This window comes from Pantherophis guttatus, chromosome 2 (genome assembly GCF_059756535.1).
Source record: "Pantherophis guttatus breed Tessera chromosome 2, ASM5975653v1, whole genome shotgun sequence".
NCBI classification, from domain to species: Eukaryota; Metazoa; Chordata; class Lepidosauria; order Squamata; family Colubridae; genus Pantherophis; species Pantherophis guttatus.
In genome coordinates, this window is record NC_142064.1 from 231810736 (window position 1) to 231873277 (window position 62542).

At 38.2% G+C, this 62542-nt stretch overlaps 1 protein-coding gene across 1 annotated transcript; it reads right to left on the reverse strand.

Annotated features, from left to right (window-relative positions):
• Positions 1–32951: 32951 nt before the first annotated feature.
• Positions 32952–57818, reverse strand: EDEM1 (ER degradation enhancing alpha-mannosidase like protein 1). The gene is made up of 12 exons (XM_034431647.2): positions 56707–57818; positions 52406–52478; positions 50016–50119; positions 47827–47998; positions 47207–47390; positions 42209–42383; positions 39936–40056; positions 38941–39111; positions 37877–37950; positions 36696–36792; positions 35437–35622; positions 32952–33246 (listed from the first exon to the last, which is right to left on the reverse strand). Exons 1-12 carry the CDS (start codon positions 57216–57218, stop codon positions 33157–33159), a joined length of 1959 nt encoding a protein of 652 aa, XP_034287538.2. The 5' UTR covers positions 57219–57818; the 3' UTR covers positions 32952–33156.
• Between the last annotated feature and the right edge of the window lie 4724 nt (positions 57819–62542).

Sequence of the window (62542 nt, forward strand, 5' to 3'; positions counted from 1 at the left end):
TTGTTAGCATAGTTTGGTTAGAATCTTTACTGATTCTTCTTTTGTTGCTTGCCATATTATTTTAGATAAAAGCCTTTCAGAGGCTTTTTTTCTGAAGCTTCTTTCAGAAGCTTCTTTCAGCCTCTGAAATCTTCGTTTGCGAGGCTGGGCGGGGCTACATTCGGAGTATAAGATACACCCAGATTTTCACCCTCTTTTTGGGGGGGAAAAGGTACATCTTATACTCAGAAAAATATGGTACATACTCACAGAGAAAGGATTGCCTATTTTTTAATACCTCAATTGGTTCAATGCAATTTTTTCTTCTTTTTCTTCAACAACCCCACCATAATGTTAACAAAATTTATTAAGAGTGATCATTAAAGGAACACTTGTCTGGGGAAATATTACTGGTGTGTAAAGCAGCACAGATATCAGCATGTAGAGATAAAGAAAGGCACACAAACATCCAGACACTGTGAAAATATTGAATGATGGAAATGAAGGATTTAAAAATAATAATAGTGACAACATCAAAAAGTATTTTGCATTGTAAGGGATACTGTAGCTGCCACACATGATACCCAGGCTCTAACATATAGAGAAGCAGGTTACTAGATTATAAACCCCACTCCACCCCAAAGACTCAAATTGGCACTAACAATGCCTGCTTAAATGTATCCCAAGTTAACTAAGAACACACAATGTCAAAGAAAACATAGGAAGATATTATGCATAGAGAAAATGATTAGATTTCAAAGGAGTCAAAGGAACAACAGGTGGGTTCATCCAAGAGGGAGCTAGGATTCAGGAAAACAATGAACTTTTTTTCAAACAAACAAAAAAGGAAGAGAAAGCAAACTCTAACCCACTGACTACAAACATCTATGAGTTTGATTCCTACACTCTAGAAGACCTCATTGCAGGTGGGGGTGGGAAGGTTGTACGTGTGATTCCTTTCTCTTGAATAACTTGCTTCTTTCCACTGAAAAGAACAAAAAAGAAGAACAAAAGCTCTCAGAAAACTTCTGCCTCACTTTCTTCCTCCCTCAAGGGAGTTAGTTTCTCTACTAGAAATAGTTGTGTTTAGTCTATAGATCAAATCCAGGATGTATTTGTAACTTCATGGAGATTCCTAGAAGATTACATTGTTTGAGGTGCCTGTTCCAACTACCGACTACCAGAGGGGAAATTTCTAATAATAATCATATGGCCAGCAGAAAGCGGGAAAATGACAGCAAGCTAATTATTTTTGTGTATACTTGGATTTAAGATACCTAGAATCTCAGAAAAAGTATCCGACATATTGTCCCAAAGGAGCTTTTCCAAGAGGCAACTGGACTTTCTGGTTTTTCTTTGAAGGCATTTCGCTTCTCATCCAAGAAGCTTCTTCAACTCAGAACTGAAGAAGCTTCTTGGATGAGAAGTGAAATGACTTCAAAAAAAAAAAAACCCAGACGGTCCAGTTTCCTCTTGAAAAAGAGCCGAAGAAGCTTCTTGGATGAGAAGTGAAACGTCTTCAAAAAAAAACCCAGAAAGTCCTCTTGAAAAAGTACCTTTGGGACAACATGTCCTAGATCAGGGGGTCACCAACCTTTCAGATCTCAGGGACCACTAAATTCATAATTTTAAATCCTGTGGACCACTAATATGATCTGCCTAATGACCAGCTGGGTGGGCGGGGCTAGATGGTTATGTGACTGGGTGGGCGTGGCCAACTCAATGTCATTCAATTCGAAGGGCGCATCGCCAGCCTCTACTTGCCCCTCCCCTCCCAGCCACTCCTCGCCTCCCCACCCGGGCTCCTTAGGGCCCCAACAGAAAGCAGTTGCTGGAGCTAAGCAGCCACCATGAGAAAGAGTTGGCAAAACAGCTGTCTCAGTTCAAATTGGATCTGACCGAGAAGAAGGCTCAGTAGAAGCACCTCACTGAGGACTACGAGCATATGCTTTTCAAGCAGAGAGAATACCTGCAGGAGTGCAAGGCCAGTTTACCAGCACCTGGAGGCTCAGCAGGCTAATCACTTTACGTTCTAAAGAGCTAATCACTTTACGTTCTAAAGAGTAGAGATGAGTGTTGCCTAGCCACAGAAAGGGGGGAAAAACACCACTAGGTGACCAGCAAAAAAAGCTGATTTGTGTTTTTATTAGGTACTCAAACCTTTGGATAGCCTCAGTACACAATCAGTATAGGCATACAGTAATATAGCATTTTATTCTTTTGTGATGCTTTTTTTGTAATTATGGAAGCTCTCTACTTTTAGCAAGCTACTTAACATGATATAAAATTTCCCCCTGATTTAAAAAAAAAATAACATTGCTGCACTGAGTCACTTCTGAGTCACTTTTCTAATGCCTGCAAATTGCATTACTCATTCATCTTTCTGGAATAAAAATGTGGTCTCTGGAAAAATCAGCCTATGGAAATACAGGAAGATTATAAATGAACATATTGGTTCTTATTATGGTATTTCTATTAGGTTTACAAGGTGTGGTTTGCAAACATCAGGACAACCACTTAAAAGTCCGCAGAGAGTTCATATTCTTTATTTGCTGCCACCTAATGGTCATTTGGATCTTTGCTTCCCAGATTTGTAGCCCTATTCTCCTTGCCACTCTGAACATATTAGGATGTCATGTTATTCCTTTTCCACTTCTTTCTATATTAATATGAGATAAGTTGTGCTGATTTGACATATCACTTTAAACCAAACCCATACAGCTGACATTATGGCTTAATATAGGGGTCCCCAGCCGCCGGCCCATGGACTGGCACTGGGCTGCGGCGTGCCAGAAACTGGGCTGCACAAACAAGCAAAGCCCCATCTCTGGGATTCAGGCAGCATGCTCCCTCCAGTCCATGAAAAAACCTCTCTCCACAGAAGCAGTCCCTAGTGCACAAAAGGTTGATGTAGTAGGATATAGTAACCAAACCAGTGTTACTGAACTAAAGACATTACCGTATTTTTCGGAGTATAAGACACACCTTTTTCCCCCCAAAAAAGAGGGTGAAAATCTAGGTGCGTCTTATACTCCGAATGTAGCCCTGCCCAGCCTCGCAAACAGAGATTTCAGAGGCTGAAAGAAGCCTCTGAAAGAACCTTCAGAAAAAAAGCCTCAGAAACGAAGCTTCAGAAAAAAGGCCTCTGGAAGGCTTTCATCTAAAATAATATGGCAAGCAACAAAAGAAGAGTCAGTAAAGGTTCTAACCAAACTATGCTAACAAATCTGGAGAATGACCCAATAACCAACAGATCGGAAGAGGTTAATCTATATACCAATACCAAAGAAAGGAGATTGAACAAAGTACAAATAGTCCTTCAGAATAAAAGCCTCTAAAAGAAGCTTCAGAAAAAAAGCTTCCAAACAGAGCCTCAGAAAAAAAGCCTTTTTTTCTGAAGCTCTGTTTTGGAGGCTTTCAGAGGCAGAAAAAAAAGAAGGCACAGAGCCCACAACCAACAAATCTGTTGCTAAAATCCACCTCTGGGAACAGCTGATTGGGGGTATTCTGGAGGGCCGATCCACCCACCAATCAGCTTTTTCCTTATTTTCCTCCCCAAAAACTAAGGTGCGTCTTATACTCGGGTGCATCTTATACCCCGAAAAATATGGTAACTTGCATGATTGAGAGTGGACTTGAAAGTATTTTTCTCAATTCCTATTCCAAATAGCAATAGCACTTAGACTTATGTATCACTTCACAGTGCTTTTACAGTCCTCTCTAAGCAGTTTACAGAGTCAGCCTATTGCCCCCAACAATCTGAGCTCTCATTTTATCGACTTCGGAAGGATGGAAGGCTGAGTCAACCTTGAGCCTCATCAGGATTGAACTCCTGGCAGTCGGCAGGGTTAGCCTGCAATGCTGCATTCTAACCACTGCACCACCACGGCTCTGATCATTGTGCCAGACTGGCATATTTCAACCTCCCATTAAATGTGAATGAACAAGCCAAAGAAATAAATCCTTATGTGGAAGAGTCAAGAGCGAGTTTTGGGAAATAAATTATTATGCTTCAGATAGCTAAGGAGAAAAGATTAACTGTGGTCAGTTTCAGAAAATCTTTGGAGGGTGACATTCTTTCTGATGGAGAAAAAAAGGGGGAAACTTAGCTGTAAAGTTGGCGGAGTGTATTCTTTAAAAAGCACTGTGAAGGATTGCTAGGAAAATCCACAGAACAGAAAGCCACAGAAAATAATTAAACAAATTAATCAGGAAACAAAAGCTCGGTCTGCATACGTTACCCCAAGCAAGCCAATGAAACTATCTCCTGGGAAAATAAAATTCAATAATACATATTTGTTTTTAGATTTTTTTTTAAAAAGTGGCTTCTAGATCTAAAAAAAATGGCCCACAGGAATATGGAGATGTATAAATTGAGATAAGGAGCAATGGCTACAGTATCGATGCCTCAGAGGACATTGGGGGTCTGAGCCTTCTGAGTATATTACTAACTGCTTTATTGGTGGTGTGGTTATAACCCTCTTAGATCTTTCCAACAAATACTCGCTTCCAATATGATTGCATTGTTATAACTTATACTGAGTATCTTCTCCGTCTCTCAAAGGATGATCTGTTGAGGAGGAAATACATCAGGGAGAGTGAAGCCAATTCCATTTCTGTCACTATATACAAGGATTTGTTGTTGCTGTTGTTGTTAACCTGATATTAGCACCAAGCTGAAGCTGATTTTATTACTACTACTCCCCCCTAATTTTTTTAATTCTCTTTAAAATTTTATGTACACTGAGAACATATGCACCAAAGACAAATTCCTTGTGTGTCCAATCACACTTGGCCAATAAAGAATAAAGAAAAGAAAAAGAAAAGAAAATGAAATAACTAGTTTTAAAAAAATATATTAAAAGCAGAGAGGAGGTGGGTCTAATACGGCCAAGTAGAGTATCCATGAGCATCAACTGGGGAGTGGGGGACCATGTTTATTCAAATGTTAGTCTTGAATAAATATTTAACTCTGGATTAGTTTAAAAAGCCGATTCTTCCCATCCTAAGCTGCATACGCGAGCTACTTGAACTGTTATTTCAATACGTATATTTATTGTATTTATATTACATTACATTAAATATAGCAATAGCACTCAGACTTATATACCACTTCATAGTGCTTTACAGCTCTTTCTAAGCAGTTTACAGAGTCAGCATATTGCCCCAACAATCTGGGTCCTCATTTTACAAACCTCAGAAGAATGGAAAACTGAGTCAACCTTGAGGCAGTCAGGATTGAACTGCTGGCAGTCAGCAGAATTAGCCTGCAATACTGCATTCTAACCACTGCACCACCGCAGAGGTATCATGGAAAAAACTAGTAATACCTTCATTCAGCAAAAATCATTAGAGTCAATGTAGTGCAGTGGTTAAATTTGAACTAGAAAAAAGGAGGTTGTGAAGTTTCCAAAAGATGCCCTAATTGACAGAGGTAATGAGTTGTAGTTCTCCCTTTAGTAGAAAAGTCAGCTGGGTGCCTTTGGGTTACTCACACTCTCTCAACTCAACCGACCTCACAGGATTGTTGTTGTGGGGAAAATAGGAGGTTGGTGCATTAAGTATGCATGCCATCTTGATTGGACCAAAAATAAAGATAGGATAAAAATCTAAAAACTAAATTGATATCCAGGAACAGCTTTCTTCCAACTTCCCAAAAATTTAAGGTGGGACTTATGGCACCAAAAAAAGAAAGAAACAGATCACATGAAAGACGAATATATTTAAATATTTTATCAGGGTTGGATATCCAAACTGAGCATCAAGTGATTCTATCATTGAATGTACAGATATTTTGAGATAATAATCCTCTAGAGTGGCCAAGGATACAATAGCTAGGTTCCAAAGAAACCCGAGAATTCACATTTCTCTCTTTTACACTCAACACATATTTCTGAACAAGTGTGACACACTGAATCATGCCTCCTTAGAGAAATCTTTAGAATCCACTTTCTTGGAGCATTCTCAGAAACTAATCTCTAAAACCAAATGCTCTGACTTCCAAACATTTTGTTTGGGATAATAGCAATGAGCAGCCACCACATATGCATATGTGCACAGGCACATATACCGTATTTTTCGGAGTATAAGATGCACCTTAGTTTTTGGGGAGGAAAATAAGAAAAAAGCTGATTGGTGGGTGGATCGGCCTTCCGGAATACCCCCAATCAGCTGTTCCCAGAGGTGATTTTAGCAAGAGGTTTGTTGGTTGTGAGCTCTGTGCCTTGCTTTTTTTTCAGCTTCTGAAACTTCTGAGACTCATTTCAGAAAAAACTTTTTTTTCTGCCTCTGAAAGCCTCTGAAACAGAGCTTCAGAAAAAAAGGCTTTTTTTTCTGAAGCTCTGTTTGGAGGCTTTTTTCTGAAGCTTCTTTCAGAGGCTTTTATTCTGAAGAACTATCTGTACTCTGTTCAATCTCCTTTTTTTGGTATTGGTATATAGATTAACCTCTTCCAATCTGTTGGTTATTGTGTCATTCTCCAGATTTGTTAGCATAGTTTGGTTAGAATCTTTACTGATTCTTCTTTTGTTGCTTGCCATATTATTTTAGATAAAAGCCTTTCAGAGGCTTTTTTTCTGAAGCTTCTTTCAGAAGCTTCTTTCAGCCTCTGAAATCTTCGTTTGCGAGGCTGGGCGGGGCTACATTCGGAGTATAAGATACACCCAGATTTTCACCCTCTTTTTGGGGGGGAAAAGGTACATCTTATACTCAGAAAAATATGGTACATACTCACAGAGAAAGGATTGCCTATTTTTTAATACCTCAATTGGTTCAATGCAATTTTTTCTTCTTTTTCTTCAACAACCCCACCATAATGTTAACAAAATTTATTAAGAGTGATCATTAAAGGAACACTTGTCTGGGGAAATATTACTGGTGTGTAAAGCAGCACAGATATCAGCATGTAGAGATAAAGAAAGGCACACAAACATCCAGACACTGTGAAAATATTGAATGATGGAAATGAAGGATTTAAAAATAATAATAGTGACAACATCAAAAAGTATTTTGCATTGTAAGGGATACTGTAGCTGCCACACATGATACCCAGGCTCTAACATATAGAGAAGCAGGTTACTAGATTATAAACCCCACTCCACCCCAAAGACTCAAATTGGCACTAACAATGCCTGCTTAAATGTATCCCAAGTTAACTAAGAACACACAATGTCAAAGAAAACATAGGAAGATATTATGCATAGAGAAAATGATTAGATTTCAAAGGAGTCAAAGGAACAACAGGTGGGTTCATCCAAGAGGGAGCTAGGATTCAGGAAAACAATGAACTTTTTTTCAAACAAACAAAAAAGGAAGAGAAAGCAAACTCTAACCCACTGACTACAAACATCTATGAGTTTGATTCCTACACTCTAGAAGACCTCATTGCAGGTGGGGGTGGGAAGGTTGTACGTGTGATTCCTTTCTCTTGAATAACTTGCTTCTTTCCACTGAAAAGAACAAAAAAGAAGAACAAAAGCTCTCAGAAAACTTCTGCCTCACTTTCTTCCTCCCTCAAGGGAGTTAGTTTCTCTACTAGAAATAGTTGTGTTTAGTCTATAGATCAAATCCAGGATGTATTTGTAACTTCATGGAGATTCCTAGAAGATTACATTGTTTGAGGTGCCTGTTCCAACTACCGACTACCAGAGGGGAAATTTCTAATAATAATCATATGGCCAGCAGAAAGCGGGAAAATGACAGCAAGCTAATTATTTTTGTGTATACTTGGATTTAAGATACCTAGAATCTCAGAAAAAGTATCCGACATATTGTCCCAAAGGAGCTTTTCCAAGAGGCAACTGGACTTTCTGGTTTTTCTTTGAAGGCATTTCGCTTCTCATCCAAGAAGCTTCTTCAACTCAGAACTGAAGAAGCTTCTTGGATGAGAAGTGAAATGACTTCAAAAAAAAAAAAACCCAGACGGTCCAGTTTCCTCTTGAAAAAGAGCCGAAGAAGCTTCTTGGATGAGAAGTGAAACATCTTCAAAAAAAACCCCAGAAAGTCCTCTTGAAAAAGTACCTTTGGGACAACATGTCCTAGATCAGGGGGTCACCAACCTTTCAGATCTCAGGGACCACTAAATTCATAATTTTAAATCCTGTGGACCACTAATATGATCTGCCTAATGACCAGCTGGGTGGGCGGGGCTAGATGGTTATGTGACTGGGTGGGCGTGGCCAACTCAATGTCATTCAATTCGAAGGGCGCATCGCCAGCCTCTACTTGCCCCTCCCCTCCCAGCCACTCCTCGCCTCCCCACCCGGGCTCCTTAGGGCCCCAACAGAAAGCAGTTGCTGGAGCTAAGCAGCCACCATGAGAAAGAGTTGGCAAAACAGCTGTCTCAGTTCAAATTGGATCTGACCGAGAAGAAGGCTCAGTAGAAGCACCTCACTGAGGACTACGAGCATATGCTTTTCAAGCAGAGAGAATACCTGCAGGAGTGCAAGGCCAGTTTACCAGCACCTGGAGGCTCAGCAGGCTAATCACTTTACGTTCTAAAGAGCTAATCACTTTACGTTCTAAAGAGTAGAGATGAGTGTTGCCTAGCCACAGAAAGGGGGAAAAAACACCACTAGGTGACCAGCAAAAAAAGCTGATTTGTGTTTTTATTAGGTACTCAAACCTTTGGATAGCCTCAGTACACAATCAGTATAGGCATACAGTAATATAGCATTTTATTCTTTTGTGATGCTTTTTTTGTAATTATGGAAGCTCTCTACTTTTAGCAAGCTACTTAACATGATATAAAATTTCCCCCTGATTTAAAAACAAAATAACATTGCTGCACTGAGTCACTTCTGAGTCACTTTTCTAATGCCTGCAAATTGCATTACTCATTCATCTTTCTGGAATAAAAATGTGGTCTCTGGAAAAATCAGCCTATGGAAATACAGGAAGATTATAAATGAACATATTGGTTCTTATTATGGTATTTCTATTAGGTTTACAAGGTGTGGTTTGCAAACATCAGGACAACCACTTAAAAGTCCGCAGAGAGTTCATATTCTTTATTTGCTGCCACCTAATGGTCATTTGGATCTTTGCTTCCCAGATTTGTAGCCCTATTCTCCTTGCCACTCTGAACATATTAGGATGTCATGTTATTCCTTTTCCACTTCTTTCTATATTAATATGAGATAAGTTGTGCTGATTTGACATATCACTTTAAACCAAACCCATACAGCTGACATTATGGCTTAATATAGGGGTCCCCAGCCGCCGGCCCATGGACTGGCACTGGGCTGCGGTGTGCCAGAAACTGGGCTGCACAAACAAGCAAAGCCCCATCTCTGGGATTCAGGCAGCATGCTCCCTCCAGTCCATGAAAAAACCTCTCTCCACAGAAGCAGTCCCTAGTGCACAAAAGGTTGATGTAGTAGGATATAGTAACCAAACCAGTGTTACTGAATTAAAGACATTACCGTATTTTTCGGAGTATAAGACACACCTTTTTCCCCCCAAAAAAGAGGGTGAAAATCTAGGTGCGTCTTATACTCCGAATGTAGCCCTGCCCAGCCTCGCAAACAGAGATTTCAGAGGCTGAAAGAAGCCTCTGAAAGAACCTTCAGAAAAAAAGCCTCAGAAACGAAGCTTCAGAAAAAAGGCCTCTGGAAGGCTTTCATCTAAAATAATATGGCAAGCAACAAAAGAAGAGTCAGTAAAGGTTCTAACCAAACTATGCTAACAAATCTGGAGAATGACCCAATAACCAACAGATCGGAAGAGGTTAATCTATATACCAATACCAAAGAAAGGAGATTGAACAAAGTACGAATAGTCCTTCAGAATAAAAGCCTCTAAAAGAAGCTTCAGAAAAAAAGCTTCCAAACAGAGCCTCAGAAAAAAAGCCTTTTTTTCTGAAGCTCTGTTTTGGAGGCTTTCAGAGGCAGAAAAAAAAGAAGGCACAGAGCCCACAACCAACGAACCTGTTGCTAAAATCCACCTCTGGGAACAGCTGATTGGGGGTATTCTGAAGGGCCAATCCACCCACCAATCAGCTTTTTCCTTATTTTCCTCCCCAAAAACTAAGGTGCGTCTTATACTCTGGTGCATCTTATACCCCGAAAAATATGGTAACTTGCATGATTGAGAGTGGACTTGAAAGTATTTTTCTCAATTCCTATTCCAAATAGCAATAGCACTTAGACTGATGTATCACTTCACAGTGCTTTTACAGTCCTCTCTAAGCAGTTTACAGAGTCAGCATATTGCCCCCAACAATCTGAGCTCTCATTTTATCGACTTCGGAAGGATGGAAGGCTGAGTCAACCGTGAGCCTCATCAGGATTGAACTCCTGGCAGTTGGCAGGGTTAGCCTGCAATGCTGCATTCTAACCACTGCACCACCACGGCTCTGATCATTGTGCCAGACTGGCATATTTCAACCTCCCATTAAATGTGAATGAACAAGCCAAAGAAATAAATCCTTATGTGGAAGAGTCAAGAGCGGGTCTTGGGAAATAAATCATTATGCTTCAGATAGCTAAGGAGAAAAGATTAACTGTGGTCAGTTTCAGAAAATCTTTGGAGGGTGACATTCTTTCTGATGGAGAAAAAAAAGGGGGAAACTTAGCTGTAAAGTTGGCGGAGTGTATTCTTTAAAAAGCACTGTGAAGGATTGCTAGGAAAATCCACAGAACAGAAAGCCACAGAAAATAATTAAACAAATTAATCAGGAAACAAAAGCTCGGTTTGCATACGTTACCCCAAGCAAGCCAATGAAACTATCTCCTGGGAAAATAAAATTCAATAATACATATTTGTTTTTAGATTTTTTTAAAAAGTGGCTTCTAGATCTAAAAAAAAAATGGCCCACAGGAATATGGAGATGTATAAATTGAGATAAGGAGCAATGGCTACAGTATCGATGCCTCAGAGGACATTGGGGGTCTGAGCCTTCTGAGTATATTACTAACTGCTTTATTGGTGGTGTGGTTATAACCCTCTTAGATCTTTCCAACAAATACTCGCTTCCAATATGATTGCATTGTTATAACTTACACTAAGTATCTTCTCCGTCTCTCAAAGGATGATCTGTTGAGAAGGAAAAACATCAGGGAGAGTGAAGCCAATTCCATTACTGTCACTATATACAAGGATTTGTTGTTGCTGTTGTTGTTAACCTGATATTAGCACCAAGCTGAAGCTGATTTTATTACTACTACTCCCCCCTAATTTTTTTAATTCTCTTTAAAATTTTATGTACACTGAGAACATATGCACCAAAGACAAATTCCTTGTGTGTCCAATCACACTTGGCCCATAAAGAATAAATAAAAGAAAAAAGAAAAGAAAATGAAATAACTAGTTTTAAAAAAATATATTAAAAGCAGAGAGGAGGTGGGTCTAATACGGCTAAGTAGAGTATCCATGAGCATCAACTGGGGAGTGGGGACCATGTTTATTCAAATGTTAGTCTTGAATAAATATTTAACTCTGGATTAATTTAAAAAGCCGATTCTTCCCATCCTAAGCTGCATACGCGAGCTACTTGAACTGTTATTTCAATACGTATATTTATTGTATTTATATTACATTACATTAAATATAGCAATAGCACTCAGACTTATATACCACTTCATAGTGCTTTACAGCTCTTTCCAAGCAGTTTACAGAGTCAGCATATTGCCCCAACAATCTGGGTCCTCATTTTACAAACCTCAGAAGAATGGAAAACTGAGTCAACCTTGAGGTGGTCAGGATTGAACTGCTGGCAGTCAGCAGAATTAGCCTGCAATACTGCATTCTAACCACTGCACCACCACAGAGGTATCATGGAAAAAACTAGTAATACCTTCATGCAGCAAAAATCATTAGAGTCAATGTAGTGCAGTGGTTAAATTTGAACTAGAAAAAAGGAGGTTGTGAAGTTTCCAAAAGATGCCCTAATTGACAGAGGTAATGAGTTGTAGTTCTCCCTTTAGTAGAAAAGTCAGCTGGGTGCCTTTGGGTTACTCACACACTCTCAACTCAACCGACCTCACAGGATTGTTGTTGTGGGGAAAATAGGAGGTTTGTGCATTAAGTATGCATGCCATCTTGATTGGACCAAAAATAAAGATAGGATAAAAATCTAAAAACTAAATTGATATCCAGGAACAGCTTTCTTCCAACTTCCCAAAAAATTAAGGTGAACTTATGGGACCTACTTCAAGTTATGTGTAAGTAAGGCTGGGCTCCCAGTAGAAGTTAGATATTTCATATGATAATGAAGGAACTATGGTCTATATATTGACACTGAGGTTTGTAAAATCATTAGGATTATGTTGAACAAGGCACTATATCTTGTAGAAGGAAGTATGGTTAATAGCTGTCATGAAACACACAATATAGTTTGAGGGTTTCACATTTGTGTCAGCTCTTTTCTATTCAGGGTTACTAATGCCTATCCTTTAAAAAATAGATATAAACTTAACATCTGTGTAAACTAATTCTTTCATTATGTTTTGCAGCATTTTGCATTTGAAGGAGGAAAGATTATTTGAAGAGTCCTAAGAGAGAGCAGAAAGAGAGCCTACCAAGAGGAGAAACCTTTTAATGCTTAATGAATAGATCCATGAGCTTCATTAACCTGCAAAACTTGTCTCTCTGTGTATGTATTGGTGCAGTGGCTTTATTACCTCATTAATTAAAACATTTCCAACAAGATGCATTAATTTAATGAGACTGTGCTCTTGGTTTAAACGACAGTACTAATTAACCCTCTAATTGAGACATTTCTCACTCAATGAAAAGAGAAAGAGACCTCACACAGCTATCTCGCATTACTAAGTTGAGGTTTGCAAGAGAAGGTAAAGCAAAAATGAATGAATCACAATAATTACTGGAATTATTTTAAATGCATTAGAATGGCAGACATCTATTTATAGATACTGCTCTGCCCCACCATATATTTCTTTCTACTGAGCAGTATGCTTTCTATTAGCTTAGAGAATGTAATATTATTCTACGTTTAGTGAGAACAGTGGTATATACAATTCAATTTTTGAATTGCAATGAACGAAAGGAAGACAATATCAGTTTTCTCATTGCAACCACAGCAATCAAGCCATATTTCAAAAAGAAAAAAAAAGCCAACTTCATGGTGACTTATGCAACTATGAATCTTTATACAGGTAGTCCTTGACTTATGACCACAGTGGAGCCCAAAATTTCTGTTATTATGTGAGACATTTGTTAAGACTTAAGACTCCATAGCTTGCATCTATACTACACTACACTACACTACACTGTATTGGCATCCTTCAGTCTCAAGAGACTATGGTACCGCGCTCTGGAAAGAGGTCCTAAAACAGCATCTAGTGTGACTAAAAAGGCCAATTTGAGAGTCGCAATCCCTTCCACACTGAGGGCAGATAGATTCTGTCCCCTGCCCAGCCCCCAGATTTCGCTGGTTCCGGGACTGCCTCTTTGCCTCAGCCTGCCGAACAAGTGTCTCTTCGAATTGGAGAAGGCTGTGCTGCGTCTTTAGCCTCCAAGCTGAACAATCGGAGGTCAAGGTTTCCCAGTTATTAATGTCCATTCCCAGGACCTTTAGGTCCCTCTTGCAGATATCCTTACACTACACTATAGTATTTTTAAATATCAATTCTTTAAAGCAGGGTGCCAAACCAAGACCAAATCATGACTAGGATGATTTACTGAAAGGATTTTTACCTATTAGAATTATTGGTTTAACTGAATAATATATTACATGCAAGATATCTAGTCATTTTGGTCTTACATAGAGGAAGGCAGATTCTGGATGAACATTACAGAAAACATTTGAAAATAAAGAGAAATTCGCCAATAAAACCATGTCTAAAAGGAGACAATATCCCACTAGATATAATTAATGGGATTCTTTAAATTTCCTATACTCAGAAGAGGAATGAACTTTCAAATCTTCCAGGTTCAATTCCTGGTAGTTACTTGATTGGTCCAAATAGCAATAGTACTTAGACTTATATACCACTTCACAGTGCTTCATAGCCCTAAGCAGTTTACAGAGTCAGCATATTGCCCCCAATAATCTGGGTCCTCATTTTACTGACCTCGGAAGGATAAATAATTTTCTTGGCAATAATACAAACTTAATTTGCTACTACTTTCTTCAGATTTTTTTTTAACTTTCCCATCTAGTTCACAACTAGCACGTTTCCCCCAAAATAAGACCCTGTCGTATATTTTTTTGAACCCTGAAATAAGCACTTGGCCTTTTTGCCATGCGCTCAAAAGCTCGATTGGGCTTATTATCAGGGGGTGTCTTATTTTGGGGAAAACAGGGTATAAGATTTCTTAGTGGTTTTCTATTGAAATATTATCCCAAACCAAACCTGATTCGCTTTTCTTTAAGTTCTGCCAAGGTGTCAACTTTCAATTTACAGTTCAATCAATGATTCTTCAGTTCTTTGCAATGTAACCTTTCTTTTTAGATTTTTTTTATCTCGCCTGTGTTATTTTTTAAATATAACTCACGGAGCAAAGCAAACATACCTAATATACCTTCCCAGTGGTGAAATCTGAACCGGTTTACTACTGGTTCTCTGGCTGTACATGTGCGCTGTGCACACGCATGCACAGTGCGCACCACACACACCAAAAGGAGGCATGGGGTAAGTAGAACAGCGCGCGGGGGGAGGGTGATCAGCTGTGGCGTGTGATTTTATTTTTTTTTTACTTTTAAAAGCATTTTTTACAACCTATTCAGCCAAAAGAGCCGAGGTGGCGCAGTGGTTAGAGTGCAGTACTGCAACTACTTCAGCTGACTGCTAGTTCAGTAGATCAGCGGATCAAATCTCACCGGCTCAAGGTTGACTCAGCCTTCCATCCTTCCGAGGTGGGTAAAATGAGGACCCAGATTGTTGGGGGCAATATGCTATTTAGTATACTGTCTTTGGTGTAAGCCTCCCAGAGTCCTTGGAGAGTGGGCGGCATAGAAATATGACTAATAAAAATAATAATAATAGAATAGGTTGTAAAAAAATGCTTTTAAAAGTTAAAAAAAGGTTCTGACGATCGCATGGCTTAACTGTGCTCGTCAGTCTTTTTTTACCTTTTAAAAGCATTTTTTTACAACCTATTTGGCCGAATAGGTTGTAAAAAATGCTTTTAAAAGGTAAAAAGAAAGGCTCTGAGGATCAGGCAGCTCAGCTGGGATTGTCAAAGCCTTTTCTTTACCTTTTAAAAGTATTTTTTTTTACAACCTATTCAGCCGAATAGGTTGTAAAAAATGCTTTTAAAAGTAAAAAAAAAAAGGCTCTGACATCGCGCGGCTCAGCTGGGATCGTCAGAGCTTTTTTTTTACCGTTTAAAGGCATTTTTTAAAAGAAGCGGCAAGCAGGTGACCGGGCGACTGGGTGGACATAGATGAGGGGGGTAGGGATTTTTGCTACCAATTCTCCAAATCACCGATCCAGTCCGAACCGGGAGCATTTCACCCTTGCACCTTCCTCTGCCTATTTTCCCCACAATAACAACTCTATGAGTTGAGTTGGGCTGAGAGAGAGGAACTGGCCCATTGATAGTCTGCTGGCTTTCATGCCTAAAGTGGGAGTAGAACTGAAGTCTCCTGGTTTTTAACCTGATGTCTTAACCACTGCACCAAACTGGTTCTCTTGCACTCATCTACTTAATTCCCACTAAAATAAGGCAAATTATTTTTTTTATAAGGGATGGGAGAAAGACCTATTCAGAAGCCTTAAAGACCTGAGGAGTTAAAAACCATCCAGATAAATCCCAAATGTACATTAATTCATTTAAACACATGCAAATTTATTATTTGCCCATTGGCCAACTTTGAAGTTTCTGTAGAGGAAAAAACTGCCACTGCCAGAAAACCAAACTATCTTAAAGTGAACTAAAGTGAGCTGAAACTAATTGAAAATATAACCCAGAGAGTGTGATTTTTTTTCCCCATTATCTATGCTATCTATATAAAATGCAAGAATCAGGATCGTATTTCTCTTAAAACTTGAGATTACATAAAATACTTTTCTAATCTATAAAGATAGCTGGTGGAGATCTAAAGCAAAAAATTAGCACAGCTTTTTAAATCCTGGGGGCCTTTCATTAATTTTTACTGTTATGACCACAATGAGAAGTCTCTTAAGGATTTAGCTTAACCTTTTTTTATTTTACATCAATCCATCTAGCCAACAGATGAGTGCTTGAACTAATTTTGCTAACAGCTAGGAATTCAGAGTAATAAATGTGCATTCGGTTAGAGAAAGCACTAGTATCAAATTACGACTCAGGTCACCCATGAAATTGAAGTTGTATTTATTTTGGATCATTCTGTGCTAACAAAGTCTCTTTTTCTTCATGGCTGGATCTGAATTTCTAAATTATATCGGAGGTTAGAGAAGCCCTACTACGTGTTGTGTCACTAACAAAATAGACATAGGTAGAGCAAGCCTCGGGAAAAAATAATAATCATGTGTCAACTCAAGAGGAAAGCAGTAGTTTCCTTGTTATGAATAAAACATTTTTAATATCACTTTCGTTTCTCAAGTCCTGAAACCCGGCAATATCTCATAATCTTTAATCAGACTATTTCTATTTGGCTTTAGTATCCTTGCCTGGCACATGACCAGGGGACAGCCATAGACAAGGTGCAAATAACAGGGTTCTAGAGAGAACAGAACAGAACAGAACAGAATAGAATAGAATTTTTTATTGGCCAAGTGTGATTGGACACACAAGGAAATTGTCTTGGTGCATATGCTGTCAGTGTACATAAAAGAAAAGACACGTTCATCAAGAATCATAAGGTACACTTAATGATAGTCATAAGGTACAAATAAGCAATCAGGAAACAATATCAATATAAATCTTAAGGATACAAGCAACAAAGTTACAGTCATACAGCCAGAAGTAGAAGGAGATGGGTGGTGGGAACAAGGAGAAGATTAATAGTAATGCCGATTTAGTAAATAGTTTGACCGTGTTGAGGGAATTATTTGCTTAGCAGAGTGATGGAGTTCGGGAAAAAACTCTTCTTGTGTCTAGTTGTTCTGGTGTGCAGTGCTCTATAGTGTCATTTTGAGGGTAGGAGTTGGAACAGTTTATGTCCAGGATGTGAGGGGTCTGTAAATATTTTCACAGCCCTCTTTTTGACTCGTGCAGTATACAGTCCTCAATGGAAGGCAGGTTGGTAGCAATTGTTTTTTCTGCAGTTCTAATTATCTTCTGAAATCTGTGTCTGTCTTGTTGGGTTGCAGAGCCAAACCAGACAGTTATAGAGGTGTAAATGACAGAGCAAAAAAATGCAGAGCACAGTCAGAGACTCTCTGCTGGGTTGAGATCATATAATCAGATTCAGGTCTATTCACAGTATTCTATGCAAAGAACCTAATCCTTATCCTGCCCAATAAAACACAGGAAGTCTCTTTCCAACAAGAAGCCTATCTAATATGCAACAGCTTATTAAACTGTTGCAGGAAAAACAAACAAACCATTGTGTCACAAGACTTTGTAGACTGCAATCTGTTTGCAACAGGGACAATTTTATGTTCTATCAACCATATATCTATATGTGTATGTCTGTGTGTTGGATCACTCTCTCACACACACATACATATGGTGATAGAAGATAGATTGTAAGCTAGATCAGAGTGAAACTATATGCAGAAGTAAGGAACGTTTACATTAACATCCGGGCAAGTCCCTGGCACTTTACACACACACAACACAACACAACTGGCTCACCCACAATGTAAAAGCAGCTGTGCTAGATCTAAAATGGCCCCTGCAACAAGCAGGAACCTCACACAGCCACAAAAAGCCCAAAAACCCAACTTTCAAACTTTACACGCACAAAATTCCACATACAGCTTTGTGAGATTTTGTGTGTTTGTGTAGTTAGAGTGAAGCACTAAAGAAACACACTAAATCTCAGAAAGCTGCACAAATATTATTTTATTTTATTTTTATTTTTATATGAAAGCAGCTAAATTTAAAACTTCTTAAACTTTAAATGGCTAGGTTTAAAAAAAGAACTAAAAAAAACCCCAATTAACTATTTTTTTTTAAATAATTAAAGGGGAAAAAAACTTACCCAAAGGGGAAAAAAACTTACCCAATAGAACAGGGGTCTCCAACCTTGGCAACTTTAAGACTTGTAGACTTCAACTCCCAGAATTCCTCAGCCAGCTTTGCTTTGCTGGCTGAGGAATTCTAGGAGTTGAAGTCCACAACTCCCTGCCTGCTTGATTGCAGGCAGGGAGATTCAATTGATTGCTGATGCAATGGATTGCAGGCAAGCGAAGCAAGGCAAGCGTTGCAAGACTAGCAGCTAAGGTAAGCAAGCTGGAGGGGGGGGATTTTAAATGGCTTTTTTAAAAAAATGATTTTTAAATGGCTCTGACGATCCAAGTTGAGTTGCCTGATTAGCAGGCAACTCAGTTGGGATCGTCAGAGCTTGGCTCGTCAGAGCCATTTAAGGCTCATTAGAGCCTTTCAGGCTGGTCTGCCTGGTTACAGGAGAACGACACCCGGCGTATAAGATGACCCCCAACTTTTGAGAAGATTTTCATGTGTTAAAAAGTGGTCTTATATGCCGGAAAATACAGTATTCAAAATTTCCACTACCAGTTCTCCAGAACTGGTCAGAACCTACTGAATACCACCTCTGATTAACATGTTAGAACAGAGATCAAGGAAAGGGACTGTTAGAAGAAAATCTTGATCCGTTCCGAACTTACTTTGAAAGAAAAAAGAGGACAGTTACTTGATGCAAAGAAGACATTTATTCAAAGGCAAGATATAGGCAGACCAGGGGGTGAAATCCAGTAGGTTCTGACAGGTTCTGGAGAACTGGTAGTGGAAATTTTAAGTAGTTCAGAGAACAGGCAGATGCCATCTTTGGCTGGCCCCACAGTGGGGTGGGAATGGAGATTTTGCAATATCCTTCCCCCAGGAATGGGGAGGGAATGGGGATTTTGCAGTATCTTTCCCCTGCCATGCCCACCAAGCCACACCCACCAAGCCATGCCCACCAAGCCACACCCACAGAACCGGTAGTTAAAAAAATTGGATTTCACCACTGAAGCATACTGCCAACTTGGGGCTCTTGATGGTGGCCATAAATCGTGGTTCTGAGAGGGTTTCTCTCTCAGAGAGAAGTTAGTCTATGGTTTCTAGAAAGCTAGAGAACTCAGCTTATCTTTTAGGGATTCCTGGAAAAGTGCACTAGGTCTTGTAGAAAGGAAATGAGACTTGGTGTCCTGCATGGCTTCTGATCTTTATATTTTGTGAGTCAGGCGGATGACCTCGTGACTGAAGGGCTTTTGTGAGGAAATCTATTATCAGAAGTAAAAACTTTTAATAACTTGAGGGAATTTTTCTCATTTGGTTAAATTGATGCCTTTTGCCAATTTCATTGATGTTAAAAGTGCATTGTCAGTTTCAGCCAGACTTTTAATTGACTTAAGTAGTTTTTTGTCTTATTGTCTGGAGTTCATTGGAAGGTCAGGTAGGAAACAGAGGAAAGGTGACATTGGGAGAGGGGCAGGCTTTGACCTCCTTCAGGGGTGGAATTCACTTACCTTTGCTACGGTTCGCAAATGGGAGTATATTCTACCTTCCACGCATGCGCAGAGTGTCAAAAATGGGACATGATGACGTCCAGGTAGGTGGACAGAGCCTGCCGCAGTCACCATTACCGTATCACCCGAACCAGATAGAACTGGCTAAATACCACCACTCACCTCCTTCCTACAGGACTTTCATAAAAAGCATTTTCTAGAAACTTTTAAATTAGCAGTAATGATTCATAAAGGATGATGAAGGGGAGGGCAGTTACAAATGTGGGGCTTTTTCCTAATTTACACAGGGTTACACTCCTGGATTTTATTAATGAGGGAATGTACAATGGTAAAATATGATTCTGACAAATCTAGTAATGGTCCATGCTCACTATTGCAATAAAACTGTCACCTTATTTTTTAAGATGACAGTAATGGCATTATCACTCACTGTCAATCTTGAGAACCAGGAAGAAACAAATGTAGATGATGACTGTAACATTCAGAATCATCATTGTGAATATTGCTTACCTGGTCTTTAAACAGAAATATGTCTAAAATCTTCTTTAAAACAATGGTTTATGGTTAAGTTGTTGGAGTAGAACTGAAAAGCCCCACTAGGAGATTATGAGCCAGGCACTCCCTCTCAGCCCTAGGAAGTAGGCCAGTGATGGCTAATCTTTTTGCCGTCGTGTGCCAAAAACGGGGGGAGCACGGGAAGGTCGCCCACATGCATGCCCACACCCATAATTCAATGCGCCCTGCCCCCGCACACACCCCCGCCGCTTTTAGCACGCAATGTCACAGTGGGCCCGGTAGGCCCATTTTTCTCCCTCCCCAGGTTCCAGAGGCTTTCTAGAAGCCTGGGGAGGGCGAAAACAGCCTTCCCCACCCCCCCACCCCCTCGGAGGCCCTCCAGAGGCCCATTTCCAACTTCCGGTGGAACCGGAAGGCCCAAAAATCAGCTGGCCGGCGCACCATGCGCGCTGGAGCTGAGCTACAGCAACGCTCACGTGCCCACTGATATGGCTCCATGTGCCACCTGTGGCACCCGTGCCATAGGTTTGCCATCCCAGAAGTAGGCAATGGTAGACCACTTCTTGAACTGTTGCCTAGGAAACTGCAAGCCAGATTAAAAGGTAACACCATCACAAAAATGTTACAAAATGAGGACTCTGCATGGTCTTCAAGTACTAGGGCTTTGCTTAGGTCAGTTTGATTTTGTGAAGCCTTTGTGGGCTATATAATCTTTTCAAGAGAAAGATTCATACTGTTTCTGAGATGATGATCACATGATCTTTGCAGGAGACAAAAATTAGATAGATTTTTTAATATAATTTGATATATTGTTGTTAAATATATATGTAATAAGAGCTGGTTTGGTGTAGTGGTTAAGGCACTAGGGTAGAAACCAGGAGTGATTTGTAATGCCACAGATAATCTAATGAAATATTCAGTTATAATACAAAAGACAGAAAAGAAAACCAGCATCCCCAAAATCTTCCCAAGAATTGAGAGTAAATGGCTCAAGGTGACCCAGCACGGAGTCAGCTGGGTGACCTTGAGCGATTTAGTCTCAATTCTTGAGAAGATTTTGGGGATGCTGGTTTTCTTTTCTGTCTTTTGTATTATAACCGAATATTTCATTAGATTATCTGTTGGCTATATTATGTTTTGTTCATTTCTCTGTGTGTGTGTGTTTGTCCAACTAAAAAGTTGATTTTGCTTGTATTCAGGTGGGAATACAGTTGAAGGACAACTGTTGACGTTCCTAAGAATATAGGGCTTTTTCACAACAGGAAGTAGTCTTGTTAAAATAAAATGGAATAAACATGGATAGTAATGTTTTGGGGATTGGGCATGCTTATGAAGTTTGGAGATGTCACAGCCATGCCCCCAAAATTGGCTGCTTTGAAAAGAAGTCTGCCAATTTACAAAACGATTACCATATTGGATGTATCTAGCCACCAAGCATTCATTTTCCATTAGATTAAGCCAACCTCTTTAAGAATGTTCTCTTCCACATCAATTTTCCTTTGTTACCTTTGTCTTTTTTCTGGGCACCCACTTACAAATCAAGTATGAGTTGAAGGTACCTACCCTAAAGATACCTATGGGGCCTGGTACATTAATAACTACAGTTAGGGACAACTCTGTAGGTCTCTGAAGACTGCAACCCACACTTTTGCATCTCTGAAGTATACCCTCAATATGAAAATGTAACTACTTGCCCATAATTACAGTATGTAGCTTGCCATTGTAGTTAGGCAATGCAGTGATTGGGATATTGATAAAAGAGAATAGTTGTAGCTCTGGTTAAACTTTGGGGTCCTTGGTGCTCTCTGAACTTGGTAGTTTTCTTGCAGATGTTTCAGTACCAAACGAGATGATATCATCAGTGCTAGCAACTGTACTAGCAATTAGAAATTTCTGCAGAAAAAACACCAAGCTCAGAGAGCACCAAAGACCCCACAGTGATTAGGATCTTGCAAGTATCATAGAGTTTCCCAATAATAGACTTTCTTTATTCTTTTGATAATCTTAGCCTTTTAAAAATGGGTAGGGGGTGGGGGACAAGAAACTCTTAAACTACCTTTGACAATTTAAATGACAATTTTATAGTTTCAGTTTCAGTATTTATAATTAAAATGCTGAAAGTTTCATAGCTGCTTTAGACCAGTGTTCTGGTTTCAACCAGCAAAACATCTGCATTGGGTAAACCTTGGTACTGTATCTGCCCTTTTGAGAAAAATGATAGAGATTACTCAACCACTGTAATGATCGTTGTGTAGATAGCATTGTTGGTTCTAACACAAATCCTTTGATGGACACCTGGGCTTTTGAAACGAGGCACTTAAACTTAGTAGTTCTGTAAATAGATGGTTTTTCTCTCAAATTGTTAATCTGAAACTTCTCCTTGCTCTCTGAAATACTCTTGAAAATGTTGTACAAGGTGAAGATTTTCTCAGTTATCCAAAATGCCAAATAACCCTGTCTATCATTTTGAGGATTTCTTAAATAAAATGAATGCATGGTAAGGACATACAGATATCTGAATAAATCACTCATATTTGCTATCAACTATAATAAGAAAATGATCTTCTTGCAGATTGAAAGTGAAAAGTTGCTCTATGATATTTTATTTAACTGAGGACTGACCTCTAATTAGCAAGGACAAATGGGTTTTTGTACAAGATATGTGCACTTTAATTCAATACAATTTATATTTGCTTTTTAAACCCGAGTTATAACTTGCAATGAAAGAACAGGATCTATTCCACTCCGATCGTAGTCTAACATCTTAATCATTATACCTTAATCACACTAGTCCAATGGTGGGTTTCAAATTTTTTTTACTACTGGTTCTGTGGGTGTGGCTTGGTGGGCGTGGCATGGCTTGGTGGTCATGGAAGGGGAAGGGGAAGGATACTGTAAAATCTCCATTCCCACCCCAATCCAAGGGAAGGTTACTGCAAAATCCCCATTTCCTCCTAATCAGCGGGGACTTGGGAGGCAGAGAATAGATTCACCGAACTACTCAAAATTTCCGCTACCTGTTCTCCAAACTGGTCATAACCTGCTGAAATCCACCTCTGCACTAGTCAAATATCTCAAAGAAGAGTTGGCTTGAAATGAATCTATGATTCAAGACTTCTTAATGATCTGAGACTACTTAGGTCTCACCTTAAGGCACTGACAGGGAAATTGCTGCTGGGATAGGTGACCATTTGCTTTTATCCCCTTCAACTATTTCAAGCTCTTTTAGCTTTGAATACAAAGAGTTACCATAGGACAGAACATTAAAGTGCAATTGCTAACTTCCTGGTCATATTTCCTTGTTCCTGTTAGAACTGTAAGTTTCTGACACCTGGAATGCCACAGGTTGCTTATCCCTGGTTTAAGATCAAATTTCACCTTACTATTGTTAATTTCTAGAGAAAATGAATTCCAACATACACATTTTTCATGAATTATCAATATGAAGCATTACACATGTAAATTACCATGTTTATGAAATATTAACTGCATTCAATTTTACATTATGGCAACCCTCTATATCTCAGCATAGCAATAACAGAATCAAATGTCATTGAAGAAGGTATGGTCACAAAGAGTAAGTTCACACCTGAATGAGGTCTGTTGATTTTTTTATCACTTGTTTGTTTATTTATGTCTATATATTTGTCAAATTTATATAGCTGCCCATCTGTAAAATCTGACTCTGGGCGGTATACAATAAAAATGGAACAATTAAAATAAAACTTTAACATCCATTAAACAATGAAAATATCAATATAACTAAAACCATGGTACAGTGCCCTCAAGCTCTTACATGAAATATAGTCATTTCACAGGCATCCTATTTCCAGGCAATTCCCAAGCCTGCTGACAAAACTAAGCTGAATAGGTGGCTGTATAAATGGAATAAATAAATAATAACTCAATTGTGTTTTTTTTTCCTGATATGTGATAGTCCTCAGCCAAGACTCTGTCGCCTTTTACAATGGAAGCTTTCCTATTCATGTTTTTCTTTTTCTCTTTTAGCCTTCAGGTATTAGTCCCTGCAGGGGTTTTTTGGCAGGATTTTGGAAGTGGATTGCCACTGTCTCCTTCCTAGGCTGAGAGAAAATGGCTGTACCCTCCTGGTTTTGGGCCTAAGACAGGACTAGAATTCACAGCCTTCTGGTTTCTAGCTGGTGCCATAATCACCACACCAAAGTGACTCTATATTCTAGAACAGTGGTCCCAACCCTCGGTCTGCGGGCACTGGGCTACAACATGCCACCGGCACTGGGCTGCGACATGCCAGCAACCAGGGCACACAAACAAGCGAAGCCCCATCCGCGGGATGCAGGCAGCACGCAAAATCACGTCCCCTCCAGTCTGTGGAAAAATCTTTCTCCATGGAACTGGTCCCTGGTGCACAAAAGGTTGGGGGGGCGCTGTTGTAGAAGTTTTGAGAATGAACTACTTGCTATATTTTTGGCTGAAATACATGATTTAGATTGCTTGTATAATACTATCTAGATTGCTTGTATAATATAACCCAGTTGTCCTCCAACTTTTTACAAGTTACAAATAACCAGCTTGCATCTTACTCATGAAAACAAATGCCACAATAAATGAGTTTGCCTTTGACGTGTCTGAAGGCTCTTGGTTTTATCTGTGTTACATAACAACCGTGTTACATAAAGTGAAGCAAAATGTTCCATTTTAATAAATGTTTGTGGTATGCCATTTGCATTTCTATTTAGGAGACTCTTTTCATTCAGTTGCCTCATCGTGCTCTACCTCTGTCTGTGCAAATCAGCCTGTGCTGACTTCATTTCCATTCCCCCCCCCCTTTTTTTTGAAACCCCTTGTGAGTTTTCGAGGGATGTGTGCCATTATTCACGAAAAATCTTGGCATGAAAGCATCCGGTCGGTTTTAGAAAGACACCTTCATTCATAACTTTAAGCACTTACTACAGATTATTGTCAAAACAGTAAGAAATATTATTTCCTCTCTCTTTTTTGTATTAAAAATAAGCCTCTGAGTCAGTGTTTCTCAACCTTGGCAACTTTTTAAGATGTGTGGATTTCAACTCCCAGAATTGGAGTTGGGAGCTGAAATTCACATCTTAAAGTGCCAAGGTTGAGAAACGTTGCCTTGTCTCTTGACTGATTTAGGATAACTTGGTCATTATTAGAAAGAGAGGGAGAGAGAGAGAAGGAGGAAGAGGGAGAGGGAGAGGGAGGGGAGGGGAGGGGAGGGGAGGGGAGAGAGAGTGAGTGAGAGAGAGGCATCTGTTATAGGCAGCAATAAAACTGTTCTGATGATCCATCTTGGTTTGGGCAAGGCTAAAAATCCTTGAACTGAAACATAACAATAAATCAGGCTGACAGGAATATTATAGACGTTATCTCTTGAAGTAGTGCTTCCTAGCCAATATTCCTCATTTGTCTTCTCTATGCTGCTTGTCAGGCAGTGGATCTGTCATTTCTGTAGCTACCGGCCATGAGGAAAGTGAAGCTATGCACATCTCTATCTGTAAAGTGGGCTGAATTTTTTGGAGTCTAGATTCTGTTTTGACAAAATAGTATTTCTTGCTCATAGATACATAGATATGGAGCATCAACACATAATGACTGCCTCTTTTGGGGGGGGGAGTGGGGGAGAGATCGAGGTAGAAACCATTGAAATACTTTTTTGTTACTTCCAGGTAGGCCAAATATTACATTTTCAAAATCAGTGACGATTTTAGGCAGAAAATGAAACAAAATACAAACTGAAAAACACTGAAAATGATCAGAAGAATCATTTTTAAAGTGTGAAATCCTGTGTAAAAAACGATGCCCAGATATTAAGCCTTCTTTAAATGTTTATATTTCCCTTTGAAATTATATATGTGCTTTGTATGTCATTTCTTTTTCTTTTTATCATTGTTGTTTTATTTTCCTTCTTCTATTTTTATTTACAGACTTCCTTTTTTTAGAAAAACAAAGAAGTAAAATGAATTATGTTTTTATTTTTCTGTTCTCATGGTTTTGACATTTGTTCAATGGGCATTTGTTTTACTATTGATTGTCTTTATCAAATTATTTTATGAATGACTGATAATGCCTGAAGACATAGTCTATAAGGTCAATAGAAGCAGGCCTCTCATCTCTTGTTCCAACATGACTTTCCCTTTCCTTGAAATGTTCCCTTTTTATTGTTCTTGCATGAAAAATACAAACTACTGATGAAAGATTAAAAACGAGGAATTTTTAAAACAGCAGAAGAAATTGAAAGTGTCTGGCATTCCCTTCTTGCACAGGAAAGGAATGATGGCTCTCGGTAGAAATTCAAGAGAGTGGTTTGCGGGGCGGGGTGGGGTGGGGCGGTATTGAGAATGGAGCTCACAGCCTTCACATACAGCCATCTCTGCCTGCTTTAATAGGAAACGTATAGGAATTTCCCCAAATAATGATTGATGAAATGGAGAACAGGGAATCATCTATGACAGAGATGGGCAATTCCAAAATCTGATTAGATAGATTAGACAGGTGATAGATAGATAGATAGATAGATAGATAGATAGATAGATAGATAGATAGATAGATAGATAGATAGACAGACAGACAGACAGACAGACAGACAGACAGACAGACAGACACACACACACAATCAAATTCAAGGTCATCTCTCAGGAGTACATTAGTATATATCGGGGGTCGGCAACCCGCAGCTCCAGAACCGCATGCAGCTCTTTCGCCCTTCTCCTGCGGCTCCGTTGCACCCACCGGTAGTTAACTTTTTCACCAGTAGTACTGGCTGATTTCATCCATCCATTCGTCCTGGGTCCAGTGATTCCTCGTGTGGCTTGAGAAGAGAATCGCTCCCCTCCCAGTCACTCCTCACATGGTTGGCCCCGCCCGTCGCCCCAGTCACTCCTCACATGGCTTGAGAAAAGAAGAGACTCCTCACCTGGTTGGCCCCGTCTGTACTCCGCCCCTCCTCCCTTTGCCAGGTAAGAGAAGGAAGAAGAGAGTTCCCAGTCACTCCTCGCCTCGCTATCCAGGAAGTCACTGCTACTCGGTGAGAAGCTAAGTAACAGATTCACTCCGTGCACAGCCGAAAGGGTTGGGGGGAAACCTCCCAAATGCAAGCCAAACCGCTTGGCTGAAGAGGTTGTAGAAAAAAAAATGCTTTTAAAAGCCTCTGAGATCCCAACTGAGTTGCCTGATCATCAGAGGCTTTTAAAAGCATTTTTTTCTGAAACCTCTTTGGCCGATAAAGAATTCTATTCTATTCTATTCTATTCTATTTTTTATTCAGTTTGACAGCTGACTGCACCCTACCCTCCAATACATGTGTTCAAAATGTTTTGTGGCTGGGTGGGAGTGATACTGAGTTGGCCACACCCACCAGGCGTGGCTAGGGGGGTCATGTGACCAGGGGGAGTGTCAAGTTGGCCACGCCCACGCAGGCATTGCAGTTCCCAGTGTTTTGTTTTCTGTGGGAAACAGGTCCAAGTGGCTCTTTGAGTGTTAAAGGTTGCAGACCCCTGGTATATATAATGGTTAGAAGATTTTTAAGATCTTTACTTCACCTTGGAGGGATGAATGAACAGATCATTTAGCAGCACAAAATGTCTCAGATGCATGATTTCAAAGTGTGTGTGCTTAACAGCTGTTTTGAAATAAATTGATCTTAAAGTTAGGAAATAAAGGGAACAAAAGGAAAAAGTCTGCTAGAGGAGCCAAAGGGCTACCATAGCCTACAATTCTGTTTCTCAAAGTGGGCAGCCAGATGTTTCTTGGGTTCTCAAAAGCAAGAGTTGGAGACATACCATCGTCCATCATTGTTCATCTTGTCAGTGATATTTGGAATTTGCTGCCTCTAACTCCAAGGTACACTAACTTGAGTTTTGCATTGTCAAGATCTCAAATCTGAAAATGTACAAAGATGCTTCAGATCCAGCATGGACTTATTTGCTATACCTGTTGTCAGCTCCTGTAGCTTATTCTGATCTTCCATGGTCAGCTCTTCAAGGTAGATGAGGCCAAGATAGAGCCGTGACAACATTCTTTATTGCTATACAATAGAATAACAGAATCTTGAAAGCTTATCAGAGCTTTTTTCTAGTTCATCTTATACCAAACAATACCAAGAGTTGTTTTGTTTTTTGTTTTTTTGCATACTTACCCTTTGTCAGGACTAAGTAATCTTAGCAATTTGTTCATTCTTAGTCCATCTTCACTTCAGCACTCTACTTGTTTACAAGCATTGTAAGCTCCTCCTTAACTCAAATGCATATCAAGGGAAACTATTCTGCAAGACCAGGAAAAGACAATTCCTTCGAGGATCTAACAGTAGGTAGAGCAAAGATGTTTGAAGGGTATTTTTTGCTCACTTCAACCTCAAATATTGCATGCTTTCTCTTAAAACTAGTAGCTTTTCAGACTTGTCCTTGAAGAAACTATTCTTTTGTACCATCCACATTAGTGGCCACTATTCTTGAATGCAAGAGGTACATATTATAAAATCTCTCTCTCTCTCTGCCCTTTTTATCATCTATCTTTGAGACCTTTCATACAGCTTCATTAGTTGTCTCCCAGTTCTAATGTTTGAAAGAGAAGGAGAAAATCTGTCAGTATGAAGAATGCAGTGTACCTGTCAGTCTACCAACCCCACTGCTCCAAATGTCATTCGATCAAACAGGGAAAAAAAAACAAGTTTGTGATAGCATCTTTGGTAATAGCATGCTTCATTTTGAGGAAATGTTGAATTTGTCTCTTCTGGAGGAACTTACTGAATTGCTCCAATTGCTACCCTCCCCTCATGAAATTTGGTAAGTTTGTCCCCTAATTTTCTGACTACATATATCAAACTACACTATGGGTAATTTGCGCACGGCTGTAAACTTGTTCAATCGGAGACTGGTCAATTGATTCTGTCTGTTGATTAAAGTGTTTCAGTATTTGACTTTCCAAAAATTTGGTGCAGCCAGGATGACCTCTAGTGGTTAAGAATCAGACATACAAGGAACAAAAGTAATAAACACAATATTTGACTACTTCACATCTAGAAGTATGCAAACAATAAACCAAATCCATTGCCACTTAGATTTGAAAAGACTGGATTTCTCCTTCCTTTGGTCTTCCTCTCAGCTATTCCAGATGCTTGTATATTAGTAAACTCACAAATGGGATCCCATCCACTGAAAGCACTTTGCCCAGTTTTCTGTAGAATGTATGAATTTTCCATAACAGCTTTTGTTTCTCTGTGCCATATAATATATGTGGGTATATGAGTATATGCATAATTTTGTATTTATTTATTTAGTCACGTTTATGTAGTGTATATTGGAGGTGGTGACCCTTTGAGAGCTGTGTGCAACGAAATTTCATTTTAATGTATGCCGATTAGTGTACATTTGAAGTGACAATAAAGTTATTCTAAGTCTTTCATACTGTCAGTTAATATTTGTCACAATCTAGCATGCTACACATTAGCTGAGAAGTTTTGTTCTTTTATGGTTCTCACAATTCTCATCCTTAAAATATGCTCTCTTTTTAATTTTAATATAAAAACATCACAACCCTTGAACATACTAGCTCTTGGCTCTCAAGTTCTAGGGTTAATAATTTCCTTATCGATCTTGCAGCACCTGAGTATTAGCAAGCTTAAAACTGTATAGAAAAATGAGAAGACAGCTGGCACTATCTTCCCTTTACAATAATTTTATGTTTTGTACTGTTCTTAAACTACGATGGGAAATCAAAGCCTGTGGTGGATTCCTGTTTAAAGGAAAAAGCCTGCCCAGGACAAAACTGTACAGACTCAAGTAGTTTTTTTATGAGTTTCATGTTTATCCAATGATATGGAAAACAAGTTCCTATTCCATGCAATATAATTTAGAACTTTTTAGTATCTATAACAGAAATGACAGACACCAGCAAGTTAAGAAATAATCCTTTAATACAAATTATATGTAAAATTTATTCATTTTCAAATCTTCACAATTTCCAGAACATTCTTTTCTTAAAAAATCAACCTTAACTCCCACACTATTACATATATGTTATAACAGTGCCATTTTAGGCTAGAAAAATTCGTATTGCACATTATAGTGAAAAATTCAGCCTGAAATTATGACTTGGCAAATTACCCGAACAATATTTTTGATTTGGCCTTAACACTAATTTTGTAATAGAATGGTCAACTTATTTTTCATGAACTAAACATGGGTTTTACCAGATAGAACTGAGAGTTTCAAATTTTTCATTTGAAAATTTGAGTTTGCTCTCTATAATCTTTTCCGACAGTTTTAAGGACTTTATATCAATTTGTCAGGTATCCATCTGAAATCATTACAACACAGGGGTAGGGTAAGAAATCAACTTAAAAAACAGTGTAGTACGTAGCTCTCCAGAAATAGCTGGACTGTAGTTCCCATCACTCTTCACTATTGGACATGCTGCCTAGCAATTGATGGGATTTAAAGTCAACAAATCCAACAAATTCCCACTGCTACAAGTACAACTTAATCAATTTCTATGTTCATCCTTATCAAACAGAATTATGTTAATTCAATCACTTGTAGCACTTTTCTTGAGGTTCACTTGGTTGTTAGTGCCATAAACTTCAGAACTTTGAACTTTAGTAACCTGACTAAAACAAACCTTAGGTTTTTTTTAAAAAAAAATCCCTACATCTCAAATTATTACTTTACTTTTTAAAAAATAAATAATTTAAATTTGGATACTTAACATTTTAGCAGGCACAAACTTTGAAAAGTGGTGTAGCAAAACAATCTGAACAGAAGAGGTTTAGTCCTCATACACATTAATGTAGTTTTGTTGTAAGAAGTCACATGCCTTGACAACATGATTACAGCAGTAAACCAAATTGCTTTGGCTTGCATTTTTTCCCCTTCATACCAAGTGCTTATTATGGTCCATGAAATCCATTCCTCAAACCAAGGAAGCATTAAGACCTTATTTCCTACACGCTCAACTGCTCGAGTCAAAAGCAGACAGATAACAGGGATGGAGTTGACTTTGATAAAGCTGAGAAATCTACTAAGCTAATATAAAGAATGAGATGCCTCTAAACTGGCTTGAATTTTCCTACTTTAAAAGGCCATGATTCTAAAGGAACCTAACCTTCTGAGGCCTGGATACTCCTTTCTACTAATGCAGCTATTGTTACAATGTTCAGTTTTTTAGGATTAGCAGGCCTGCTGATACTGAATAACTAATTAATGGTCTCTTCACTTTTTATCAACTACATTGTCCTAATACGTTTTGGACATACCAACAAAAATGTTTGGCTTCTAAATCATACTTAAGTCAAACATTCTAGGGATATTTTTGGAAGGAGGGAAACAATTTAGATCTAGACTCAGTCACAGAGACTGCTTCGTTTTTCACAGAATTTTGTTCTCTGTGGATTCTAATTTGCCTACTTTAAAAAAAAAATAGCAATTGTGAAACAGGAAAATAACTTTTAGGGAGAAACAAAATCTATTAGGCAAACAGAACCCTACTTTAAGATCCCTGAGATTTATTGTTTGCCAAAGAGATTTAGCAAACCCTAATTATTTGCAATGTTATCTGATTAACTTAAAATGTGATTTATAACACAAAATATACTTTATAAAGAATAAGATTGCATTACGTAATAAAAAGAATATTTAAATGTTGCAAAATATTGAAGTTGTGATCTAAGTTATCTTGCTTCTGATTAGGAATTTAAGCCAAGTTTATCCTTTGATGAGAAATAATAATCATGCTTCAGTCTACTGAGAGATAATCCTCAAGAATGATAAAGCTGTGTTCTATAATTGTAGGAAAGTAGATATTTTTAACTCTCTTAGCCACTGAGAATAATTTGGGGGTAGTGATGGAGAACATGAGATATTTTACTCCTCAGAAATACATAAAGCCATGGCTACAGACATTTTGGTTCTTTCAGCCCGACTTTCTTAAAAATGACTCACCAATACAATCACCTTCAGACAAATGAAAGCTCTTGTCATAATTATTAAAGTTGAAATTAAACATTAGAACCTCTTACAGAATCGGTTCCTCTCCATGTCCTCCAAATTAAAAATACTTGTCCAGAGTAAAGGTTACAATCTTATGTAAAACTCAGTTCAAAATGTGTCTGAAAAGTATACAACTCCCAAATATTCTTTCTGAAGCTAATTAAGTTTTGGAATACAATTAATCTAAAATTACTTTAGGAAAGACTGAGCTAAACTCTTCGGTTCTGTTCTGAGTCACAAACTAACAAGGCACTAGTTCCAATAGCTTGCATATTAGGACTGCATGGAATGTGAATACTTCAATTTTGTATTAATTCAGGTTGATTTCTAGGAAAGGCATGAAAGAATAAATACAAAACATAAAAACATAGCAAGATTCTTCAAATCAGCAACGCAAGGCCACTCAGTGAGCAAAACTGAATGGCTTTTGCTTTTTTTTTTTTTTTTTTGCATTTTTTATCTACCAGAAGGCACATTAAAAAAAAGAAAAGAAAAATACCGGTTTCAGAAACTAGTAAACTCCATACACCCTTAGATGTGCAATTCAAATTAAGAACACTGTTTGCAACATCAACCAATATGATGTTAGTCCTGAACATAGTCCTGCAATAGCTTGGCTGGTATGCAAGCTGCACTTCAATTATGATATATTCAAGCAAGATATTTTAGGTAAACCAGAACCTATAGCCATTTTCCTACCTGAGCAATAATTAGTACTATTTATTGCTTGTGAAACCTTTCAACTTGGTGGAAGTAATTGCACACTCCCTTTTCTTCCTCTGACCACCATTTTTTTTAAAGAAATATATTTTAAATTGCAAGTTCTTTCCAAATGTTCTCTTTTGGAAGACAAATAAGTGATAGCAAGGCAGCATTTTAGGTGCAAGCCACTAAAGGAACCTTAACTATCAGCAATATGAGCTCTGAAGTTTGATGCATGAGATCTTAGTTTGTATTATGCCATGTTTTACTCCATTTCAATTACAATAACTGCAATCTAACATGGAATGCTCTTTTCAACAAGAGATCAAACTCTCATTACAATGGGTGACTACTTAAGCACCTGCATTTGCTGTTAGCCTTGTAGTTCAAGAGGATCACAATCTTCAAATGAGATGTTGTCTTGTATCTTCTTAGCAGTATTTCACAGCTATTCAGATCAAACCCACCATCTGATCTATCTGTCTCATATAAATGCTCTTCAAAGGCAGCAGATATCTTCTCTCATCTGGTACTCTGTTACACTGTAAATAGATATTTGTTTAAGTTGAAATTGGAGATATTCACATTTTCTAAAGTTCACTTTGGCAAAAAAACATCTTGTCAAAAAAGAATCGCCCTAAAAAAGTCAAGATGCTCAAGTACTGCTTGTTATTAGTCTTTGTGTCCGAAAATTACAAACATGTGGATATTTTACATTTTGAGGTTAAAAACCTTCTTTAGAAATTGAGCAGGGAAATAGTCCACAAAGGTTTACCTCTGAAACAACACAAAATGAATTACACTGACTTTCACAAGGAATAAATGTTATTTAACTGAAATGATCTAGAGCAAATATTCAATTCAACTTACCTATACTGCTTATTAGCTCCATAGCAACATAGAAAGAAAATAGTTAAACATGGCTGTACTTGTTGAATATAGTATCATCCTGACTAACTAATCTGCCTTAACACCTACCCACCTCTAGCTTGTTCAGATATTACTTCTCCCCTGAAAAAGTGTATCTGTTTCCCACCTTGCTAAATTATATTTAAAATCCAACTTGAAAATAGCTGAATTCATTTTTTGTACCTATATTAAGGCAGATAACTTTAGTCAGGGGAAAAGAAAATACAGTGCTTCCCTTTCAGTCTTGCGATGAAAAACTGGGAATTTGCAACTACAGTTCTCAGCATACAATTGTGAAGCTCAGACTGCCCCATCAATTGCCCCATGAACATGAATACTGCACGTATTTCAAGCGGAAATACTAATATATTAGAACTATGCACGCTTTAAGATTGATTCCAAAGTACTACTTCACCCTTCATTGTTGCCGTCGGCCAAACAATCCCGACTGGTGGCCCCCAGGGGAAGAGCTTTCTCTGTGGGAGCATCTGCCCTCTGGAACGAGCTCCCCCGGAGATACGGACGATTACGGACTTACGGACTTTCCGTCAGGCCCTCAAAACCTTTTTATTTCATCAAGTCGGGCTAGCCTAATCTCTCCAATTGTGTATTTTAATTTGGATTTTAATGGGGGATTTTAACTGTCGGGCCAAATTGTTTAATTTATTTTTAAATTGTTTTTAAATTTTGTATTTGATGTTTTTTTACTTTTGGCTGTTCACTGCCATGAGTCCTTTGGGAGAAGGGCGGTATATAAATTTAAATATTAAATTAAATTAATAGAGCCTTGGTAGTACAGAGGTTTAAGGCACCCTGTTATTAAGCTGGTTATTAAGACCAGCTACCTGCAATTACTGCAGGGTTCGAATCTCACCAAGGCTCAAGGTTGACTCAGCCTTCCATCCTTTCTAAGGTAGGTAAATTGAGGACCCAGTTGTGGGGGCAATAAGCTGACTTTGTATAAAATATACAAAAGGATGAAGGCTATTGCTGAGCACATTGTAAGCCGCCCTGAGTCTTCGGAGAAGGGCGGCATATAAATCAAATTAAAAAATAAATAAATAAATAAATTATTAAATTAATGCAAAAAGTCCTCTTTGCCGTTCATTAAAGCAGCCTCTTTTTGCAAATTTCCACAAGTATGAAAAAGCTCAGGTCACTTTACAAAGAGGAAAAAGCTGCTGGGTATCCAGAATCTTAAATAATCTCAAAGCATATATATATTCTATATATATATAGAAGAGGTGATAGACATCACGATCTCCGGAACGTTTAAAAGTTTAAAATTTTTCCCTTTTAGGCATACACGTTGCCTCCTCTAAACCCATTTGTTTTACCCATGATCTTGTGACGGGTCACAAGGGAAAGGGAAAGGCATAACAATGAGGGAGAGAGAGCCGGGAGAAATACCTTCAAACAATGCCTGATAACCCTGCGTTACCCCCAGGGAGAGAAAGAGGCAACACACTATGAGGAAGGAGGCAGGGGAAAGTGCACCGTCATCCGTCAGCATGACTAAGGCAGAAAAAAAGATAATTACAGGGGGAAGGCAAGGGTGTGGGCCTGTTACACGTGCAATGACCAAATTGATCAGCATTACATAAAAGCAAGCAGCTCCTCAATGGGGATTTTATACTCTGATGAAGTCGGTAGGGGCCGATGAAAGCTTAGCACAAGTTTTAAAATAAAAATTTTTAAACTTTTAAACGTTCCGGAGATCGTGATGTCTATCGCCTCTTCTATAACTATACCTGGAACTCGCATCTTTAGGACAATACCAAACGCCTAAATTCAAACTATGTAAGACACTGGCCTATACTTACATTAGAAATGGAGTTGTTTGCTTTTAGTTCATTTGGCTTTATCTTTCCAGGTTTCTTCTGCTCCTGAGGGGAGGTATTTTGCCCTACTGAAACACGAAGGCGCTTATCCAGTGATACTATGTGTCCTTCTGTGGTAAACATGTACTTATTGCCTGATTTGTGCACAGGATTTTCTTCGTCAAACAGCTGAAATTTAAGAATATATAAATGTAATACTCCAAGTGTGAGGATAATGTTATTTATTTTTTAATATTTATATCTCATTTCACTCCAGAGACTGCGGGAGATCCAAAACTCAAATACCTTATGATGCCTTATGATACAATAATAATATTGTAATAAGCAAAAGATAACAAAACCACACAGGAACTAAAAACAATACATAAAATGGCTCTTTACCTCCAAATGTTTTTTCAAAAAATTTTTGATTGCTCTGTGAAAAGATAGGGCTGCAGATGCAATACATAATATAGGCACCATGATATTCCCCAGGGAGAGAGAAACTACTGAAACTACCTATTTTCAAAGTCACTTCCTGCTCTCGGTTTGTCCCAACTAGCTGTTTTCTAGGCAAACAACCAGTATGTGTTGTTACTGGGATTCAATTGCAGCCTGTTTTGTCCCATCCAGAACTTTGCAGCTTCCAAACACTAGGGCAGAATAACCTTAGCAACTCCTGCTCAGCTTAAAAGTAGATACAGATATCTTCACATTCATGGGGTCTTACCTCTAAATAAAGTTTACTTTTCCCAGAAGTTTTATAAAAACATTAAGTAACACTAAAGAGTGCCATGGATCCATTCATGGGATCCATTCATATAGCCATTGGATCAATTAGTTCTCTCACCCCAATATCAACTAGAACCACCAATTTTCAGAACTATAGAACCCAGCCCAATTCTCAATCTTTTTAGATATGCAGATGGATGTCATGGGCAATGGTGTCAAGGATTGTGGAGTAATCTAAAAAATAGATATACGCTATTACTTGATATATATTATTTATGAGGTATGTTGTAGGATTATTATCATTAGAGTAATTCTAAGTTAAGTAAGTAATTCACACAGAAGCTTGTGAGGTGACCAGGATTCAAAGAACTTGATGAAGAGGGCAGAATTCTCCATTGTGAGCTCAGTCACTTGGATCCTTACCCTCTGTGTTTCTTTCAAGCAAGCAAGGAGTGGTGTGTGTTCCTAATTTCAATTCTAGTAAATAAAGTGTATTTAAAAAAAAAAGTGCTCCTATGAAGCATACATACCAAAAACAAATATTTACATGTTTCACTGAGAAAAAAACTTTCCATCCGATCTTCTTTGGATTTCTCTATAACATGGTGAAGAGTAGCATAACCACATCTGAAAAACAGAATTGAATACTTTTCATCTCCTTTTTAGCTTCAAGCTCCATAGCAAAGGTCTAAGGAATTAAGGTAGTCATTTTATGAAGAGCTTGCAATTTGAGTAGCATAGTTTTTCTCCAGTTAGTTCTGAAGCTTTCAATTTTACAAAGTCAGACCAGAGATTCAACAGGAAGGAAGAAAAGAAACAGAAGTATTGCCTCTTTTGAGAACAGATACTGCAACAACTGAAACATCTTTTGTTTCTCTCAGAAATCCAGCTGTATAATATGGCACGGCAGCAACACTTTCTAATCAAGTGGGAAAAAAATGAACAAAAATCTCACAAAGCTTCATATTCTCTGATGAAACCTAGGCATCAGAAGTACCTGCAAACAACCCTAATAATTCAGATGTAGGATCATACTTAGTTTTACATGTTATATTCAAGCAGCATTTTTAAAAAGGAAGAATTATTTCCTATGCAGTAAAGATCAGAACTGAAAAAAACTGGTTTATTTACTGTATGTCTTATAGTTATTAAATTAAAAGTTTAATTAAAAAATTAGAAATTAAAAAAGGGATATTTTAATTTCTTTTTCAAACACTTTTTTCACTTCCATCCATAAAATAAAATTTTTCATGTATGGTAACTCTCCTCAACTTCAAAAACAATTAACAGCAATAGCCTACTCAGCTATGTGAACCATTTCTAGCCAGAGTTATTCCCAATAGCCCAAAGTTAGCCACAAAGTTACAGCTGGAAAATATAATCAATGCAACTACACATTCAAGTTGCCTCGGGAATGTTGATTATTAGACACAAATAAATACAAAAAATAAATTTATAATGAAATTGTTATATGATTAGAGCTATTTGAAAACACAGTTCCAAACACTCCTATTAGTATTTCTAATAAAACACTTACGCAATTCTACATATTCACTCAACATTGAATTAGTAGGACTTATTTCATGAAACCACACATGGGATTTCAACTTCAATTGTTAGGTCAACATTAAGAAGGTATATATGTTTGAATTATGTCACAGCAACACAGTTCAGTTCTGCAAGGATTTAGTAATTTATAAATAAAACTTACTTTGCTTTAGTATACTTCTCCAGACTCTGAAGAATATCCATTCCTACATGAAGATAAAAAGGATTCTTTGTGGCCTAATGAAAGGAAGGAAATAAATGTAAGAAACAGTGCTATATGGTAACAATAACATTAAAAAAAGAAAATGAAGCTTGATCTTAGTTGTGCAAGAGCAAGATATCTGTAGTAATGCAATTGAGGCCAGAACTGAAAATCACCAAATGATTCGAAGTGCAGACTGTGCAAAGAAGCTGAAGAAACAGTGTAGAACATATATTCAGTTCGTGCAAAAAGATTGCACAAACGTATTATAAACAATACCATAACACAGTTCCCCTAATGATTCAATGGAACATCTTTGGCAATAGAGTGCCACCCACTTCCAACCCATTCAGTACAAGGGCATTCAAAAGAATATTGTGGTCAGTGGTATCAAAAACCACTGAAAAGACTAAAAGGATCAGTAGAGTTGAACTGACACTGTCCTGGTCCAATTGAAGTTAATCAACAGAACATGGTTTCAGCTTCACACCCATGCCTGAATCTCAACTAAAAATAATCCATCTAATCCAGGACTTTCTGCAACCTGCTCAGCAATCTTCCCTAAAATGAGAAGAGTGGACACTAATTTACAATTATCCAAAATAGTTGGGCCATGAAATTTTTCTTGAGGATCTACACTACCTATTTTAGAGCAGGGGAACAACCTTCTTAAGTCAAGGACATATTTTCCATCAGCCACCTCTAGCCTCCCATCACTGCCCTGGCATCTTTCACTAATCAGAAGGGATAGAGGTCCAATCCACAGATCACAGAACTAACAGTACAGAAAGGCTTCATGCTGAAATTTCTACAATTAGCTTTCTAATTCTCTACATACTATTTTCAAGTTTTGGTCTATTCTGGTCCAACAAAGACTTGAAACCTTATTTCAAAAAAAACAAAACAGCAGCTGAGAACCAGTTCTAAAATGTGCAAAAGGCCACATCTCAGCAGTAAACATAATACAGACTTTTATATCTAATGAAGGACTTACTATATTTCAAAATCATGCTTTGAAAAAATACCTGATACAGAAGATACGTAGATTCTACTAATTCAGGCCTTAGAGGATAAAAGAGGACATCAGGTGCTTGTAACTGCCAATTATATCTCTCTGGAAGAGCACCATATCGTTTCCATATTGCATAATAAAATGCATGAAGGCAAATGGCATCTTCTACATCACCTATTAAAACCTGAAGCAAAATAACAAAAATAAAACTTTCTACATTACATTTAATAGTTGTTGATTTTATTTAGAATGCACACTACTCTTTATTGTGATTCAGGGTCAGGGTTATTATTTCATCCTAAAGCAAGAAAGCACCACTGTACCTATCAGACACCCTGAGACATCCATATGCTGTTTTCTTTATGTAAATAAATAAACCAATATCATGATTTATTTGCATTGATGGGAGGTAAAGCATCCCCGAAATTAAATAATTTGGTGGGAAGCACCATGTGTCAGAACTTCAAGCTGCATTTACTCTAGTGCTGACATAAGAAGGAGAAGCGGAGGCGTCTGGAAAGGGACGTTTGACGTTTCACCTACTTATTTTCCCTAGAGATAATATCCCCTAGGAGATAGGATGGGAGGGGGGAAATTCCTTTGAGCTGGAGCAGTAGATTAAGGGTAGAGTGACTTGGAAGATGGCCAATGAGTGCAGAGGAGTGGGGAACGGAAAGGGAGAGTTTTGGGTCTGGAAGTCAGTGTTGGCTGCGATGGAGTCGGAGTTAGAATGTCGTGCTTAATAAATGGGAGTTTTTCATCAAAGACTTTGTTTGAAATGCAATTTATTTGAGACGACCTCGAAACCTGACACCATGACATTTCCTAGGGACAACTGGGGCTTCAAAGTACTAGGTAAAGAAATGGGCTTTTGATTCTCTTCCTCGCACAAGCTTGTAGTCTGTTCTAATAAATTCCCAGCCATTTCCACACCAATTGGAAATTCTTGATGTACTACCATACATATATTTCAAATTTCCTATTTTCTCTCCACCACAGAACAAATACCTGAAGTCCAGGAAAAAAAGCTTGAAGAGAATCAATCCAGGTGTTCATCAGCTGGCCACTAAACATATTAACGTTAACGTAAAGAGGTGGGTCTCCTTCACCTTCATTGCAGGCTTCCCTCCTATGAAAAATGATGTACAATATTTCATACCAATATTTGAGGGCAAGCGAGAAACAATTATTCAATTATTTGAATTATCCATAATTTCAGTTCCTATGATCAAATGGCATGCAATTGTTACAGAGAGCAATTACTCAGATATCACCCAGGAGGAGTGAAAGACTCATTTCATTGTGAGTGCCATCTTTTATTCTTCCATCTTTTATGTTTTATTATTTTGACTGTAATTTCTTTGATTATGAGCCACCCAGAATCACAAATAGTCAGGTGGCAGGCAAGTTAAATTACTATTATTGTTGTTAGTGCAATTAATAAATAGTCCTAACTGGTATTGAATTTTCTGTTCTGAAAACTGGGTAATTGGACATCAAATCCTAACCCAAGACACTATATTAACAAGCATACATATTCAATAGTTTGAAGAAGTTATCAAACGGTATTTCTTTTAATTCTCTACCACTCAATGCAAGGATTATAGCAAAAATTGTAATAACTATTGAGCATCATTAAAATCAAAGTATATGTTATATTATTAATACAGTATTAATAGTATCCAATACAGCTCCAACCCCAGAGATGTACCTTAACTGTAACTTGATACAGGGCAAGTAATGATGAGAACAATTAAAAGCCCAACACGTATTAGTACACTTACTAAATATTGTAAGTATCCTTATTAGTACACTTACTAAGGATATAGACAGTATGGACAATTTTTTTCTGACTCGGGGCTGCATTTCATTACATGTATAATGTAATATGTCTATGAAAACTGTAGGGAAGTAATGAGGCAAGGCCAAAAAAAATATGGTTTGGAAAGAAAAGTTAACTCACAAATTTTAAAAAAATATTCTAAAATATATACGTTTTCTTCAGAAACAAAGAAGTAATATACAAATAATCCTTGATTTAGCACAGCAATTGGGATGAGAACTTTCATTACTAAGCAATATGGTAATAAACCTCAATGTCTTGGGACTGCATCATTTTCAGACAGCAATCCTAGCATAACTAGCCCAATTCTACCAGTCATGAGCCGAGGACCCACCCTAATCCAAGCCATTCCTGGCTTGATCCCTCCTACATTGCAAAATATAGGAGGGATCTGTTCCAGAATCACATGGTTCTGGGGCTGTTTGCCATGTTGAAACTCAGTGGTTTCATGGCTCCTGCCAGAAGCCCATAAGACTCCTGAGGCTGCAGCTGCCCCAACCTAGCCAAGCAGCATGGCATGGAACCACAGACAGTTCAGTCTGGTTCACCGTAACATGGTTTGAAGCTGCAGCCACTTCAAAAAGCCCCAACCCGGCCCAGTTGCAGCCACCCACACTACTCTAAGTTCCCTGCTGCTTTATACTCCGCCATCCCAGTTGACTTTTACTAGCTTCTTACTCCTGCTGCTGCTGGGGCATGAGGCAGTGGTGGGTCACATGAGGTCTTTTTCCTGAGATCTCTTTAGGAAACCACCATCTGCAACCTCAAGCAGAAAGCCTTGGGTGCCTAGCAAAGGACCAGGATGGCCATCTTGTCAAAAGCTGGAGTAAGAAGATGACAAAAATCAGTGGAGTTAGAAGAGTACAGGGTGGCAGGAGCCACAGATTGTTGGGACCAAAAGGGCATAGATGGGGAAGTGATGGACAGGTGAGACAGAGTTGAAGTGCTTTCCTGGTTATAAAGTGTGGGCAGCTGCCAAACACCTAAATTTTGATCATGTGTCCACTGGAGTGCTGCAACCTCTATAACTTTGGAGACCGTATATAATTACCATTCAGTTAGTATCACTGTAACTTTGTTCACTGAACAAGTGGTTAACTTAAGGACTACTTATAACATAGACGGAATCAACCCATTTCATATTTTCTATCACTCAATGGTGATTTATTTATTGCCTTCAAATCATTATTGTTGGCTCTTGGTAACTTGAATAGTCCTCACGGTTCTCTTGGCAAGATTTATGCAAGTTGTTATCCAAATTATTATCATCTTCCAAAAGTGAGTAACAGGCTCGAGTCCACCCAGTTGAATTCGTACCTAAAACAGGACTAGAATACATGGTCTCCCAGTTTCTAGTCTGATGCTTTAGCCACTACATCAAACTGGCTCTCCAAACAGTATTATAATAACTTAAAAATAGCACCCATAATTCACATACCCTCGCCTTAAGTAGTTCTGAATACTCCGGTAAACATCATTGAACATCTCTAAATCTTCTTTTTCTCCAAAGAGGATGTATGATTTCAAAAGATACTCATAAAATGAATCTAAACCTGCTCCCAAGCCACTTTGTTTTCCTACCCAATGGCCAGTTTGAATATTCACAACATTACCTATGAAGTAAAAGAGAGAGAGAGAAAGAGAAAAGCAAATATTATTTAAATGTAAGTGCACATATCTGAATCATAATCCAGTTAAACAACTCTCAAGGGAGAATAAAATTCCCATATTTGTACAATAATACTAAATTAAAGAACATCTATTTATGGAAGTTCACATAGGACCTAAATATTAAAAACAAGCATAATTTTGAGTACAGTAAAATTACAAGATACAAAATAGTCAAATATGAATATTTTGGGATAAGTAAATACCTTATTCACTTTACTTAAATATATGATGTGCATTATATATAGCCAAAGAACAATCCATATACTTTATTAATATATTTATCTGTGACTCTGAAAGACAATTAGGAGTTTACTATTTTAGATTAAAATTTGCAGATAATTTACCAGATAAAGGATGTAATCCAATCTTCTTAATGTATTTATGCAGCATCAATAGTAATAATAATAAACACAAATATTATTTTAAGAGACAGAGAATAAATGAGTTATGGCTGTTTCATACGTTTTGCTTTAAAGTAAAGAAGAACTTTACAGAAGATATTCTTGGACATAAGCGGCAAATCTAGCAGGCATCACATCTATAACATCATCATCATCATCATCATCATCATCATCATCATAATAATAATTTTATTTCTATACCGCCCTTCTCCCGAAGGACTCAGGGCGGTGTACAGCCTATTTAAAAACACAAGACAAACATCAATTTAAAATTTAAAATTATTAAATAAATTTGGCTCCATTTAAAACCCCAGAAATTTAAAATGCCCCAATTTAAAATTATCATGTCGATAGCCCGGCCTGGCGGAACAACAGGGTCTTCAGTGCACAGCGAAATACCCGGAGGTCGGGGATCTTATGTATTTCTGGGGGCAGTTCATTCCACAGGGCTGGGGCTCCCACAGAGAAGGCTCTCCCCCTGGGTGTCGCCAGCCGACATAACTTGGCCGATGGCACCCTGAGGAGACCCTCTCTGTGGGAGCGAACTGGCCGGTGGGAGGCTATTGGTGGCAGAAGTCGGTCTCGAAGGTACCCGGGTCCTATGCCATGGAGCGCTTTAAAGGTGGTAACGACCACCTTCAATCGCACCCGGAAGACCACTGGGAGCCAGTGCAGCTCGCGCAGGAGGGGTGTCATGCGGGCACAATGAGTTGCGCCCATAACCACCTGCACGGCCACATTCTGGACCAGTTGGAGCCTCCAAGTGCTCTTCAAGGGGAGCCCCATGTAGAGAGCATTACAATAGTCCAGCCGGGAGGTGACAAGGGCATGAGTGACCGTGCGCAAGGTGTCCCGGTCCAGAAAGGACTGCAACTGGCGAATCAGGTGAACCTGATAAAAGGCCCCCCTGGCCACGGCCGTCATATGCTCTTCTAAAGACAGCCGTGCATCCAGGAGGACACCCAGATTGCGAGCCCTCTCTGTGGGGGGCAAAGATTAGACACTAGAGATTTGTGATTTGTACAATTGCCAATATTATCAGAAAACAAAGATAAACTACAATTGTTTAGTTAATCACACAGATCTCAACCTCCTGGGGAGGTAAGGCAATAAATCATTTAAAAAAATCTCCATTCTATGTCAACTTAGAAAAGTTTCTATATACCGTATTTTTCGGAGTATAAGACGCACCGGAGTATAAGACACACCTACCTTTTTTGGTTGTTTTGGTGTTTTTTTTTTAAGTTTTTTTTTTATTTTTTAGACAAACACACATACAAACATACAATGTATTTTCTTTGAACAGAGTATTTGGCTGGTTCACAAATTTAAACAGTGTTTAGTCATTTCAATTAAATTTACAATTTCTATATTTCCTTTTTGCCATATTTATTCCTCATCTATTTTTTTTAAAAAAAAACAATATTACCCTTTATTCTCATCTCTAATCTTAATCAAATTCAATTTTCCCCTTCTATTCTATATTATACCCCTTCCCATTGTCATCTATTTTTATACTCATCCTCACATTGGTTAATTATTTAATATTACAATTGTTTAATACAAATTCAACACTTTTATATAAATCAATTAGTTATAACTATCTTTTTTGTATATTAATCAATATGAACATGAATATTCCAATTATTTCCATGCAATCCAATCTCTTACAAATCAATTAATTATATTTACCAATAATAATAAACCAAATAATTTCCCCCCATATACCTCCAAACCACAACTTAATCATTTCTGCTTTCAACACAATATACAATTAATAGTATCTCAATTATTACAATTCCCTAGTTAAATAGAGCTTTTTTTCTTTTGTGTTTTAAAATTTTGAACTCTCCTCTTTTGCCCTAAATTTCCCATTGTTTTCACCTACCTTTTTTGGTGAGGAAAAAGAAAAAGAAATCTTTCTCTGCCTCATTTTGTCACGGTGCAGGAAAGAGCCTGCTTTACTTTCAGTTTCATTTTTTCAGCATAGCTAGGGAAAAAAAATCTGCTCCAGCACTCTTTGCAGCAAGCAGGAGAGCCCTGCACAAAACAGCTGAGAGCAAATCAGCTGAGAGTCGGGAGGCAGATCTAATCAACTTGTGCTAATTAACCTATGCTGAAGCTGGAAGGGGCTGTTTTTTCTTGCTGTTTTCTGCGAGGCACAGGCCAAAGTGGTGGGGGCCAGTGGGTAGGCAGGGCTACATTCGGTGTGTAAGACGCACTTAAAATTTTCACCCCCTTTTGGGGGTAAAAAGGTGCGTCTTATATTCCGAAAAATACGGTAATCACAGAACCTTCCTTTAGTCAATTGATATAGATGGGTAGAAAGCCTATTATTTAGAGGATTTCACATGAGGCTTTAAAAAAAAACAATCCAATTAGAAACCTTTACATTTATTAATTTGATTTATCAATCAATCAATTTAAGATAGAAAAATATGATTTGCTGAGAATTAGGAACCATATAGTTCTAGCTTTAGATGTGTATTTCAGAACATTCGACATAGCTATGGTTTACTTTCTATTGCACGATTCTCCATGACTCATTTATTGCAACCTAACCTAAGGAATGGATTGTACACACACCTTGTCCTATAGTTTAGGGAATCCCAGAGCATAAACACCCACTGGCTTTTTTGTTACTTGAACAATGAGTCACAAAAGACTTCAGAACTAGATGAGCTATTTATCAGCTATCTATATCTGGATGGACAGTTAAGAATTGCTGATGATTGCATCATCTCTTTGCACCTATGAGCTGTTCTGACAGGAAAAGAGAGTTCTCATCTGGTATATTGCTAGTTAAATAAGTCTCTGTGTCGAAGACGAAAAACAACTCTCACCATGTCTCACGTTTCCTTCTTTTCTAGATGTAGTTTAAGTAGAAAGAGGATTTCCTACCCTGTGTATTTCTTAAAGTAATTATAATTTTTATTGCCATCAAAGATCAGTACATAATAAAACTCAACAGTATAAATCAGATTACACATATATGAAAAAGTACAAATCATTCTCTGAAATAAATCTTTTACTTTGAAGGTCTGTTAGTATATTGAAGGTTTGTCAGCATTAACTGACAGTTGGGCTAAGTCCATACTCTGAATCCAAGGCAAGGATTCAATATATTGAGCATATTTTTCTATTTCATGGAATTTTCTGCTACTTAATTACTCAGTAATGCACTCAAAAACATACATTCTAACAAAGGTTCTTCCTAAATTCAAACTCCCAACAAAAGAGAAATCTTGAAACGTGTAGGCTTTAAAATAAGGTATAAAAATTAATTTTTGAGGTCTATTCAATCCAAGAGATGTTACTATCTCTCTCCCTCCTTCCCTCCTTCCTTCCCTCCCTCTCTCTGTGAATTATTTACATATGCCTTTTACTTATGCTTCTCAACAACAAAGGGAAAATCAAATAAGAGAAAGTTGACTCATTTGGATAAGTTTTCAGCTATGTTATATTTTAAAGTATCCAATACTGCAATACAAACTTATATTTTCCAATGTCCACATAGCATATGAACTATATCTAAATGTAATCATTTTACCTTACCTTTCTAAATAATGGATACTCATCTAGTTTGTCCAGAAAAGATCAGACTCATAAAAAACATCAGAATCAGTCTTACTAACCATACTGGCTCACAATTCAAATATGTTATATATGAATCCACAAATATACTTTTGCAATGTTCCAGAAATGGTTGCCACTGTATCAGTGTTTATTACCATTCTGGATCTTTAAAAAAGAAGAGTACATGCTGGATTTCAGCATGTTTCTAAACTACTCCCAAATACAGCACCAAAACTGCTTTTTGAACTAAAAAGACTCAAAAAAATGGAAAATACAAATCACAGGAATGAACTTATTCCATTTGATTAGAGGTTCCATTTCAACCTAATATAGGGGGCCGTGGTGGCTCACGTGGCAAGACGCTGGGCCTGCACACTGCTGAGGTCGGCGGCTCGATTCCGGTGAGCGAATAAACCATATAGGGACAAGAAAGCAGCCTCCCTCAATTGCCTACTGGCATTCAGGCATCCCACGGGTAAAAGATAAAAGTGCCCCAAAAAATTCCTTTCACAGAGGCAGCCAGCCACCTCGGTGATCCTTGGCTAACATGTGTTATACGCTAAAAAACAAACAAACAAACCTAATATAAATGATAAGATTAAGGACAGCACGTGCTATAGTGATTAATTTAATATTCCCAAGCAATTGGAAATGTCTAGAGAGCTAGTTAATTTAGTGGCGAAAGATTCTGCTCTCTTTATCGATATGAATACAAAGGATCAGCTATTAGAACACGAATACAAACCAAAGAAGTGATATGAATGATATCCAGGAAAAAAAATAAGTACCTAGTAACCCAGTGTCATTGCTCCTTAAGTTCCAGAGGGCTTTTACAGCTCGACGGGCAACCCACTCAAAAGTTGAATCCCCAAGAAGCCGACTTAGAATTCCAAATTCCACCAGTAATGATCCAGCCCCTGCAGTGCAAGTCTCATTATTGCTTCCAGAAGGAACTCCTGTCCTTAAGTTCACCTGTAAAGATATGAAGGTGTATAAGCAAGTTTACTAAGTAATAAGCAGCTGTATTACTATCTTTCAAAGTTTCAAAGTTAGTGACGGACGTTTCATCAGTACTCTGTCACAAACTTGCATCATATTCCACAGAGAAATTATCTTAAAGAGATATTTAGACCATGTCACTATTCAGCCATCAAGAAATCAGAACACTGAAATCCTTGAGGAAACAGCAGTTCATTCAGTATATTTACTACAGAATCTCCTTTCCAAATGTATTAAAACAATGGCAGTGGCATATTCAGCTTGAGCTTGTAGATAGCGCTAAGAGCAAAAAGGATACACAGAGGACATTTTTAAAGACAAAGTTAAATTCAAATATTTAACATGTTACACCTTGGGTTAAAAGACTGAATTTCCTTTGCCTGAAAATTGGCAATTTTTCTACACATACCCTTGGATAAGGAATTCCAGTTTTGGTATTTTCAAAGGCAGGTAATAATCTTACTGCCAGGTCATGAGCCATATGCAACAGTTCATCATCGTATCCCTTAATAGTCATATCACCAAAAGGCTGCCTGGTATCTGTAATTATTATGTGGGCTGAAAGAAGACTTCCCAAAACCCTAAAAGAAATGATATGAGTTATTTTAAATGAGACATTATTTGTGAATATTATAGCAACAGAAATAACAGAATTATGATCACTCTTATGATCACACATATTAGCAGTAAGGCAATGTATGTATACTCTATATCAGTAGATCTCAACACAGCAATAAGAATTTTTAAAGGCAGAAAAGCATAATAAAGCAATAGAAACACCCTAAAACCGTGATGGCAAACCTGTGGCACGCGGAACCCTCTCTGTGGGCACGTGAGCCGTTGCCTAGCTCAGCTCCACTGCGCATGCGCATCCCGCCAGCCAGCTGATTTTTGGGTCTGCCTTGCAAGTAGCATGCATGGGGAGACCTACCTTTCTCCTCACTTTCTGCTGCCTGTGCCTTCCCAGATCTCCGGAGATTCACCACTCAGTGATGTTTTGGGAGGCGAGGCTCTCTCTCCTCCCCCCAGCCATTTTGGGAGACAAAGGCTTTTTTCCCCCCTCCCAGCCATTTTGGAAGCTTCCCCCCCCCACCCAGCCGTTTTGGGAGGCAAAGGCTTTTCCCCCTCCCAGCCATTTTGGAAGCTTTCCCCCCCACTCCCAGCCGTTTTGGAAGCTTCCCCCCCCAGCTGTTTTGGGAGGCAAAGGCTTTTTTCCCCTCCCCCCCCAGCCGTTTTGGGAGGCAAAGGCTTCCCCCCCCCCTCCCAGCCGTTTTGGAAGTTTCCCCCCCCCCACAGCCATTTTGGGAGGTAAAGGCTTCCCCCCCCAGTGCTGTTTTGGGATGTGAGACCAAAAGGGGGGGGGTTGTGCACGTATGCAGGGGGCGCATGCGCATGCAGGGGAGGTCACGCGCATGTGCAGAGGGGTGGGGCATGAAGGAGGGGCATTGCATTATGGGTGTGGGCGCATGCGTGTGCACGCTTTTGGCACCCGAAGGAAAAAAAGTTAGCCATCACTGCCCTAAAAGTTTTTGTGCCTTTTTCCAATCTCTGGTGGAGCATGCCGTCATCAAAAAATCAGGGATCTCCTGGAAAGATAACATTTGATAGAATTGGCCTAATTTATGTCAGAACAATTGAAGTCTCCCATTGCTACAAATGATAGCTTTTTGAAAGAACTGCAAGTTGGTTTTGGAAGAACTAACATTTTCTTGGATGGGAAAGTGATGAGACATTACAGTATTGTTTTCATTTGTTCATCAAATGCTCTTGACAGCATTACATGTTCATTAATATGTATTTCCGAGAATCAATATTTTTAATCACCAGTGCAATTTCTCTCTTTTATTATTTTGTCTTACAAATGGTACCATTCACAGTTCATGCCTTATGAGTCCATGTTCTTTTTTTACTTTACTTTTTTGAGGGGAGTGGTTTAAAAATGACATTTCAGCTTTCACTTTCTGTAATATAAAAGTGTTTATCAGTGGTGCCTGCCTCAGGGTTTCTACTTCTATCCTTATAGGATTCAGTTTAAAGCCTAATAAAACTGACCCAGATTTTGTGTCATCTACAAGAATCCTTCTTCAATTTCCTTATCTCCTTTATGAAGATAAAGAATTACATTGGCCTTGCTCATTCTCCAAGATTTCTCAAAGATTACATATAAATTCAGGCAGCATATCAACAAGGTCCTTCAGTACTTATGAATGTAATTCATGCATTCTTGGAGATTTAAATCCATTCAAAACAAGTATTTCTTAATCATAAAGTTCTGACTTTGTCCCTTAATCCTGCATTTCATAGTTGCCAGGTGGAATATATATCATCTTATTGGATAAGACTGAGCCAAATAGGACAGCAAAACTTTATTATGATTTTGATGAGCAGCTGCATTAAAAGAACTAGTCAAATTATAATTTATAAATTACTTATATGCCCAAGTTATTAAACCATAGTATGAACTGCTTTAAATTTATTATTTTATGACACTGATAATGTGAATCTTATCAGTTAGAGCAAACTGAGTAAATTTTCTTTCACAAGTTTCTTGAATGTATTATTCACATTCAGTGTTGTCAAATTTCAGCAACATCCTACCTAATTGTTGCCTCAAAGACTTGGACAGTTGAATCTGTGTCAAATGTTACTGTGTCTATCACAAGCTTCACTGCTTTCCGAAATTCTGAAGAATTTCCCATTACCTTTAAGAAAAAGAAAAAAGATCTGAAAATACTCTCCACACATTTTTATACCAAAATTGTTAAATTTGAAAAATAAATTTAAATATCTGCAATTAATGTCATATAAATATAAAAGCAATCCACTCTTATGACCACAATTAAGTCCAGAACTTCCTTTGTTAAGTCAAGTTACTACATGATAGGACTCTATTTTATGGTGGTAATAAAAGGAATCACATGACCATGATTAAGCAAACCATGTGGTAGTAAATCCTAATCCAGCTTTATCCAATGAATTTTTTTGGGGTGGAAAATGGCAAAAAAAGTCACAAAACTTGATCACATAACCATGGGACAATGCAACCAGTCGTAAATATGAGCTGGTTGTTAAGCGCCTGGAATGCAATCACATCACTGTGGGGGTGATGCAGCAGTTGCAACTTTGAGGATGGATCATAAGTAACTTTTTCGTTTCCACCATAACTTTGAATGGTCGTTAAACAATTGGTCATAAGTAGAAGACAATCTATATTTCTATTATCAAAATTTCCTACAAAGTGTTTTACGATACTGTTACAGATAATGGACTCACTAGGTTAAAACAAAACAACAGAGGAATCAAGTGTTAATTTACAAAAACTGTTTTAACATTTAACTAGTGACAGAAGAAAAGGGGAGGGGGAGAGAGGCAGGGATAGAGGGGGAGAAAGCAGGATTAAATGTGTAACATGTATTTTAAAAGTATTTAATAACATGATAAAATATTTAATGATAGGCACACAGCTAGTACAGACTTACTAACAACATTGAGGTCAAAAAAATCAAATTATCAGCTTGTAATAAAATCAATTATTTCAATATGATTTAATTGAAGAGCTGGACAAATCTGTCAATTTCAATTCACTTTTCCAGTTTTAAGTGCTTCCCCTAATCAATCTCTGCATCATTATGCTTTTTTTCAAAAAAAGGATCACACCTACAAAAATTATGCTGTTATGAACATTTGCTCTAAAACACGAACTTTGTGTTGGTATTTTTCTTAATGTTTCTATAAACAACATTCCCTTTAATAATTAAATGGTCCTTATGTGTGGTTTTATTCCAGCCAAAGAACCATAGATAGTGAAACCCTGAAAAAATGTATTTTCTATACAGTGCATGCAAAGCCTTTCTGTCGTTTTTCAGAATTACTTAACAGAGTTGAAAGGGACCTTGGATGTCTTCTAGTCCAACTCCCTGCTTAAGCAGGAAACCCTATACAATTCTGTATAAATGGCAATCTCTTTTTAAAAACCTCCAGTGATGGAGCACCTACAATTTCTGGAGGCAAGCCATTCCACTGATTAATTGTTCTTACTGTTAGGAAATTTCTCCTTAATTCTAGGTTGGATTTCTCTTTGATAAAGCTCCCATCCGTTACTTCCTGTCCTGCCCTCAGGTGCTTTGGAGAATAGGTTGACCACCTCTTCTCTGTTAACAGTGCCTCAAATATTGGAAGACTGTTACAAAAAAAAAAAAAAGCAAAGCTGCAGATAACTGAAAACTTTTACCACAATTTCCAAAATATGGTGTCTTTTTTTAGCAATGATAGATAAACAAAGTCATGGGCCATGGAACCACAAATACCAAGGGCCACCTGCATAGTTTTGCTGTTACAACTACATATTTCTTTATGACAAATATTTTGGTGTATTATTTTTGTTCATATAGCACCATCACAAAACCTGGAAATCTATTAATGTAAAATACTAAATGTGGCTTAGTTGAGAAATATAAAACGATTAGCTTTACCTTAAAATATAAACTGAAATAATTTCTCCCCTACCCCTGCTACCAAGGAACTTAACATAACATGGGATAGAAATACAATATTAAAGTATATTTAATACTCTTAAAAGTACTAATTTACCTAATTAGTTACAGTATAAAACTACCTAATAATAACAGTACCTCTGTGCCAAAACTTTTTAATTTTAAAACTTGTGGTTGCTACAAACTTCTCTACTCCTTAAATCTATGGCGTGCAGAAAAGAATCTCTTCTTGCTTAAGCCTACTTCCCAAGCCAAGCATGAATGAAAAAAAAAACCCTCCCTATACAGGCTAAAGAAAGGGATCCTCTCATAACCTTACAAGATCAGGACTGTTGTCAATATTGGCCTAAAAAAGTATTCTTTAGCAATTCTCGAGACTACAAAACTGAGGGATTAGGCACTGTGTTAATGAAGATATTTTTGTGAAATTTGATATATATTTTTCTGATAGTACTTGTTTTCCTTTCAGAAATTAAAAAAATAGATTTAACTCACTGCTAGGGTATCCAATGCATCAATCAGAGTAAGCGAGTAGTTTCCCAGCACATCATTGATATTCAGATTTGAACTGAAATAAATTTCATTAGAGTTAGTTCAACCAAATTTAAAAAGACTTAATTCACTTAGGTAAATTTTAGGTGATATAGCCTAATTCTACATACCATTAACAGGAAGAACATCCCAAATAATTTTAAGGGAAATATTCTTAGATAAGGGCATAAAGGATGGCAGCTGTAGCTACATAGTTTAAACCTAATATTAACACTTTCATAGTTTATTATTTATTTGTTTTTTATCCCACCTTTATTTACTTCCTAGACAAACTATGTTTGGAATATCATGGCCAAAGTAGACCAAAGAGACCAAAGTAGATGGGACTTATTTCCACTGATGTTTTAATTATGATTAAAAGAATTATTCAAGTGAATTATAGTAGATTCAGCAAATCGGATTTTAGAAACTGGATACATATGGTATTTTAAACAATAATCTATTATTTATATCACAACTAATGTAGCCCAGTATATTACGTATTGGACTCTACACAAGGTGATTTTAGCCAAAATGACATACGGAAAAAGTGGAGTCGAATTGGACTAATCTTACAGCACAGAGTTATTATCCATAAAGCATCTTTTTGCTGTAGCAATAGCTGAAGCAAAAGGCCATCACTCAGCCCAAATAGCATCTTATCATTGTAAAAATTAAGAGTTCCTTTAAAAATTCATGCTAAGCTCTCTAAACAGGGGAGATTTTTTTCTCTACAAACTGACCTAAGACTTTTTGCACTGTTCTTAACTAGGCCCCATATTATACAACACGCTAAAAAATATGAAATATTTATGTAATTGTTCAAGCTTGGAGCTACAGGGAGTGCTATAAATGACAGAAAGAAAAGCTGTTGTTCCCTTGTAAGTAAATTCTGTAAAGTATAAATTGATGTAAATACCATACAGCCCTGATATCAATTATATTTTGCAAAAATCCTCAATTACTTTAATACAGCAAACACTTTCTTTTTAGAATATTAATGATTAAGAATAACTGTTTTGCAGAAAAATATCTATAGACATGATATTTAATCATATTTAAATGTTCTTTTTTTCAAGAAATGGAATATATTTCCTTAAATTTAACCAAATGGTCTATAATTAATTATCTATGATTTTTTTAAAAATGGAGCTACAGTTAATGATAATTCTATGAAAAATATAGAAAGAACATTTCTCCTAAAAAAACAGTCATCCAAGAACAATGGGGATTTTATACATACTTTGAAAAAATAACCAAAATGACAGTTTGCTATTTAGAAAATGTTAATATTTACTTCAATGTTTCATTATTCTAACAAGATAACATCAGAAACACTGTTAAAAGATACAAGATTATATAAACCTAATCTGCGAAAATTTGAGTTTACACAAATATTTCACAATACAACATATATCATTATATTCATACACACACGTTACCTGCCTAATGTGTTATGCTAATTACAATAATCTAGCTAATCCTATAATCAGATTAATCTAGGCTATTTGGAAAGAATGATTACAGAAATCAGGGAACTGTACTTCTTAATGGCACACATGTTTAAAAATAGCCACAATTATAATATCTAAAAGAATAGCATGGATAACATCGACATCACATTATATTACTTTATTTCTAATAAAAGTTCAAATTTATACTGACAAACTGCACTTCTAATAAACAGCCAAGTTTCTGAAGCATTTTTAATAAAATCAAGTCCACTACGAAAATGTATAAATCTGAATGAACAGCTTACCACATGTACCAAGAATCTTTGTTCAGATCAAATATGAAAGTCAACCTCACATTATTTCTATATGTAACCATTTGTGTCAGATGACAGCTAATTCCAGATATAAATTATTTCCATAAAAAGTTTTATTAGAGAAACTGCCATTTTACCAATATTTTCTATTTAGAAACTATTCAAAATCTGTAGCAATCTGAGAATTCATAGTTTATATAATCAAGAAGGAAAAAAAGAGCAACAGCTGTGCTTTTTTTTTTTTAACAGATAACTACCATAACTAGTATTTCTCAATGGCCTGTGTTGGGTTCAGTATGAATCATCTCTGAAGTTAAGGATGAATAGTGAGAGGCTTTTGGTGATGTCTTTAATGTTTTAAGATTACTAAAAGCAAAAAATAACACTTGGTTTCAGAAAAATATTTCAAAACTGCAAATAAAATGGTAAATGAATATCATTGTTACAAAATAAAATGGAATGCACATGGAAGAAAAAATTAACATTACAAATATTCTTCCAAGGACCAAGTTGATTAAAGTTCTTTAGGAATGTGTTACATATGAACATATTTAGGAATGTGTTCATATGTGTTACAATGAAAACTATTGTGGCAATCGTGTACGTAAATTCTATATAGGGAATATTAGAAGAGACACTAAAAAAGGCTGCTAATATTATATGCATTATAATACTAGTATACATGTAAAATGAATATGCAATGTTAATCAATATTAGCAAAAAGATTTTACAGCTACTAGACAAAAAGGTAGTATGTTAAAAAAAAAAAAAAGAACAATGCCCTATTCTATGTCCATTAAACTACAAAATCAAATAGTGCAATGTGTGATCACTTTAAAAAAGGATTACATAGCCATGGAAAATAAGCCTATATTGAACTAGCAACTATCAATAGCTATTTTTCATTAGAGCAATATACATTTTCTGGAAGTTTGCTTCAATTCAGCAGTTTCAACAAAGACGACTTCTATGAATGTATTTACAGGAACAGCTGTTAAAGTGGACACACCAACCTCTGGCAAGGACAACTACTTAAATCATGAATGCTTTACTCATGATTTTGCTGTACAGATGGAATAATTCCAAGTAACTTACACAGACCTACTGGTTACGATGGATTTTATATACATGCTCTATCCCCAATATCAAAGCCAATTGTTGGGAACTACATGAAGAATGGCCTATTGCTCCCCAAAACATTATTTATTATTTCTATGGTAAGAAATTCTAAGAGAAAAATAGATAGAAGAACTATCCATCAGGATTTTTATTATATTCTCAAGGTTGGCATTATTTAGAAAAGAGTACACTATTTTTTAAAATGTCATAAAACTCGCTTTTAAATCAACTTGCCCAAAAATATATGTAATGAGACATGTCCCCTTAGATTTGTTAAATCTAAAAAGTGCACCACACCATACGTGTGCAACTATTCAGAAGCAATCTGAGGTTGATATACGTGGCTGCAAGAGACAGGCATACAAAGAAATTATTAGTATTTTCAGAGCAGTTAAGCTTAGTATTTACAACTGAGAAAGATTCCTCTTGGGAGGAATGAAGCAACGCTTATGCAATTTTCAAGAAGGCCAAGGATCTTTAGAAGTATAAACAACGCGCAAAATATGATCATCAAATCCAACTTAATTCTGTCAGACGCTGGACTATAAAATCTAACAAAGAAAAGGGATTTGAAAAAGACTCCATTAAATCATGGTTGTCATACTCTACTAAATCCTTCCACAGGCAGAGTCAAAGAAGTGGAAGGCTTCAGTAAACAATAATCATGTTTTGTTGTTATCCACTATGGTAACTTTTCATCTGTTCATATCCTGCAAATCTTGCACTACCTTCCACACCTACTACTGGGGAGTTTTATGGTTATTGTCAGGCACCTAAATCAGGGCATTTTATAATTGTTCTGATATATGCAATGAATCGTTAATGAACTGGAAACACATTAACATATTCACACTGGTGCAATAGGACTGGGTGTTTTGTGAATATGATTTATTGGGTTAGGGATTTTCTGTCTTCACTGTGAGTTGTATTGTGTTGTGGAGGGGGGGGGGGTGCCCTGAGGGAGCCCAACCAATCTCATTGTACATATGTTGTGCACTGGCAATAAAGATTTGAATGGAACCACTGAGAGATAACTGAATCACAAAGGATAAAAGCTATTCTTATCTTTTGAAAATGTACTTTCAAGGTACCTCTCGGTCCTCACATAGTAATTAACTCGGCAGTTAATCAAACTTTCTTTTTAAAGCCAAATCTCTATAAATTACCGTCTCACAAGACACCCACTGTCCGTTTTAACTTACAGGCAAGGAGGCAGCTACCTCCCCTCGGATGCTGCTAACCCAATGCCTGCTTTTTTTCCCATCTCTTCTCGCCCATGAAACGTAACACAAACAACCGGGGCTGGGAGAAAGCGGGCAACCTCTACCCTTCTCGACCCTTTCCTTCAACGCCTCCCGAGCCCGGCGCGGCAACTTACGGGTCGGCTCGATCGGGCCCTCGGCCCCGGCAGTGGATGGGGTTCAGCTCGTCCTGAGGGAAAGCGTGGGCCATGTAGTTGTCGTAGCCGAAAGAGAACATGCTGCGGGCGGAGTCGCGCAACTGGGCCCGGAGCTGAGGGGGGAAAGCCCGGTTGTAGCGCTGCTCATACTCGTCGCCGCCGCCGCCACTGCGGCGGGACCAAGAGGAAGAAGCAGCGGTGGGGCCGGGGCTCTCTCTCCCACCACCGCCGCCGCCGCCGCCTCCGTTATCGCCTCCGCCGCCGCCGCCGCTGCCGCTATCGGCTCCCCATGCTCGTCCCAAGAAAGAGGCCCAGTGAGGGGCTTTGAGGCACCGCGAACTGGAGGACTCTCCTTCCTTGGCCGGGCTGCCGCAGGAAAAGGCGCGGAGGCGCTGCTGGTAGAAGCCGAAGCTGGGCCCCGCCAGCCACAGGAGGGCCTGCCCGGCCAGTCTCAGGGCCAGCAGCGCCAACACCAACGACCGCCATTGCATGGTCGGAGGAGTCGCAGCCGCCGCAGCCTCCCCGCTCTCCTCTCACGCGCATACTTCTCGCGGAAGTTGTGCTCAGAACGTTCCGCGCCTGGGGAAGCGCGGGCGGGGGCCCCGAAGCGAAGCCTCGCCGCGCCTCCAACTCCGCCTCGGCCCCAAAGGACGACGCGTCTCCTTTAAGAGCCAAGGGTGTGACATACGGCCGCGGGCGGACAAGGGAAGGCAGGCTTTAGAAAAGGAAGCATTGCGACACTTGGCCAAGAACACGCCTTTGGATTCGCCTACGAAGGCTTCCCGATAGGCTTCCGAACCGAAGAACGGACGGATGGAGATGACGTCAGCAAAGGGCGATTGTCGCCGCCGACCGCGTGTGGGAAGGGCTTCAAGCTGAGAAAGAGTTGATGTGGCGCGCCGCGATTATTTTGCTCCCCGGCGCGGCTTAGCCAATCAGAAACAATGGGTTAGTTTTTTTGGGCGGAGCGATATCGCAAGCTTGGGGATTGGCTGGCCTTTCAGCCGCTGGGTCGCCGGGAGGGGGCGAGATTTACAGTTTAACTAACTGGCTAGCGGGAAAAGGGAAGCCTTCCCTCAAAACTCTTGGTCCCAATTTCCGTGATTTCTGTGTTTTCACTACACTAATCCGTTTTTGATTGGTTGCCATCAAGCTGTTGCCATCCACGTGGGTAATTTCTTCTGGAAGATGTATCCCTAACCTGACCCTTCAATTTTAGGAGGGTGCATCCATCACTATAATAACTGAGACCATCCTCTTCATCTATGTTGTAGAGCTGTGATGGCAAACCTATGGCACGCGTGTCGGAAGTGGCACACACAGCCCTCTCTCCGGGTACGCACCGGCCAGCTGGTCCTTGTGCGTGCTTGCCTGCCAGAAACTGGAAAATTAGGTGACTGGTGCGCATGTGCATGCCGGAAACTGGAAGCTCAGCTTCCCAGCACGTGCATGCGTGCCGGGGAACTGCTCTTCTGGTTTCTGACGTTCCCATGCGCGGTCCCATTTTGACAGTCGGTGCCGCAGTCGGTTCGCAAACACTGTTGTAGAGTAACCGTGTCTTCTGTCTTGTGTATAGCATTTTCATGAGGGCAATGAGATGTTTCAGGATTCCCATTTTTTGAAGGGCATTCTGATGTGGTGACACAATCAAAAGACATATCTATAATTAATGAAATAATGTGGAGTATTCTTCGACTTTCTGTATTATTTAGTGTACATCTGCACTAATGTCTCTGCCTTTTCTAAAACTGGCTTGGCCATCTGGAATTTCTATTTCCATTGGAGGGCTCTAATAATATGCCTTGGATAATCATAACTGTTGTGTCAGATCTGCGATCAAATGGCTTCAGCCTTGCTTCGCTTCGCTTTGACGGCAGCTTGCCATAAAATTTAGGGAGGGGGAATGGGAAGATAGGGAGGGGGACGACAGGAATCAGAGGTGCCATCCAGAAGCAATGGCTGAAAGATCCAAGGGCACGAGCCTGGGAATGGAATGCAAAACACCCATCCAAAGAGACGCCAAAATGTGGAACTGTTACCAAAACACCTAGTTTGAAGTTATTGGACCCCACCAATATGACCAAGGAAAATTACCTATGTTGACCTCTTCCAATCTGCTGGGCATTGTGTCATCCTCCAGCTATGCTGGCAAAGCTTGGTTAGAGCACTTATTGAAATCTTTTATTGCTTGGCATATTTCTGTGGGTATTCTATTAGTGCCTGTGGCCTTCTGACTTTGTAATGACTGATATAAATTAATTTTATAATACTAGAGTCTCTTATAAGGATATAGTATCTTATAAGGTATCTTATATATTGGCATCTCTACTGTATAGAATTTCAGTATACTCCTTCCATCCCTATTTGATTTTGCAATTAGTTCTACCTGTCCATTACTATCCTTTAGATTAGAAAATCTATTTGAGTTTGAAACCTTTTGAGGTTATAGATCTTTTGGAAGACTTTCCATGTTTTTCCATATCTGTTTCCATCTTCTGTGTCTTTACAAAGGTCATTTTAATGTTGCATCTTATCTTTTAATGGCTGTCAATATAATCACTTTATCTTGATAAACATATGTATGATTTATCACAACACCTTCCTATATTGTCTAGTGCCTGATATAGGGTGGTTGTCTGCTTTAACAGAGATGGCCTTCATGTCTTGGGAACCAGTATTCTCTGCTTATCCCTCACAGGAATATCCACTACTCGCCACCCCCCAATAATGAAGCAGCATAGCAGAACTTGATGGGGGAAACTAAGTAATTAAATGAAACATTAGTTCTCAGTTTTCTTGAGTAATCCCAACATGCACAAGTACAAAGTTGTGAGAAATATCAATTTTTCATTAGTTAATCAGATCTTAGATGTATACCAAATAATATAGGTTTGAAGTACTATATGAACTTGCTCTGAAGCTCTGCATTTTATTTACTGTTGAAGAACATATATGCATTCAGCCTCAGAAAATAACCAGAACCTGCTTGTAATTTGACTCACATAACCTGGGGTTCTTTTTCGGGTGGGGGATGTCCAATGTTGAGAGTACTTAGACAATTTGCATTTAGCTTTTGTTTTCCTATGAAATTCAGCAGCAAAACCATTGTTCCTTTTTAAGAGGAATCATTTTTTAATTAAGAAAGCCCTATAATTTCAGTTAAACATTTACATTTAATAACACAGAATTCTTGTGGATTATGAGTTTGTCTATTTTTTTTAACAGAAGCAAAGAAAAATCATGCACATTAAACAAAATATCATAAGCAATAATGGCTAAAATGAAGCCCTTATTTGGGGTGGGGGAGAATAAACCTTCAAAATTAGAACAACTGACAATTGTTGCAAGTTTTGAATTTCAAGTAGTTTGTTGGAAAAGGATGACGACACAATGATGATTGGTATGATCATTGGTATGATCATACCAATCATCATTGTGTCGTCATCCTTTTCCAACAAACTACTTGAAATTCAAAACTTGCAACAATTGCCCTGGTGGTTTCTCTACACTGAAAAGTGGAGGATGGCCTGCTTCTACCGGATTTCTCAGCAACATTTGTCACATCGATCATAATATTGTGCCATTGCTTAAGATGCAGTAATATTATAGCAGTTCCCGATTTACAGTCAGCACCCAAAATAGCAGCGGTTATTTTGTTTCACTTCCCAACATTTGATTTGTGGAGTACCATACAGCTTATTTTATCTGCCTTGTTCTGCAACATTGTTACATAACTTCAGAGAAAATTACCCAGAAGGTTTAGAGTTAGAGCATAACTACAGAGGTAAATCCTCCTTCTCAAGGAAGAACTTTATATAATCAAGAAGAGGTCTTTAAAAGATTTTGTTTCCTAGGAAGCAAAGGATATCTAAGAAATGTGGGTATGGATTGCTGTATGTTGAGCAGTACTGTAAATCAGGGGTCCCCAATCCCCTGTACGGGAACCGGCAGTGGTCTGCGGCATGCCAGAAACCAGGCCATGCAAACAAGCGAAGCCCCATCTGCAGGATGCAAACAGCACATGAAACCACGCCCCCTTCGGTCTGTGGAAAAACCTTTTTCCACAGAACCAGTCCTTGGTGCCTAAAAGGTTGGGGGCCGTTCAGTGGTGAAATCCTCCAAGGTTTGCCACCAGTTCGCTGCAGTGTGCACTGCAGGCACTATCGCACAGTGCGGAAAAAGGAGGCTTAAGAAGGTAAGTAGAACAGCAGGGGGGAACAGCTGTGCCGTGCGATTTAGATTTGCTAGAAAGCAGGATTTACTTTCTTGTGACTATAAATCATGCAGCACAGCTGATTGTCAGAAATACCAGTTCAGATGAACTGGCAGCATTTTTTTACTACCGGTTCACCCAAACCAGCAGCTTTTATTACTATCTGTTCACCCGAACCGGTGGCATTTCACCCCTGGGACCGCTGCTGTAGGTAGTTTTTAGCAACTATTTGAAATTACAACAGAACACCCACCCACACACACACAAAAGGGCTACTTGGGACTTGGTTTCAAAATTCTGATGTCTGATTTCACCCACCCTATGGTCACATGACATTTTGGATGCTTGGCAAACAGCCCACATTTATGGTCATTTGCAGGTTATTTGACTATGATTTTACAATGGTTTTGCTAGAAACCAGTATTTACTTCCTGTTTCTGGCAAAAACTGCCCCATTGCAAACAATGTATTTCCCTAATGACTGCTGCATTTGCTTAACAATCACTGCAAAAATATCATAAAATCAGGTCTGGTCACTAGTGACCTGCTATACAACCTGCTTTACAACTGCAATTGCAGGGCTCGTTTATCATCAAAACTCAAGGACTACGTTTAAGTAAATAACAGGAGAATATATACAATAGGAATCCAATTGCATAAGGTTTTGCATGATTTTAATGCATCCCTGCAGTCACGTTTATGATAATCAGATTTATTTTATTAATTTAGAAGTTGCCTGACTCCTCCATCAGCTAACTGGAAATAAGTAATTATTGCTGATCTAAAATCCTTCTGTTGGAATTTTATGTTTACAATAAGTTTAAATTAAGGAATATCATTTAATAAAGCTCCATGCAGTATATATACAAGAGATATCAAATAGCAAAACTCATATAACAACATATATTCCTATGCATAGAAAATGTTTTAGCTCTAGATGAAAAGATACGTGTTTAACTATAAATAAGGAAGTGTTTGCTTTCACTCTAAGATAACATTTGTTTGGAATAAGGTAACCCATTCCATTGTTAATGATTAGCTAAACCTTTAAATTAAAACTCTATAAAAAGGAAGACAGAGGGACACACTATTTTGGCTGCCTATCCAAAGCTTATTGATAATTTTGGGTGGATAAATGTATTTTTAAAAAAATCTTTACTGATCATCTGGTGAGTTTATTGAATTCCCGACTTGAGAAAGAACCCAAGGAAAAGCTGCCTGATTTTTCCTAGACTTCTATGACAATAATATATTGAATTTAAAATCCTCACATTAAGATTAGGATCCTCACATCCTCGCATACAATCTGGAAAAAATGATAAGCATCCTTTTTCCTTAAAAGTTTATTATAAGGCTTTTCAAAACTTTTCAGACAGTGGAACTTTTGAAACAATCTAGAATTCCTAGTCAAGAGGCAAAGCTCTAGTGGTTAGAATCTGGCTATGTTTTAAATTAACTTTTTCCCTTTGTTTTTAAATCCCTCAGAAAACCTTTAAAAATTTAAAAAGTCCTGGCTTAGTGGAGGCACATTGTAAAAAAAAGGAACAGAACTGAAAATTAACAGCTACTAAGTTGAAATATGTTCCAAGTGAATTGGTAGAA

Coding starts and splice junctions, on each gene's coding strand:
- EDEM1 (XM_034431647.2), bottom strand. CDS start 57,218: ATGCAATGGCGGTCGTTGGTGTTGGCGCTGCTGGCCCTGAGACTGGCC. Junction 35,623..36,695: donor CATGTAAATATTTGTTTTTG/GTATGTATGCTT, acceptor CTTAAATTTCAG/CTGTTTGACGAAGAAAATCC. Junction 33,247..35,436: donor CAAACAACTCCATTTCTAAT/GTAAGTATAGGC, acceptor ATCTATTTACAG/TGTAACAGAGTACCAGATGA.